At 38.7% G+C, this 72,089-nt stretch overlaps 1 protein-coding gene across 1 annotated transcript; it reads right to left on the bottom strand.

Annotated features, from left to right (window-relative positions):
• Positions 1 to 26,240: 26,240 nt before the first annotated feature.
• LOC146001403 (uncharacterized) lies at positions 26,241 to 65,573 on the bottom strand. Its single transcript, XM_083138718.1, has 4 exons — positions 65,467 to 65,573; positions 61,772 to 63,392; positions 34,605 to 34,624; positions 26,241 to 26,493 (listed from the first exon to the last, which is right to left on the bottom strand). The coding sequence occupies exons 2-4, from the start codon at positions 63,311 to 63,313 to the stop codon at positions 26,241 to 26,243; spliced, it is 1,815 nt and encodes a 604-aa protein (XP_082994844.1). The 5' UTR covers positions 63,314 to 63,392; positions 65,467 to 65,573.
• Positions 65,574 to 72,089: the final 6,516 nt, after the last annotated feature.

Genomic DNA, 72,089 nt, shown 5'->3' with positions numbered 1-72,089 from the left:
TGGGGGTCAATACCAGTGAAATTTGATGTAGAATGATCCACGTGATTTAAAATTCAAGCCAATTTCTCTTTCTACATTAAGGGAAGTGTTTTCTGACATTTGGAGCTCAACGCCTTCTATTAACAGAAAATCTATTTTGCGCCACACCCGGCAATTATAAACAAATTCAATACCATGTTTTTGCACTTGACAACATACTGTTTACAACTAGACATACACCATTGTTAGTAGTGCTAAGTTCCTAATTTCTAGTTTTCTACCAGATACCAGTAGTGCATTTCCTGCCATGTGTATGTTTTTCAACAGTATCACTCGATCTTTCCAGCCAATATTTTACTTCAGTAAAGTATTAGGTGCGATGCCGTGTTCCTCATCTGAGGAAAGTGAACGTCAGCGTCTTCAATGGTCTATTTCCGGTTTCTGTTATACAATAGCCCTTCTCGCTTGTTCAATAGGGATTACAGTCTATACAACAGGAAGCGTCATGTATTACATGGAAGGTGCAAGTGGCAATACACAATACTTCGCCATGCTCTTTGAAATGTTCTCTGTACTCATTATGGGGTACGTATGCACATTAATCAATGGAGTAAAGGCAAGATCACTTCCGGATATTCTTCGAAAGATTTCATCAGTTGATGTTCAATTATTGGTGGCCCATGCAGATTACAGGGCTTCTTATTTTTACAGCGTGTTTCATATATGCAGGATATGTACCTTTGCTCTTGTTCTGGTATTACCTATTTCCTTAATGGTTTTTAATATGATGTACTTGTTAACATTTCAATTCAACTACATATATATTTTATTTAGCTGCTTGTCGCATCAGTTTTGCTATTTCCTTCATCTCCTGAAACAACGATTCTTGTTGCTTAACAGAAAACTGGAATCATTCTTGAAATTTCCACTTCCAAGTTCAGCAACTAATTATGAAGGCTGTAGTCATTTCCATGATGGCGTTAAACAACTTCGTACCTTGCATGATTTTCTTTCGGACATGTCAGTTGAGGTACATTCAACATATCAGTTACAAGTTCTTTATTGATAAACTTCATCGTATCTATCGTAGGCTCTTACTATTTTATCTCTGCTTTCCCGAACAAACCAATCCACGATACTCTGAATACAATTATATATGCTTTGGTCTTGTGTGTTAGTTCCATTTCAGAGTTAGCCATTCTGTGTACTTCAACTTCAAGAGTGGCAGAAGAGGTAAATTTAGTATCCGTTGTATGTGTGTATGTATGTAAATTTGAGTATGTATTGTACATTTGTAATTTTGTTTCATATCTTTTTTTCTTGAATGCTATCAGTGTAACTGAAACGTAACAATGTGTTGAAAGCCATAAGAGAAATTTACGTATGTAGTTATGAAAGTTAGTGAAATTAGAAATAAAAGTTTTAATACTGCTCACACTTTACAGGATTTACTTAGTGTACAGTAGTAAAATATCCAATTCAAACATCGTGTGGCTTTTATGGACAAATTCATACTGCCATATGTACTACAAAGATTACACTTATTTAAACAAGTTTTATGGACAAAAAACATGCGGTCATATATACTATACAGAAATTACAGTCATTTAAACAAGTTTTTGAATGTGCGAATGAAGTAATGATATGTGTATTTGTGCATCTATGTGATAGTTTATGATAATGAGTTTTGATCTCAACAATACTAACATTTCTTGTAGGCAAAACGGACGGCAACAGTGTTAAAGAAATTGTCTAATCGTTCTCTGGATATAAAGACGAAGGAGGAGGTAAGGTAGAGTTACTTTGTATCAGGGTTTCGGAGCGGAGCGGATCAACGCTCCGACTGTTGCCCACACTCCGGAGCGAGGAGCGAGATTTTAAGAAATGGTTCGCTCCGCTCCGGAGTGGAGCGATGTCTTAGCCCGCTCCGCTCCGGAGCGGAGCAGCAGAAATCGGAAAATTTCTCGCTCCGCTCCGGAGCGAGGAGCGAAGTTTTAGAAAATGGTTCACTCCGCTCCGGAGCGGAGCGCTACCTTGACACGCTCCGCTCCGGATCGGAGCAGAGGAAGTTGGAAAGTTTCTCGCTCCGCTCCGGAGCGAGAAGCGAAATTTTAGCAAACGGTTCACTCCGCTCCGGAGCGGAGCGATACCTTGTGACGCTCCGCTCCGGAGCGAGGAGCGATATTCAAAGAACTTGCCCACTCCGCTCCGGAACGACTCCGGAGCGCTCCGAGGTTGGATAATACGAGTGTATACAGAAAACTAACGATTAAAGGTTCCGAGTACATTAGTAATTTTGTTTGTGGAATTTGTACGGCATTTGAAAATCACCCGTTATTGTTGTTATAAAACTGATTATTACTAAAGTTAACGCCACGGAAACAGTCCAGAAAAGATTACGTCACTCACCTACAGTGTTGCCAATAAGCAAGGAATAATCCTTACACAATACACCAGGGAAGGCACAATAAACCGCATACGTACGGTCACGGACACTGCCGGCTTGTAATGAATACATTGACTTTCAATGGAATCGTTACAAGCCGGCAGTGTCCGTGACGTAGAACGCGCAATGTGGCAACTGTGAAGCGTAGAAGAAGTGTGGCAAACCTGGAGGGCCAGCGGTGTGGACAAGGCAAGGGGAAGCTTCGATCTTCACTGGACTGTTTCCGTGAAGAGAGCGATATTATTATTATTATTATTATTATTATTATTACATTCTCATTATCACTTTTACTACTCTACTACTATTCTGGGAACAATATATTTCAATAGCAGGTGTATCACCTGTGGTTTTATAAGTTGAGAGAATGGAACCACTCATTCATTTCCTGCCACCAGGGATTGCGACTGAAACTCATTTCGGTTGAACTTCTGGTTCGGGCTAAGCACTTCGGCATATCGGCCCGACGTTACAGTCCACGGCGCGGGAGAAGTGAGTTATTCCGGAATATTGGTTCGAGTAACACTGGCGAAACTACTGCAGAAAATCCATTCGACCTTCTAAAAGGCCAGGAGCGCGCAGAGGAAAGCCGAAGCAACTTGTATGGAGGAAGATAAAAGGCAGACAGGTGTTCATTCAAAATACTCCCTGGTGCATGATTGCCATATCTTACTTTATTTTACGCTGGTTATGTATGATACTTTGAATGTAGCGAAAGGGAAAAGTTTAAAGTAATTGGAAATTCAGGTTGCTAATTTTAACTTTTCGATTTTTGAATGTATGAAGTTGAAAATCGGAATCATGCTTATTAATGTTACCGTCGGCCAATAAGGAAACGTTTTAATTTGAAATAGCTACAGAGTTTTCATATCTAACTTTTTAAAAATCCTGACATTAGAAAGTTGAAAACCGGCTTAACCAAAAATGTAAGTTGCCACATTTGGTTTACTTTTATGAAGGTATAAAGTCGAAAATCGGAATGCTGTTTTTATACAGCCGAACGGGGGAATTTAAATAGTATGAAATACAGGGTTGTCATATCGATTATTTTTCCCAATTTTAAAGGCAGGAAGTTGAAATAGGTATTTAATGGTTACATACGTATACTACTGCAAAAATTACGAAATGTCTGTTTGCCATATCTAACATTTCAAGTTTGTAAGCAGTAACCTGGAAATAGGCATGGTGGTTATAAGAAAATTGCAAACATTTTGGAAAAACAACGAATAGAATGTTGCTATATTTAACTTTCTGAGTCTAGAAAGCCAGAAAACGTATGTATACGTATAAAATAAATATTTTTTGTATTGTGTACATTGTACACAGCAAACTGAAAGCAAGTTTTCAGTAATGAACAATGTGTAGTCAGCAGATAAGTCGAAACAAGATGTATAAACCTTAATAACCGTGATAAACACAAAATGTAATATTATCTACTTGGATAGGGGCATGTCCTGAATTTTATGGTTTCATTTTGAAAAACAGGGCTGCGAGCAATACGTGCCTTCCTCACTGATGGCATTTGATTTTATTTTTGTTACTTAGCTTTGAATTTTGGCTAATCGCGACGATGATAATGAGAGAAGTGATAAATGTGAACTGAAAAAAAAGTAGCGCGCTGTACCCCGATAACATAGTGGTAACAACGTCGCCTTGTAATGAAGGGGCACTGGGATCGATACCCGGTGGAGGGACATAGTGGCTCGAATCCCACTTTAGGTAGGATTTAAACTGTAGGTCTATTCTCGATAGCGTATTGTTGAGTCTTAAATCCACCAAAAGTTCATAATAAAAGGCATTGTTTCAACGTATGTTGAATGTATAATTGCAGTGTATATTGTGATAAATTAATCCTTAAGCAAATATACATTTGTAAATCTGTTTAACAATAAGAGGCTTTACTTTCCTTTACATCTATTCACAAGAGCATAAAAATAAAACTTGGAAATTCATTTCCAAACGAACAACCTCTTATGCATATATTTTAGGTGTGTGTGTGTGTGTGTGTGTTTTTCTGAAATCTGGCAAAGTTTTAATAATGTATTCACTTCATAAATGTCTATTAAATAACAGAAAGCATCATTGGGTATTCAATATCAGACGAATAACGAATTCCATGGGAATATTTCAGCGAGTTCGTGGATGTGAGTTCAGCTCTCAACGACAAATGGTGTTGGTTTGACCCGCCTTAATGTCATTGGTGTTTCCTTTGTGTTTGTTTCTCTATCACAGTATATTTCTTTTCCATAGTTTCGGTGTCCTATTTTTTTACCGACTTCTCTACAATTTGTTTAAAATTACGGATCATGAGAAATATACGATTAAAGGCAAGGCAAAGGTAATAGTCCGGAAAAAAACAAATTGAAACTTATACTTAGTTGAAAGGACAATTGGTCATTGTTTATTACATTTATAGAAATAACTTGATCGAAATACTTGGTTTTCTCTTACATACATTTTTGTAATTCTTTTTGTGCACCTTTCCATTCCTACTTGAACAGGTAGACTATAAATAAAAACTCGGCATGGTTTCCTTCAATTCATTATTACAGTATAGATCTTCCATGATTATCGTGGCTTATGATGATGCATAGAATTAACAATTACGGATTTTTCTTTTTTGTTCTTGTGTATTGATTTAACAAATCTAGTCACCTTATAATTCCATTAACCGAGACTAGTTGGAATGATTTCTCCATTCGCATGGATGTCCGGAAGGGAGGGGTCCACGCCACCCGGAAATGAAAGTGAATCAAAAAGTATATATTTCACGCATATAATTTCATTTCAGTCACAGTAATATATATTAACTATTGCAAGGCCGTTGCAGGAACATGATAACTTCAAACTGTAGAATTTTTTTAAAGGGAGTAATACTATTTTGGGGAAATTCTGCCTCATTCTGCCCCCCTCCCTTGGAAAAATATCTTGCTTGTCCCTTTCTGAAAAAGATCCTGAAGACGTCCATGTATCAGCGGCGTTAAAAATTTCATTAAATGTCCATACATCACCATTGACAAGCACACATAATATGCATGTAATGATACAAGAGAACACAGCTTTTAAAAGCTTATTTTTATGACAGTTAAGAGAAGAACAACGCGCGCAAGTAATACTTTTAAAAGAGAACAATCTAGCCAGAATTGGTGTAGCATAATTCTAATACAACTGGCAACACTGGATCTGTCTGGCAATGGCGATGTCTCTATTATACGGATACTTCGAACGCAATGTACAGCGCAGCGAACGAAGTTCTCAACCCCGAAAGCACACACAAACAAGCTATGTGCCCGTTTCACTCTCCTTCCCTCTTGAAACGGGCACAAGACCAATGCGCTAGCCGATTGCACTGAGTCACCTGCAAGGAACACGGAATACGGCAAAAAACGAAGCTGTCTGTTGTATGGGGGAGGTGGGTCGGACAAATCCGCAAAGCAGAAAAACTGATTGCTTGAAATTATTCGTAACCCATTCAACACATAACATTCAAACTCTTATATCTAAGAGTCACAATACAAAATAGTTCATCTCAATACAGAAATACTATTTACGTAATTCATATTTCAACTTATATCAAATGAACAATTTACGTACTATAACTCCCTCTCTCTCTCTCTCTCTCTCTCTCTCTCTCTCTCTCTCTCTCTCTCTCTCTCTCGAGCCAAAGCAACATTCTTGTATTGTTTTACCAATGTTTAATTTGCATGATTGATTGATTGATTTAGTTCACTTTACTTCTCTTCTTTGTCGCTTTTGGCTAATCGCGAAAATGGGGATGATCGATGTTATGATTAAATTGATGAACGATACACACAAAGATTGTACACTCGCCTCACTTAGTACTCTGGCAGTTTGTTTCTTTATACAGCATATTTGCAGAAGGTACAATTCAACATACAAGTGTATAAAACAAACTTATTACTAACTTCGTTGATCCTGTACAAGCCCATGCCGGGTTTTGAACCACCCCACGGATCTCTGACGTCATAGGGTGCTGTGCTGTAGAGCGACCACAAACAAAAAAGCTTCGGCCAAAAGTCCCCGCGCACCTCCCCCTTCACCCGTTCGACTAGGGCCATAAGGAAGCATGATCCACTCTGTCCCTCCCCTCCAAGCGGGGCCGATCATACAGACAAACAACTAGAGTACGTGGAAACAGGACTGCAGGCTCTTTTCCATGTGGTTCCACTATAACCACTCCGTCACGGAAGTCGGTTTTAATGCGCACATTCCATTATTTACAGTTGCATTACAGCATTCGTGTAAAAAAAAAACTCCTAACCGGATCGGAGCGTGCTGTTAAAAGCACCACGCTCCGGAGCGGAGTGCTGTTGTCTCACGCTCCGCTCCGGATCGGAGCGTGCGTCTAAAAAATCTGCTCCACTCCGCTCCGGAGCGGATTACTGCTGTATCACGCTCCGCTCCGGATCGGAGCGTGTGTCCCAGAAATCCGAACCACTCCGCTCCGGAGCGGAGTGCTGTTGTATCACGCTCCGCTCCGGATCGGAGCGTACGTCTCAAAAATCTGAACCACTCCGCTCCGGATCGGAGCGTACGTCTCAAAAAGTTGAACCACTCCGCTCCGGAGCGGAGTGCTGTTATATCACGCTCCGCTCCGGATCGGAGCGTGCTACTCAAAAAGTCGAACCACTCCGCTCCGGAGCGGAGCGTGTCTCTCAAGAAATGGAACCACTCCGCTCCGGATCGGAGTGCTGTCGTACCACGCTCCGCTCCGGAGCGAGGAGCGGAGTAGAAATGACGCTTCGAAGTCGCTCCGGAGCGCTCCTTTAGTACGCTCCGCACTCCGCTCCGAAACCCTGCTTTGTATTACTTGTGTGTTTGTTGTGTGTGTGTGTGTGTGTCAGCTTATTTGTATTTGTCTCTCTTTACGTCGCTTATCTGTACTTTTCGCTAATCGTGAACATGACGATAAATGCTGATTAGATGAAATTAATGTAGATACACTAATGAATAAAAACGCCCAGGAGTAAAACCTGGAACTTCCGGTGGTGAGATGGTGAGTCGACCGCTCAACACTCACAGCCACCACTGCATTGGCGTCTTATTAAAGTTGCTAGAAATAAGCACTAAAACCAGTTTACGAACTGAGAGCCCTAAAGTAATAAAAAAATATAGCCTGTTAATTAGGAGGAATTTGGATAACCGGTGAAACCCACTTACATGTACACTGGCGAACTTTAAAAAAAGGTCTCGCTCCTCTTAGTTAGATTGGAAGGTAGTTGGAAACACTTCATTACTCCTGTGTTGGATAAGAAAGTGGGGGAAGTCAGTTTGCAGACAAGGCCATCACTACCTTATGCGCACGTAAACTTGTTTCCGGAAAGATTTCTGTTGGAGTCTTGTCAGGCATGATCTGGGAAGTTTGTGGAAGATTTTTGTATTCCTAACCCCCCCCCCCTTTTCTCTGTGTATGTGTGTGTACGTGCGTGCGCGCACGCCGACACCCGTTTCTTTTTAAGTTTGGCGTATTTTTATTGCATCGACTAATTGCTGTTCTGGCTGGGAATGAACCAAGTTAGCAATGGGCAAATAAAAAAGTATAAAAAATACAAAAATTCCTGGCATGAGTAGTTAGTAGTAGTAAAGGTTAGGTAAAGTTCCTCGTGCGTATAGCAACGTGCCATGAAAGCACATTTAGGGCATGTGGTAGTAGGGCACCGCATATTCTCGAGCTCGGCCATTTTGGAGGTGATACGATCAGCAGCACGCTCCAGCCGCCTTTTTTTCGCCAGGGTTGTAGTAGAAATGAGAAAATAGAAATGTTTTGCATTTTGCGTATGTGACAGTATTCTTTGGATATTGTCCCTGAAATATCTGTTAACATCCTAACCCGCAGTTTTTTCAGGATAAACTAGTTGAAGGCCATGAGTGGTTCCTGAGAAGTAATGAACATATCACAGAATGCGCACGAGTTTAGCTCACGTTTATTGGGGGGAGGGGGAGAATGATATACAAATGTATTCTACGAATGCTTATGTCATTGTGACAATGGAATATAATTTGCAGACTGACGTCTAGACACAAGGCCAGTATAATGGTCTGTGAAGTTTGGGCTGTGTCCTATGTTTGTGATTGCCTTTCACAAATTTCGTCTTAACACACCTTTCATCCTTATCTATGTGATTACTCAAAAGTGGAAGAAAAGCGAAGTAAAAGAAAGAAATCAATTGGTCATTCTGTCCCTGCGTTTTTCAATATTTCTTCCTGAACGAAAATTAATGTTTCACCGATGTAATGCATGAATATAGTCATGTGAATTATTATTTTCCGTCATCATAATGTGCTTAAACATTCCTTAAAGCATAGACTTTAACGCTGTTGTCCTTAGTGTAAACGATCTTAATTGTGTGGAAGTTTTTATGTAGGCAAAAAAATGGTTAAGAGTAAATCCCAATTGATTGTTAGAAATTTAAAATATTATAACTCTGACGTGACGCATATTAACTGTTCTTAGTTCGCTGTCAAGGAACGTTTTCTCCTAACTAAAAAGGATTCCGCCTCCGTGGTAGAGTGGTTAACACAGCTTGCTTAAACACCGCCTTGGCATTGTGTTCGTTCGGTGTTCATTGTGACTGTCCCTTCATCAATTTCATCATTTCATCACTCATCCTCATCGTCGCGTTTAGCCAAAAGTGGCAGAAAAGGGAAGTAAAATAAACCAAATCAAACATAAATAAGAAGCTGAAGGGAAAAATATTCCATTACCAAAAATAAAATATATAAAATACAGTAATTACTTTGTTGACACTGCAATTTTTTGGCAGTGTGTAGCTGTCTTAGGGTCGTATGTTCGAATTAACTGACCTCAAAATATACGAAGAGTGAATTATTAATGGAAATGGAGATGCACATTTATATTACTTTAGTAAGCGTTCAGTCGTAAATCCTGTGGACACAGTGTGATTTTCGTGCAAGGAAGGGAGGGTTCCTGGTACATCAGCTAGGTCGACGTTTACTTATAGCGTTACGAGGATATGGATTTCTCTCAACAAGTGCAAAATGTTTATGATCATGGAAATTATTTATACAATTTGTCTGAGTAACGTCGTTTTCTGCCTCTTGAAATTAATGGTGACTGGAGATAAAAAGACATGTGGCAGATTGTAACGTGCTTCGAAGACAGAGGTCTTAAGTTCGAACCATGATTAAGGCATGTTTGCCCCATCACATCCATGTTATCAATTGTTCAATCAATCTCATCGCCACGGATTAACCAAGAGGCTAAAAGGCAACGTAATATATCCTAAATAGAAAAAAATACAGAAAAGGGGCAAGGAAATGCACATATCGTGCCTAGTCGAGGTTGTGTGTTGCAAGACGTAAATGTGTAACTATTATCGCAAGAGCACGTTCAATTATATTAGGGCAGAACCATGTATCACACAATACAGGTGAAGTTGTTGTAGGTTGACGTGAAGTGTTAATCTGCCTAAACTCTTAAAATACTCTAATATCAGGTTTTTTGTTCCACTTATTATTTCAATTTTGAGGGTCTTCATGACCGAGTGCTTGTAGGTTGACGTGAACTGTTAATCTGCCTAAACTCGTAAAAATACTCTAGTATCAGGTTGGTTTTTTGTTCCACTTATTATTTCAATTTTGAGGGTCTTCATGACCGAGTGCTTTGCATACTGCTCTATGAAACCAGAGACCCTATGTTCGATTGATTGATTGATTTGCTTTATTTTACTTCGCTTCTTGTGTCACTTTTGGCTAAGTTGCAAATATGGGGGAGGCCTCCCCGATGGCGCAGTGGTAGCATCGTAGCCTTGTGAACAAGAGTTCCCGGGTTCGATACCCGGTGGAGGAACATAGTGGTTCGGATCCCACTTTAAACTGTAGGTCCAGTCCCGATTAGCCTTACTGTGCATAAAGTGGACTTCAAACACAAACTCAATCAGTCAAACTCAATCAAATATGGGGATTAGTGACGATCTGATGAAATTGATGAATGGACACTCACAAATCCAAGGCCAGGCCAGGATTCGAATGAGGGACGCCTGGCGTCGTAGCGTGATGTGGTAACCACTCTGCCACTGGGGCCGGAATCTATTTTCGAAGCGTGGGTAATATTTAAGAGCTTATTGTGTTCGTTCATTTTTTTCTGGTCACTCCAACATTCGTCCTTATTGTTGAAAGTAAACAAGAGGGATATAATATGGTCGTAAAAATAGCAAAGTTACCATATATGCCTGTCACGTGCCGAAAGAAACGACCTTCTTTGCTCGTTTTCTTTTTATATTTGTTTTAGAGCTAATGACAAAAGAGAGAAAAGAAACGAAAAAATGAACAACCTATTTTCATTCATGTAGGAAATAAATCGCCAGCTCAGAACCCGATTTCTTGAAAGCTCAAAATGGACAACAAATATTTCTTCCGAGGCCGAATGAACACAGAAAGAAACGCTGTGCTAATTCCTTGATGACTCATGGTTAACATTGCTCTTCTGTGAGGTGTTCGCGACTGACAGCTGTGCAGCTCTTCCTTATCTTGGATGGAGTTTCAGCATTGACGCTGCACTGTTTCCAATTCAATATCGGTTTTTGTTTGTTCCTTCCAATCTAACTGAGAGGAGGGATACCTTTTTTTAAAGTTCGCCAGCGTACATATACCGTAGATAGGATATATGCTATTAGTATTATGTTCTTATTTAGCATGGCATTTATAACACTTTTTGTTAATTGCAACAATAAACTAGAATGGTGAATATTTGAAATTGATGAAGAAACAGTCACAAAGGAACATCCATGCCAACTACAAGACAGGAATCTCGAAACGTCGGTGGCAAAAAAAAGTAAAGTGCTCCCCTGTGCTTAGCACCACGCCATGAAGGCGTATATGGGGTGTGGCGAGATAGTGAATAAAGATGTTCATCTAGATGTTAGTGTTCCACAAGTTGTGGACCTCTTAAAGCAGTATAGAGATATCCATTAAACTCTATTAACATTTTATGCACGTGATGTTCTCCAAGAGAAATTTACCATTACCCAACCAAACAATACATTTTTGAAATTTAATGTTTTTGCTTCTTTTCTTTTCAACTTGTCCAGTGCTCCCCACATTATTGTTAACTTTGACTTTGAACCAAGCAAAACTACAATTAAAGTGTGTGAATGTTGAACAGAAAATTGCAGAGATCTCTACCCTCACAAGGCTACCAGGTTTATTCGTGTGCTACAACTTAGGTATACTGGTTACCAATATAAGGATTGACTAAAGGGTGCTTATTTCATCATTTCTTTCAGGTTCTCTTATTCTCTATGCAACTTCTTCACCGGAAAATTGAGTTCTCTGCATTTGGGCTTTTCACTTTGGATTTCTCCCTTCTCCACTCTGTAAGTTTGCCAAAAAAGTTCATTATGTACAATACAACTATTGGTGTCGCGAGAGGGGAGGGGGTTGAATTAATCATTCTATCCCCCTCCCAGCGGAAATCAGCACTGTCCATTTAGAGCTAGAAAGAAGTAAAATGATCATTACTTTAGTGTCGATAAATAAAATTCAATTTATTCGTATTTCAACTGAATAATCTAAGTAAAAATGCGTTAGATTAAAAATGTATGTAAAATGCAGAAGCCAGCTCAGAATATCATGTTTTTGTATACTCACCGAATCCAAAGAATAAATCGTTACATGTTTTCTCAACATTCCACAGGGTTTTCCACAGGACAAACGTAAAATTTTATGTCTAAAATTTCCCCCAAGTTTGAAAGATTTTCTGGAGCGAGGTATCTCAAAGATCAAACTTAATAACAAAATACAACAGAATATAAGAGTACGAAAACGTAAAAAATAAAAGAAAAAAAACAGATGTGATGGACAAGCACTCCTCTGGTGGATAAATTAGAAGTCTATCGATGATCTAATAATAATAACAATAATTGAAAATCAAATGAGAGGTCATAGTAATTAGTTTTTAATTTTTAGTAATAGCCTGACTAGCCACACAAAAAAATGTATTCATGTCGACGTACATGAATGCAACCAATTACGATTGTGTAATACGTGCCCAGAAATTTTGTAGCAGCATGAAACGTCTCCTCTCTTTAGTTAGTAAAAGCTTTAGCATGTTTGTCAGTTATTCCATGTTCTTTTAGTTTTAGGAAAACTTCGTCAAAAGGGTACGGTATCATGGCCGTGATGCTTGAGTTTTACGTTCTTCCCTTGAATCTAATTGCATAATGTAAGTAGTGTTATGTTCATACGAACACAAAACAGACATATTCAAAACTTAATAACACATCACATGGTTACTAATCTGACATCAATACAGGGATTCCGACATCTATATATATAAAAATGGTTGTATGTGTGTGTATATATATATATATATATATATATATATATATATATATGTTTGTTCCGGCATAACTCTCAAACGCCTGGAGCAATTTCAACCAAACTTGGTACACATATGACTTACAATCTGGAAAGAAATACTGTGGGGGTAAGACACCCCTCGCATCCCTAGGAGTGCGGTTGGGAAGGGGTGACATGTAAAAATAATCGAAAAAGACCGATATTACTGTGGAATCCAAAGTGACACTCCCAATGCCGTTCAATTGATTTATTCTTGCTCCTGGAGTTGAAACCAAAAATGCTGTATATAATCAAGTTTTGAGTTAAATTAATAAACGGTTCTCCAATAAGAATGATATGATTTTGAAATAAACTGGCAACTATGTTATAACTGTCACTAGTTGTCATTTGTGTTTAGTATACAGTGACAATTTATTATGGTTAAATACACGCTTCAAAATCGTTTGGTTATTATCCAAACCTTTTATGAAAATATTCTTTTGTGAATACTCATCGTGCACTTCACGAAAACTATGGTCCACATAATCGCCCGTCTGTGCTTGCTATTCGTCGAATCGTTGAAAAATTTGAAAGGGATTATACTCTTCACGATGCGAAAATACCAACAAGAGGTCGAAATGCAAGAAGTGTAGAGAACATTGCTGCTGTAAGTGGTAGGTAGCATTGCAGTGATTTCAAATTTATCGATTCCTCGTCGTGCTCAAGAATTAATGCTTAGAAGAACGACAACTTGGCGTATTTTACGAAACGACTTGGGTTTACACCCGTATAAGATTGTGTTGCCCCAGAACTGAAGCCACTGGACCATCATAAGCGCCGTGACTTTGCTGTTTGGGCTTTAGAGCAACTTGAAACAGATCATAATTTTGGGCAAGAAATTATCTTCTCAGATGAAGCTCATTTCTGGTTAAGTGGATATGTTAACAAACAAAAAACCGATTGATGTTAACAGATTTCTTGCGGCCAAATTTAGATGAAATTGATTTGGAGGACATGTGGTTCTAACAAGACGGTTCCACTGTCACACTGCTAATGCCACTATCTATGTATTGCAAGAAGAGTTTGGTGAAAGGATAATTTCAAGAAATGCAACTGTTAGTTGGCCTCCAAGAACTTGTGACTTAACTCCTTTAGATTGCTTTTTGTGGGGTTATTTGAAAAATATAATCTATGCAAACAGACCACGAACCCTCAACATCGAACGCTGCATTCGTGACATTAGGCCCGAGTTATTGAACAAAGTCATCGAAAATTGGGTTCATCGAATTCACTCGCGTGCACGAAGTCGAGGTGGACACTTAATTGATGTATTATTCAAAACATAATGTAATAAACTATGCTTCAAAATAATATAAAAAGCTTGTTGTATCTGAAATAGTTTTTGTTTTCTTTCATTTTAAAATCATATCGTTCTCATTGGAAAACCTTATAGTATAGTGTATTTGTAAAAGATTTTCTTTATAATTCGAATACTGCACTTATACTTTTAAATACCTGTAAATAAAATTACTTACATTTTACACTATAGTTAGAATTCATTATTTTCCTGTCTTATAGAAAATTGGGATAAATAAATACACGGGCAACGTCGGGAAATCAGCTAACCTCAATATACTTCGGTGTGGCCTCCTCTAACAGATACTCGTATGTAGGATTTCCACTGGTTTTGCATACTCAGAACAATATTCGCTGAATGTTAGTGACAATGGTTCTTTAATAGCATGCAATGTAAATTGGACATTAGTGCTTCTAATACTTAAACCTATTCTAACACCATGTTTCTAGAAAGCACATCTTCCCTCGTCTTCAGGTGAGCAATATTTGGGGAGGGAGGAGCAGTGAAGAAAGAATGCACCACAGGCCTGTGATTTTACTACATATCCGATGTGCATTGGAGTAGTTGGTTCGCGCACAGGATCTGTTATTGTTTCGTTATTCAATTCCTTTTGTAACAGTTAAAAGTACATTAGAATTACTACAAAGAGTACTTTATCCTTTGACATAAACATGTACTACATTGTTCTTCTTGCAGATGGCCTGCGCTATCGTCACCTACCTTGTCATCTTGTACCAATTTCAAGTAGAAGAAGACCAACAAATATGACTTTATTGTAGACGTAGTCGTATACAGTCATGTTAAAATTGTCAAAATTTTAGATATTTCAAAGGTGTGATTTCATATAAGAAGCTCTTTTCCAGCGCTTCAGTGGGACCCCTTTATGAAGTGATTAGACTATCGAGTTATGACGCCAGGGGTCCCGGGTTCGATTCTCGCCTTCGGCATGATACAATATGTAGAAGCAGTTACGTACTTATAAATTCCATTAGGAGAACAATATGATCGAAGAGGGGAGAGTGGTTGTGATTTATTTTCTATGTTAATATCTTAACCATCCGCTTAGAAAAGATCGGCCAAAGTGGGTTTAATACAATACGAATTAATGCTCTTGTTTTACTAATGATTTTCTCGTAGTAAGCATTCCCATTTCTACTAAGAAATGAATAAACAATATTGTAACCATCATTATAAATTAATCTTTATTGAAAGTTAGTGTTTCAATGTTGTAAGTTGACATTTTCAGTAGTGTGTTTTCAAGTGCTAGTGTTATGATCATCATTTTTAAATGATTGTCGTATGGATTAGTGAAAATTAAATTTGTTCTAAATAGCGTTCATGAAGTAGTTGTGGTTGTACATTAACGTTCTTAAACAGCAATAAATACATCTGTAAATCATATCATACGTGGTTGTATTTCTTCACTAGTTGTAAAATAATTTATGCTGTCTAAATAATCAAATAAATTTACAAAATGGGGACGCTAGTCAAGCTTTCATGTTTATCAGAATACACAACGTCGTGGCATGCATACATTCACCAATTTGACGTCCTTTCTATAAACACAGTCGTGTGAGTTTCCGTGTAATGATTGTATTGTGTTAAAAGTAAGTGTATTTATTAGTGAAGTGTTAAAATTAGAGTTCAAAATTAATACATTAATGATGTAATATTCTAATAGATTTTTGCATAACATTTTTGTCCAATTATTTTTATCAAATTGGTAAATCTTGAAGACATATTTGACAAGACAGACTAATAGGTTACTGACTGCTCTATCCTTTGTGATATACACTAATAACATGTAATTAAAATACACCACAAGAAGCAACGAATAATAGACTAAAATTCGGACGAAGCAGTGGTGCCAATGTTTTCTTCCCCCTTCTGAAACTGCACCAAAATAATGAGATACGTTGTCACCGCTCCAGCAACCTGAAATAGTGAAAAGCCATTGAGTTCTAGGAGTTCCAATGCAAATTTTTAAAATACCTTTCAATCAAATACGTTAAAAATTACTGCTTGACACAACAGTTCACAAAGAACGGACATATCTGCGAGAATGTGAATGCATCCTAGGAAGGCATTAAAAACAAAAAGCATTCCAACTAATATAGGTGAATAATATCATGCTCGCAGTATATATTATAAACACAAAACATTTAATGACGAGAGAAGCGGGAATAAGATTCACAGTGATTTATTTCGACTTTTATTTTTGGAGAGTGCTTTAAAAGTTGGTTTCCCAGTAGGCTGAAACGATATGCAGTTGTACTACACAAACACACAAGTCAAAATTTTAGGGCCGTGCAATTATGAATTGCTAGATTCGCGTTCATGGCTACATTCAAGGGTGCCTGCAGAATTTCTTACAGAGTGAATGGTGAACAAATGAGACATTTTCCCCCAAAATACTGCTTCAGTTTGAAGTTATCAGGTTCCTTCAACGACATGTGCCGGTCTTACTTGCAATCATTACACCTTTTTAATAATTAACGTAAATGATTGCAACTAAAATTAAATTCAATTCAATTGTATTGCGAAATTTTCATTGGATAACGCGTGGTCAGCGCATCGAGTCCTATCGCCGCTATTGTTTGGCTTTCAAGACCGGAGACCGATACATCTTGTATTCAAGTACCATAAGTCCCAATTCTCCTCAGAACGTTGGGTCAACATCGGCATTTTCGGGGATTCCACAGTGAATCGAACCCGGAACCGCTTGAACCAGAGACGAGAACGCTAATCATTTGGTTACGCAGAAGTCAAAAATAAAATTATGTGTATGAAATATTTAATTTTAGGTTTACGTTCATTTTCTACCGAGGCAACAACCCCACCCCCCTTTTTCGCCCTCCTCCAGACGCCCATGGATACATTAAAAAGCGAGTCGAGGCGCAGTGAGAAAATTTGAAGGGGCGATTGAAACCAGGCAGCCATGGTAAAATTCGTTACAAAAGACTCGAGTGTTGGAAATGCATTGGAGGTCCATTAAGTTTCAGAACAGGATGTTGCCTGATAATAATTTTATGAATTATTTGGATGTGAAGACAAATATAGTTAATATTCGAAAAATGAATTTCACAAACACAAAGAGAAGAGAAAATTTATTTCTGAGACGTGTACACTAACTTCGGTAGTCTGTCATTGTCTGTTAGTAGCGATTATAAAGATAGTAATTATACGAGGAAATACGTAGATGAATGAACCAACATCATACGACACACACGCGCCTTTGGTGGGCCTCCATCTCGGTACTTCCGGAAGAGGGGATTGTGAGTTGAACTTACAATGTGTTCAACCACAAAAGTGGCTTCGGGAGATGTCAAAGAACAAATGGGAAGTAACTCCTAACTTGTTAAAGAAATTCACTTTCTGAATTATAACCATGCTTATAGTTTAACATTTTTAATTGATCATGGATAAAACTTAATGATTGTACACCAGAAGTGTGGATTAACTGACAGGATGCTACCATTGAACAATCAAGTTTTGTAGAACGTGGATATGTAAATACCGAAACCTGAATACAAAAACGGACTTACTGAATACAGAACCGTGAAGTCCAACGGGAAGAGATCACAAACTGAAAACTTTATTTTATGGTATAGGAGCTGCATTGAAAATAATGGAATCTGCAAAGGAAAGGGCAATCAACCAAAAAGAAAAGAAAAAGGTTCGCGAAAAATGTTTTGCTTAGTGTCAAAAAGACAGGATCCAAAATTGTTACAGCAAACATGTTGAGTAAACAGATGTGAAAATCAATATTTTTAATGGTTAAGTATAAAAGCTTCTTAATCACATGCAAAACTAAATACTCTCGAATGTACTGGATCGGAAGTTTTCTCATGTGCTTCTATTGAGAAATATATAAAATTTTACATTGAACGCGAACTCTAGTACTGAATCTGAGAAACAGATTTAAGGTGTTAATAGTGTAATCATGCTTTATGATTGAGGAGCTAGGTATTTTCAATCTCATGTCCACATGATCCATCTTAAAAATGGTTTATATCCGTTTCCCCAAAATTCCGAATTGCGTTCACATATTCTCTCGTGTTTTAAATAGAACTTTTAGGTCTGAACAATGCCACAAATTTCAAGCATGTGGTATTTATATGGAAATATAATATTTGCAGAAGAATAATGTCTGTTGAAATATTTTTAAAACAGTACAGGTACTTTGCACATTCCTCCTCCAGCTCCTATTATCTTACATTTCAAAGAAAGGAATATTCTGAGATTACAAGATGACTTCTTGGTTTCTCTTTTACTCTGTGAATCAGATTTATTCTCAATACAGTGAAGAATTTAGCAGAGCTTATACAGAATTGATAGATTTGTACAGTATTTGATGTGTCTGAAAGTATTACAGAAATCGTAGAATTATTTAAGTTAAACAATCAAATAAATTTAGATTGGATCGTTGAAGAACTCACCACTTTCTTGCTGTCTGCATCCAGTGAATGATCAGCAATATTGCGAAGAAGGGCCCCAGTACGTTTAGCCTGTGGACAAACGAGCCAATTACGTCAGCAATGACTTATATATCGAAATATACTTTTTAGTTCGGTGCAGACGTATTCATTCAATATACATTACGTATTAGCTTAATTCTAATTCTTAAGGTCTTAAGCATGTCTTGCTAAATAACATCTGTAATTCAACCGTCTTGAACAAACTAACAAAAAATATGTACAGACGACAAATCCACGTCAGTAACTCAAAATTAGATAAAGGTATCACAGTAGGTAATTTACCTATCAATTTATTTTATTCTAACTTAACCTCAGATTCTAGAACAATACATGTATGATATTCTTAAGAGAAATCTATAGCTAATTATCGTTAAAAATACGTACATTTGTATCTTACCACAATACAACTAGTGAGCAACAAATTCTGCTGATCTCATTATAACTGCAGTATTTGAATAATGATTATATGTTAGATTATTAAGAATTGAATTAAGTTTTGCATTCTCCAAAATAATGTAATTTAGGTACTAAAGTTTATTGAAGAATCAGTAACTCACCTCAAAAGTTGTTCTGGATGAAATCACAGTTAAAGTCAGCAATGCACTAACCGTGTGAGTTAACCATGATACTAAAAGAACTTTCCAAACGGCCCCTTCCATGCTAGGTTGTTGGGCGAAACCGAACAGAACAAAATAAGACAACACAACAATAGCTACGAAAGAAGTAATTATTTCACAAAGAAGGCCAAAGCCATACATCAAGTTGAGATGATCCATCAGGTCGCATAAATCACTATGAATCCCACGAATTATATCCAGTATCGGTTTCCCGGTATCATGAGCAAAAATCATATTTCTGGGATTATATGGTTTTTGGGATAAAGATTTGTCCGAGATTCGCGAAAGGGCAATTTGATTATTGATCGCCGAGAAATTCTCGTACAGAAGACAAGACAGTGAGCAAAACTGATAGATTCTGCTCATATGTATGAAAAATAGAAAAACACCAAATAAACCAGTGTACCCTTCCTTCTGTACTTGCCTTCTGGTCATTTCTGAGGCAAACACAAAGGTACTTGCTACCACCAATAGATAAACAATGTTCAATTTCAGAGCATTACGATGGATATTGTGCGGGAACTTGAGTTGGAAATCTATTTCCGATAGTTTATCCAGAAGGACAGGCAACATTCTTCCTTTACTAACGTTAACGCAAGACAAAACCATAGACAAAGGATACAAGGAAACCATGTGAAGTGAGAATACGTAACTTTTCGTTGTCTGTTCATTGTATTGGAAACTAAACATATCTCACATGTGACAATAGAATAATGTAAGAAAAGCTGTGACCACAAAAATGATGTACGAAAAGCTAAGCCAGCACCATCCCAGATTTCGCTGTCCATTCCTCTCTTTAAAGCAGAGAGAGATTGTCCCCGCTATCTTGGACAGGTAGTACATAGGAAGTAGCGATTGGGATTCTCCTAATGCTTTTGGATCCCACATCATACTGTGGATTGAAAAAAAAAAATATTTAGGTGCGTTCGGAGCAAGACAATTCAATATATGAAATTTGAGGAAGAAAAGCTTCTCATCTACGTCGTCCTAAATGAACTAACAAATTGAAACATGCTTCCAGTGTGATTGTTTATTCAGAGGATACACCTGTCTTATACATACAATGACAATTTTCGTCTCCCAATTTCAATAATATAATTACTTCGTGATTCGACAAATTATAAGGATTAGTTCATGTACGAATTCATTTTAAAAATATGACAACATTTTGATGGAATATTTATATCGATCACACGCAAAAGTCCCCGTGTAGAGGAATGTGAATTAGCCTAAAAACTTGTAACGTGTGTGAAAATGAAGTAGTTCTAATTTCTCCTGAAAACAAGATTGTGAAAATTTTCCTAATTTCGTTGCCATTGGACAAACACAAATAATATATGTTCGAAAAGTCCTTTCGTTTCGAAGTATATCATTTCGCATACTAATGTTTTCAGAGTTTTAAGGATGCATTATAATATATAGTTTTTGCTCTAGTTATGTAAAATGAGATCGTTATAGAAATACAAAACGTTTGATTAAATAAGAACAAATTTTAAATATAATTATGGGTCGTTCCATGTCAAATCAGGCAGAATTTCACCCTTATAGTCACCGATTTTGATAATATTTAGTACACAGCTTCGCTTTGCTAAAAAAAATGATACCTGTGAAAGGATGTTGCTGAAATATAATTATTAATTATTATATGAGGGTTGTTCAAAAATTCATTTTTAATTTTCAATTACGTATATCTCGGGAACGAATTAAGATACGGAAGCGTTCTTGAGCTTGTTGCAAAGAGGATAGACGGTAGCATATCATGAGATGATCAAATGTTGAAACTTAGTAAAATTTGAACACTGTTCAAATGTTCAAATTTCAAGTTTGAAAAGCTCAAAACACACCCAAATAGATTTTTCTCATTTTTGGATTTTTTTTAACTATCACCCTTCTTCTTTATACTGAGAAAGTCTTATCGTTGTGTTTTTCGATATAAGAAAGAAAAATGAGATTGAAATTTGTCCTGCACCAGCAATGAACTGAACCGCAATAGGCCTATGCAGAGACTTATGATTCGTGTCGCTCTAAGGAATGTGTATACTCACTGTACAGACACAGGAAATATTCTCTGTGGCGCCACTATTTATCTATATTGTGCAGAAGACTTGATTTCCGGTCAGTTGTAAAATACTCAAGGTAAATCTGTTGTATGTGAGACTGTAATTTAAATAAAGTTTTGTTACTTTCAGTTTATCAATTGGGTGCCTGAGATCAGTATTGTTTTGACATTTTGGATATTTTTTAAATGTGTGCTTCATTGCTCTTGATTTCTAGCGTACAAGACCGCAATTTTTACTATCCCATAATAGTAAAGATAATAGTAACGAATGCTGCTCATAATACGAATCGCATTTCATGTGCAATGTTTCCCAAAGTTTCATAATTTGCAAGCTGTACAAATATTTTGTATTTGTCCGAAATGCGTTACAAATATAATAGTATTGATTAGGATTTAATATTGTGTGTAAACCTACTTCCTTAATTGACTATCAGTTTAAGAACTTGGCGTTATTACCCCTTCGCTGGTGGCGTTATTACCCATATATTTTTGGTAATAAGTCCAGTTTGCAACGTTTTCTTTAAAGTTCTCGACAACATTTGTTTTCGGATTTAAACTACCCTTTTGCTTTTATGTGTGTACTACATAAGCTACTCTATCTTACCCTGTGCTTGTTTGTGAAAAAGAACTTTTATCAGTAAGAGACACAATTGACATAACCTTAGCGTGGTGTTATTACGCCAAGGGGCCTTATGTATTTGCTGACGAAGCACCGTCTGAAACGGACCTCAGAAAAACTGACGACGCAGGTGTTGCGTGGAATTCACTACTTCTGAAAATACTCCAACACTGTGTGCTATGACCAAACGGTTCCATGTGTAGCAAACGTTCCATTCACAAGGCGGTACACAACCCCAGTGTTCACGCTCTGAAACCCAGTCATGTAATGGAATGGAATGAAATGGAAGACCAACTAACAGTGTGAGCGTCACCTGGCGGAACATCGAATATGGTCACCAAAGCGTGGATATATCTAACTGATTGTGGGATGGTTCGTGCAATAACACACAGAAATATCGATGCAAAAAGAAGAAACAATTTTGTTCTACTGCATGCGTTCTGGAAAGTTTCTGGGCTAAACTCACCAGTTATCTTCAACTACTAAGGTGCGAGAGCAAACGCAAAAAATTAGAGTTGTCACCACCCAATATTTAGCAGAATCAGAAGCCTTTGTGGGAAGTACGAAAAGTAAATAGCATATTTAACATTTTATTGAGGAAACAACTACTAGAAATTTGTCTTATACAACAGTAGTATCTTTAACAATAGAAATTTTCCAGTAACAAATTTAGTATAATATACATATATGTCCGATTGACATTATTCATTCAAATTACAAATATAACCAACCACATTTCATACAAGGCAAAATGAATGTACCGGAATCAGATTGGGTTTCCTATTACTAATTGAGATTGGTTCAACGTTCGGTATTGTTCTTCCTTGGAAAATATCTTAATCAGCAATTTTGAATAGGGAAGTTGTAAATCTAATTGGATACAAATGAACATGATTAGTGAATATCGGGCAAATCTGAAAGGACCATCTGCGTAATGGTAGCATTAAACATAGCATAACTTAATAGTGCACAAATTAAACTAATTAACTAAATGAAGTAATATGAATCTTAGATTAAACTTAAATATATTATAATTATACTACCAGTACACAGATGATGACTTCAGCAGACCGATTCTACCAGTTCAAGGTAGAGCTACGAGATGTGAACCCAACCGCTGCCAGAGTAAGAGAGAGAGAGAGAGAGAGCTCCGCAAGCCACGCGAGAGCCTTCCCTTTCCATAGTCACATGACCTGGTGACGTATTACTTCTCCGAAAAAGGAAACAAACGAATAACGAATTGCATACAATCTGATTCATGTTCCTTTGCGAGCGAGGAATATAGTTACAACATTTCCTCTCCCCCTTTAAATATACATAAGAAGCATTTCATCGCCCGCAAAGAAACATACGGTACTTACAAAACATCACACATTCAAATCAACAAAACATTTGTGTCCTGGTACTTTCGGTCTTCAGGTTCATTTATTAATTAATAGTTGACATTTGATCGATCATTTTGATTCCAAACGAAACCTGTAATATACAAAAATACCAAGAAACAGTACCTGCATGCGTACGTACATAACATTTAAATTTCCAATTTTAACAATATTAGAATATACTTTTGGATATACATAACAAAAACATCACATGGTACCCATTGTAACAGACATGAAAACAAAATAAAAAAACTCAAATTGATTTTTCTAAGTCTCTTACTCTGGTAATGAACTGCTATTGCTATTATTACTGGAGTGAAGAGTAACAGGCATTTCATAGAACTTCTTTATCTTCGAGACATGCACTCTCTTAAACTTATTTTGATCTGAGCAATGTTTTACTAAGACTGACACATTAGTTAAAAATTTCACAATTTCATATGGCCCTGTATATTTATAAAATAATTTACGTGTTATATTCTCAACTTTTTTTGATATAACTTGATTTTGCACCATTACCTTGTCACCTACTGCAAAATTTACAGGACTAAATTTCCTCTTTTAAAGTTCCTCCCTCTTTTTCCAAGCTTTCTTTAAGTTTTGAAATGTCTGGTACAACCTCTCTTTTTGTTCATCATCAGAAATAACTTCATTTTCATCTTTTAATTGCCATCTAATGCATAACATATCGCTTAAATCTCTACCAAGAAAAAGCTGGGAAGGTGTAAATTTTGTAGCATAACTGATACATGAATTATGTGAATATTGTATTTCTTTTAATGCATTTACCCATTTGGTTTGATCTTTAGCAAACAATGCTCTCAAGCTATACTTTAAGTGAGATATATATTTTTCAGCCATATTTGCCTGACTATTGTTAAGGACTTATTGTTGTATGTTTAATGCCCAAAGTAAACAAGGATGATTCAAAGAATTACGAAACAAAATATGAGGCATTATCAGAAGTGATCTCACTCGGAAATCCATATGTTAAGAATATATTATAAAGTTTCTGTACAATTACCTTTGATGACAACATCTTTAATGGTTCATAGATAACAAATTTTGAAAATGCACAGACTACAACTAATATAAATTTAAATCCTTTTGATGGCACCAGTGGACCGACACAATCAATGATATTTTTGGCATGGAGCAGAAATAATTTCAGATGACAATGTATTTACAACTGCAACATTCCTACTTCTACTTTGTTGACAAACATCACAGGCTTGTACCATATCTGTAACATCTTTAGCCATCCTTACCCAAGTTAGATGTTTTTGTATTTTCTTTAGAGTCTTCAACCAATCCATGTGAGCACCTTGTATAACATTACTATGAAAATAGTAATCTACGCAAATGTTTAGGAACAACAATTCTATATGGCATAGTATTAGATTTAGTTCTATAGAACAAGACATTCTTTACTAATTTGTAATTCTGTACTACTTCATTAGCTTTCAATTTATCAATGATTTCTTTTACCTTTTTTTTTTTAATTGATGTTCATCAGATATGGACACTGACAATAAGGGATGAGCCCACATGCTCAAGTTAATACCATCTAATTCACTTACATCTAGTTCTTCAGTACTAAACTCCTTACCATCAAACATTCTAGATAAAGTATCTGCTAACTTATTACTTGTGGTAGGTATATGCTCTATCTGGAACTTATACATTGATAGCTTTTCTAAATATCTAGCATATTTTGGGTATTTGGATGCTCTTTTTATCATCCATGCAAAACCCATATTATCAATTTGCAATAGAAATGGTTGACATCTCAAATAAGGATCAAATCTATCTAAAGCTAACATTAAGACTCCAATTCTACCTGATATATTTTTATTTTTATCAGCTTCTTTCATTCGCTTAGACTAGAATAAGACAGGTCTTAAATTCCTATTGTCATCTTCCTGCAATAAAATAGAACCATAGCCTGATAAAGACCGATCTGCTTGAACTATAAATGGCTTTTCCATATCTGGCAATTTCAATATTACATTTTCTTCAAATGCTAAGTCAATTGTATTGAAAGCATTTTGCTCTAAAGGACCCCAATAAAATTTTTGTTTCACAGATTTTACATCATTTAATGGTGAAATTATTTTCTGAAAGTCAGGAATAAATCTTAAAAAATAATTTGTAAACCCTAACAATTTATTTAATCCTCTCAAGGATTTGGGAGCTGGCAAATTTCTAATTGCTTCGATCCGCGAAGGATCCATACATAGATTTCAATTTCTCACTTCAAACCCTAAGAATTTAATTTTTGTCTGGCCCAATTGCATTTTTTGAGATGATATTGTTATTCCATAATTTCTGAATCTTTCAAACAATATCTTCAGATGATTTATATGAGATTCTTCATCATCTGATACAATTAATATGTCATCACAATAGTAAGAAAGAAATGTGCCCCTTAAATCTCCTAAGACCATGTCCATAGCTCTTGCTAGACATGCATTTCCTACACGTAAACCAAATGGCAGAAATTTATACCTAAAATGACCTGTTTTTGTTACAAAACTAGTTAAGTCTCGAGATTCTTCTGCAAGTAAAATATGGTTATAACAAGATTTAATATCAACAACAGATAAATTTTTCCCTTGCTCAAAAAACTTAAGGTGTCTTCTAAGTTATTTGGAGGAAAACCATCCCATAAAATATGATCATTTACCTTATTATAATCAATGACCATTCTTTTAGATCTATTTTTCCCATACACAATAAATGCTGGAGATGCATATGCTCCATTAGTAGGTTCAATAACATCTTGCTTTAACAAATTATCAATAATTTCTTCCATTTCCTTTTCCCTTTGGACCCAAATTATATGGCATCATTCTCACTGGAATATTGTCTGTTAATTGAATACGGTATTCAAAACCTTTAATGTGTCCAATAGAATCACTAATAACGTCAGAAAATTGATTTTTAAGCTCACCTAGTTTTTCTTCAAAATCCTGCGAAAGCTCGTTCATAACTCCAGAGAATCCATCCGGAACAAAAGAACTGGAAGTTGACGTAAAGGGTTTCCTGGATTGGTTTCCTGGAACTTGTCCACTTCTTGTTTGCTGTGGAGCACGCTGTTGACCACGTCTTGCCTGATGAAATTGAGAAGCATTTCTTTGAAATCCACTTGTTCTTGGCTGTTGCAGGCTGTATCTTCTTCCTTGTAGATTACCATTGTTAACAGGGGGTAAAGACACAGGTGCATTATTAAAGTTCTCCTGGAAAGATACATTTTGAATATTAAAACTTGAACAGTTGTTGAAACTAACTTCTTGTTTCGGCATATTTATGGCCATTTTCGATTTTATTTGAAATTTCACACCCAGTATACAGTCAACCGGCAAATTGTCACTTTAAAAAGTTTGTGGCCACGATAAATAATCGCACTTCACATTTAATGTTACTTTTTGGTGAAAATATATGTATGTTCCGTTTTCCACTTTTAATTTATCATTGCACTCATTAATCTTCAATTGTCTCTTAAGATTTAGTTTATGAATCACATCTCTCTTGGTACAGCCAGTGTCTATGCAAGCATTTAATGTTTCATTTTCTAGAACAATAGGGACAAACACTGCAACCACGGTATCACTTTCTTTCGAATAATTTGCAAATGCTGGCATGAAGGTTTTATTCTGCCCTGCCTTATAACATTGTCTGCAAATTATTGGTTTACTTTCCACTGTGGTACGTAATTTGTCACTTGAAGTAATTGATCTGAAATCTCTAACGACTCTCTGATGTTTCTGCAATAATTGTAATCTAGCTTTTAGATCACACACACACGAAGGGACACCATTCAAAATAAAGTGTTCAGAATAGTTAGGGAGCATTCTTTCAATTAAGCACTGAATAAGCTCTTCTTCAGGCCACCCCAAATCTACTAAAACTGCAGCCCTCCATCGATTTTCAAAAAATTCTAATACATCTTCATTTTTGTCTTGGATACGAAATATGAACTTATTAACAATGACTTCTTTTCCTAAAGTTGTTACGAATTTATCCATTATTTTTTGAACAATTGCAGACCAAGATAGATCACTACCTATGAGTTTCCATATTACGTCACTTATTTTACATGGCAACTTATGTAAAGCAGAGAGAAGTATTTCTCTTGCTGGAAAAATATCCTTTTCAATTATGCTGTTTATATCCCATATAAAGTGAAACACATTAAGAGGATTTTCATCCATTACTGAGGGGACATTGTTAATCAAACTTAACAGAGTTTGACTAGCGACATTACTTCTTATTTTCTTAATACAACTACCAGCAAGCCCCCAATTATGTATCTCATCATCACTAGAATCAGAAAAGTCAATTAAACATTTTGTACTAAAACTCTCAAATTTACTGTCAACTCATCAACTAGTAGCAAAGTTTTAGTATCATTTGTCCGTAACTAGATATAGTGTAACTAGTTATGCGTGCCAAACACAAAATATTTAAGAAGCAGTACAGTATAACTTCAATTTTGAAAGCTAACTGAACTCAAGCGTTTCGAATTACATATAGTAAAGGCCTCTGTAGAGGTGGTAAAATACATCCAGGCTGTAAAATTTTGGAAATGCTGTCTCCTTCTCTGTCGAACCAGACCAAAAGAGTTCTCAAATGATATTTCTTAACATAACTAACTTTTCAAAAAAAGAATACATTGTGCTCAGATAGCTTAGTTGGTATTGCATTAGGGTTTTAGCCTATCTGTCAAGGGTTCGAGTCCTAGTCTGGGTGTTAAAATTTTTTAATTTTGTCATCGGATCTTGTGCAGCCTAAATATAAAATATGTTTACAGTCTAAGAGATTATAATTTTTCTTCAAATTTAATTAGTTATAAGCAATGTAAGTTAATTTTGGGAGTTGGGCAAATTGGTTCCTCATACAAAAAGAAATGACCAAATTTATCCTAGCGCCTATGACCCTACTTGGGTTCATCCAACAAGACATCTGCTTCGAGTCTCCGATGTCTTGGTGGAGCCCATTCAGGTTCTACAGCCCACAAGTGCGTTCCTTCACCAATCCAGTGAAGGTGAGAATAATAGAGAGCGACCCTCTATATATACATTCAGCTCACTGTTGGTCACCCCTTGACCTAGTTATTTTCATGCAATCAACTATACCTAGTCTTATCATAAATACTGTCCCAAAGTTGTAAGTAAATAGACACAAAATGGTGAGAGATATTGTAATATCAGAATAACATGAGGTGCATGGATGCATTATGAACCAAAATCACAAATAATTATTCGAAATGGCCACCTTTAGCACTGACACACTTCTGAAGTCTTCGTGGCCACGCATCAATTGAATTACGCAACACATCGACTGGAAAATGAGCAACTACCTTCAGAAGAGACCGACCGCTTTAAACTTTCAATATTGGGATGTCTGTTCTTCCAAGCCATCTCCTGAAGCTTGGACCACAATTTGTAGTCCAAAGGGTATAGGTCCGGACTTGCAGAAGGCCAATCTGAAGTGGAAATGAAGTCTGGAACATTTGCTATGAGGGCACGCTCCATTTCTGTGAAAAAGGGGTAAAAATATCAGCCAAAGTGTACCAGCAGACAGTGCTTGAGAAACTATGCAAGAATCTTACCGACACCATCTTCCATGGAGAGAACTGGAGCTTCCAGCAGGACTCAGCCCCAGCACACAAAGCACTCACCACCCAGCAGTGGTTGGAGCCAAATGTTCCTGACTTCATTTCCACGTCAGATTGGCCCTCTGCCAGGCCAGACTTAAACCCTTTGGACTAGAAATTGTGGTCCAAGCATCAAGAGATGGCTTGCAAGAAGAGACATCCCAATATTGACAGTTTAAAGCGGTCTCTTGAGAAGGCAGCTGCGGAGTTTCCACTTGATGTGTTGCGTAATTCCATTGATGAGTGGCCACGAAGACTTCAGAAGTGTGTCAGTGCTAAAGGTGGCCATTTCGAATAATTATTTGTGATTTTGGTTCATAATGCATCCATGCACCTCATGTTATTTTGATATTACAATATCTCTCACCATTTTGTGTCTATTTACTTACAACTTTGGGACAGTATTTATGGTAAGACTAGGTAGTATAGAACTACATTTAGTGAATTTTTTCGTCTTTCTGTTTGATCTGTTAAATAATCCACTCAATATAAATATACTTACATAGAAAAATCTGGTTTTGTATAAGTTTAACATATAATCCTAATATAGTTGGATTCTCGAAATATAGTTCCTGCTACATTTATATAAATCCTAGTCTAGTTAGTGTTGGTCTGTAGATATTGGATATGTAAAAAGCAAACTGAATTTTAGTTATAATCCAGGAATTGTCGGTTCCTTTTGTGGCACTAGTTGCATATTTTTTTAAAAAAATATTATTGATACCAAACCAAAACACTGTAAGCATTGCAGTCTATCAGAGCTACCTGCCAAATGAACAACATAAAACCAGAAACCAGATTCATCATCGATGCCAACATGGATATATTATTTCTCTCTTACTACAAATCCCTCATGGAAGAATTTCGGCAGCGGCTAAATAGTAATCCCTATGTGACTTTTGCTCTTTGGTAGAGTACTTTTCATATATGTAAATCTGATATATATTCTATATTTGTATATTAAAGAAAAATAAACTTAAAAAACTAAACTTGAGTGTTTTATTTGAATCCAAAATATATATGTAATCTAATAAAAATAATTAAAACTTTTTAAATATTATTGCTAAACAGTCACAAGACAACAACATTTTCCCCATATAAATGCTTTTTTCCAGACTAATAAGGCTCTGGCGCGTGGGCCTATGCCTCCTACAATCGTGTTGTTCTGTGATTAATCAATATACATGGTAAGCCTAAGCTTTAAGCTTCAATCAGTGGATTTTAGTCCTCATAGACATATAGTGCTTGTAGTAAAAATAAGGCTCGTATAACTCCTGGTATTAAGTCAATCACTCAAGAAAACGTGTAATACTTGAAAATACCTTGAATAAAGGCTTTAAAACTAAATAACAACATAGGAAACATTCTTTTTCACAAATATTTATTATTTGCACTAAAATACATTACACATTAATATTTTTATTATTGTACCAACATATAAGTCTTTGAACATTTCTGAATGCGCAACCTTGTTCAGCTGGGGGAGAAGTATCAGAATGATAGTTGCACAATCCTCCTTGGAACATATACAAATTCTTAAGAGATGGACAGTTTGCAGTTTGTAAATCAACAATTTTATCAATATTAAACAAATCTTTGATATTTTTGGATTTTCCTTTGCAGAAAAATGTACCACCTTGACAGTTCAAGTTCCTAACTGCCCTCCGGACATAGTACATTTCACATCCACAAGAAATATCATACATTAATGCATGGCGATTGTCTTTAATCCAGCGAGATTCTTTGTTCTCTTTGAAATAATCGGGAACACTCACAAGCGCATAATACACAGAGTCCAAATTTGGAGAACTCACACAAATCTCACGCAATATAAATTTAGTGTTATAAATAAATCCTTGTACATCAATAATGTATTGCACCATTTTCGTTGTTATTGGTCAGAATCTCTTTATTCAACTCTCACAAAAATCCTGTGCTACCATAGTAAGCTCCGCTTCACGTATATGCGGTATAAGAATTTTTACTAGTTCGACATCATTTGAAATTTCACACAACACACTGTAAAAGTCTCTGTATCCTGTCGATTCCTCCTGTGCTTTGAAAGCATCAGCAACATCTTCATGGTTAGCAAAATAATAATAAAAAAATATGCCTTGTATTGTCCTGATCCTGCAAATAACCCTGGATTCTCTCGCACATCCACTCAACACAATGATGGCATTCATTCAAACAGCTTTCCCCTTGTCAAATAGGAAAACATTCGGAAATCATAAATTCATCTTTACAGCATACGCACTCGCACTCATAAAAATGGTTGCCTATATTTAGATAACAACCCCTGCCAGTGCCGCAGGAACGTTTTTCATTTGGGGGGGTACAAAATTCAGCCTCCCATATACATAAACACACATACTACTGCCCCTAGAAATACATTTCGGGGGGTCCAACCAAGTGTTGCATTAATAATAATAATAAATAATAATTATTATTATTATTACATTTAATTAAATTAAAATATTAATTAAATATGTAAGTTAATTAATATTGTATTGTTGTTATTATGTGAATAGGTAAAAGATAGCAAAAGAATAGCATCTAGCTTGAATGTAGTTAAGATCGCCAAGATTTGCATAAAAACAACTGCCCTGGCAAGGAATTTAATGTCAAATAAAAAAATAATTGAATATTTATTGAATAACAAACAAAAGTTAGATCCAATTAACGAAAAGTAAAGTTTCTGATTAATATTTTATGGATATTATCATTAGTTGTGTGCATAAATCTTTATATATATATATATAACTATCGATTATATAATAACAAATTCTAAACAATTAAATTTTGATTATTTACTTTTACTTCTTGGTAAGTCTTTCGGGGAAGTGTCCGGACCCCTCCTAAATACGTCCTTGATACTTAGGTATAATGTGAAGGCATGGGAAATATTCTATTTTAGAACAGCACACACGAATGTCCTGTTATTTAATGCAAAATTTGCGTAACTATTTTTTTCTTTGTTTTTCTTAGAATTCATGTTTTTTTAAACAGATTTTAAAACCAGGTAACAATTCTGAAACATATATAGCTCTGGACTTCGTTCTGGGCTTATTTCAATTTAACGGAACGAAAAATCTGGAGTTCGAAATGTGAAAATTGCGAACAAAGATACATCTATTCATTTTAATACAGGTTGAGATTAAAGGGTGTGAGGAGGATCTTGAGCCACCCCAACCAGGAATCTCCCACCCACTGGATATAAAAACCACATTATTGAATATATCATACTTATAGAGTTCCACTTCAGTTCAGTTCATTCTAATTTTAAATTCGCATAAAAATATCTTTAAACAACTTATGGCAGATGTATACCACATCCATTGTCTTTTAGAAGCCATGTATTTGGCATTTACTCAGACATCTGCAGAGCGTTGTATTAAAAAAAAAAAAAAAAAAAAAACCTGAGTTGAGATGGTTCCCGATCAACTCGTAAAAAGTCTAACTGAAATATTTGTGAAACATTTAACAAAGCATTTATTTGTTATATAATTAGCCGTACCTAATGACACTCTTCAAGCACTGAAAGTACTATCATTACATATACAAAACCGAAATCCTTCAGATGTCAGAGGAAGCAAGGAAAGGCATACGCTCAAAAGGTTTTTTTTTTTTCAGTTTCAATCCTTGGTGGACAATATGAAGAACAGCGCAAGGTTTCTTTTCGTATAGAGTAGTATTAAATGCAGATACATGCGTGTGTTTTAGGGTGACATGTCAATTTCTCGTTTATGTGAAAAGGTAAACTTTAATGTAAGCAAAAGCATGTTCGCGTCACAGTTAAAGATTGTCGCATCTACAAAGAAAATCCAAAACACATTCCCACCTCGCCGGCCTCCGTAGCGGAGGGGTTAGCATAGCACACTTTGACGCCAGAGGTCCCAGGTTGGGCATGTGAGTGTTCATGAATTTCATCATATCATCACCCATCCTCATCTTTGCAATTAGCCAAAAGTGGCAGAAATGCGAAGTAAAATAAACCAAATAAATCAATTAAACATTCGCATCTCACTCAAAGACCTTGCGAATCCAATCCAAAATCTACCCATAGAACCTGCAGTGAGTTTAATTTATCTCGTGCATTCATCTGACTAATGTAATTTTCTTACAGTTTAACTTTAGGGTATAACTTAAAATGGCGTTGCGTTTGTGTTGCATTCGATACCAAAATTAGATTTTAAGTAATTAATGTCCAATTATAAGTATACCTAATACATAGGTAAAAATAATTCCCTCCCCCTCCTCTGATAATATCGCAAATTGAACCCTGTTTAAATGTCTAGGAAAAATTTCATTGCACCTAGGAATGATATCGCGATGCGATGAGTCGAGAATTGCCATAGCCTCATCCCGTCTCCAGTATGGCGAGGTCCTTCTCGTTCATGTTTGTGTTTATTTTTGTTTCGGTTTCCACTCAGAAGTTATTAAAACTTATTCTAGATTCACTTCATGCTCAGATAGGCTAATCGGGACTCTATTTTCAAAATCTCTTAATATATAGTAGGTTTAAGTATAGTTTTCCGAACACTCTCTTACAAAGTTATGATAAGTATGGGTGAGGTACAGCAGTACATTGTACCCCCAAGTTGGTCTGTAGTGTCTCGTCTGGTTCATGTGAGTATTTTGTTTTGGAAAATTCCATTTTAAATATTCAAAAGAAAATGGGATCAGTCATATACTCTTCTGATGAAGATTTGTATCTCATCTTCGAATCGACGCAACCACTTCTTTAGAAAAGTGTACCGACCCCCCCCCCCCTTACGCAAAGGAGCATTCGTCTGCAGCGTGATTGTCTGAGAGCAATTCTGATTCCATCGTTCCACACACATTTTAAACAATATTCATCTCCTTAAAGAGGTTTCCAAGAACATAGGTCAATGAACTAACAACTAGTAGCAACCACAATGGAGTAGAATAAGTTTAGAATGGTTTGAATTTCTGTGGTAAGGAAGATAATGTTTAGGCTTATAAGTTATAAACAATATACAGTAGACTCGCGATTATCCGAGCTAATTGGGACCGAGATAACCTCGGATACGGAAAAACTCTGATAATACGGAGATAATGTGCTAATAGGTCGTAAATGACGAAACAACACTTAAAACTGTATAGTAACTATTTATTACTAGTACAACATAAATGAGAAGATTACTTTTTCCGCTTAGAATAGGCCTACAATGACTTAAACACCACCGTAACAATCGGATCCACCGACAATGTAACGAACACGTGCTGCGCGGACAGTGACTTGACTCCATAAACAAACAGGGGGTTGCGTTATGAAGCGCGATGTTTTCCAATCACTCCCTCGGTTAACCCGGAGCCACGGTTAATCGGGACTCGGTTAATCGCAAGTCTACTGTACACTTTTTTTATTGGGTGAAATTAAAATAAGTTCTTTCGCCTTGCGTCTGCTGTTAAATTAGTAAAGGGAGTACAGGGGGTACAACTCGATTTACGGATTTAGGGGGTACAGTACCCCCCTTCAAAAATTTAGGGGGGTACAATGTATCCCTGTACCCCCCCGTTCCTGCGCCACTGACCCCTGCATATAATATACTTGCTAGGTGTATACCTCTTCAAAGTCTCCAACACACAATCCTTATGGATAACATCTGAAATCATGTTACTCATGCCCTTGTCGGTTACTTCGTTGGCGCCATTCCTTCCACTCACAGATACACAAATAAGAGCACCTGAAAAATGGAAACATAGTTGTAGTACTTGTTCACATAACGCATATTCATTTTGGTATTTACTTTTTCTTCGTTTCTTTGTTTTCTGGATTTATATATTTTTTAAAAAACTAGTGGGGAAATATACATTCCAGTGGTAAAATTTCTTGCAAGGTACTCACCGCAGTGTGGTTAGCCATGTTTGTAGAGCTTAAAACGCCTTCTTTCACTAATGGTCCCTTCCAGTCACCCATACAAAATTATAAGCACCTGAAAAATAAAAACATAGTTGTAGTACTTGCTCACATTACGCATATTCTTTTTGGTTTGCATTGACTTTTCCTTCGTTTCAATATTTGGATTTACGCATTATTAAAAAACACACTACATAATAAAAATCACTTAACTTAATTATAGCTTCTCTTCAGTTCTTTGTCTGAAACTCTCGGACAATAATCACAACTTGATGTCTTCTCTGACACAATGCTTCACAGATACTTCTCAAAATATCTTGTGCTTGCTTTTACGCAGTTTTTATACCTCATAAGCAAAACTGACGCTTTCTCTGATTGGTTGAAATAAAACCTACGCGTTTTCTAATTGGTTGAAATAAAACCGACGCGTTTTCTGATTGGTTGAAATATTCTTAACATTAGTTTATTCAAAAACCTAATAGTTGTCATCCAAATGCATTAACAAATACACCCTGAAAATACTTTGAAATATTATACACACCTTAAAACTTTCTAATATCCTAATATAGAAATACAGAACCAAAAAATAGCATGGTGGAAATCTAAAAACCGAAATCCATAAAATAACTTTTAGTTAAAAATACTTTTTTCTTTAGTTTTAGAAAAATAAAAAATGAAACTTTAAAAAATAGTGAATGTGAGATACAAAACGCAATAAATAGAAAATTTAATACAAAGATTTAAAAAAATCTCTTTGTAAATCCAAATTGCAATAAAAAAATATTGCCTGAATAGTTAAAATTGTGTTATTAGAATAAAAAATTACATAAACTTGTGAAATAATAAATTAAAAATTGAAAAAAAATGTCTTTCTGAGTAAAATATAACAAACAAAATGTTGCCTAAATAGATGAAATTGTGTTATTTGAGTAATAATAAGCCTAAACTTGTAAAATAAAAACGTAGAGCATGACAAAACATACTTTTGCATCCAAAATATAATTGAAAAATTTCTTGAATATTCTAAGTCGTCTTACTTTGGTAAAATAAACGTAAAATCTCTCTCTCTCTCTGAGTGTATGCGTTTGTGTGTGTGTGTGTGTGTGTGTGTGTGTGTGTGTGTGTGTGTGTGTGTGTGTGTGTGTGTGTGTCCTATATATATACGAGAAGGTTCAGTGATCGAATTTCGATAGCGCCACCGAAATTCCCGGATTCGGGTCCCGACCTGGGAATTGGTGTTCTTTCATTGTCGCGATTAACCAATAGTAGTCGAAAAGGGACGTAATAATAACCAAAATACAACATTTTGGTGTTCCACAAGCAGATAAAATTCATGCTACTTGAATCAAGAGAAGCATACTTTAACTGATAGATTGTGGAATGTGTGGGTCTGCACTTTTTGAGGCACATTTTCAACAATCTGTCCTTAGTTTCAAAAAATGTATCTCTCGCTTGAAGTTGCGTGATTTTTACCTGCTTGTGGAAGACCAAGGGGAGAGGAGAAGACTGCGAACGGAACGACTTGATGGCTGAGAATATGCATCTCGTGGTACTCAGGGAGTCCGGATTTTTTGTGACGAGCGTGTCTCCTAAGCGGATGAAGGAGAAGAACCGGCCGGAAGACGAAAAGACGAGAGGAGTTTCCGGGTGTTAAGCCTTTCCTTCGCAATCCTAGAAAGAGCGAGGTGTGGAAGGAGTAAGAGGCAACAGGTAAAATAAATTGTGGAGGGGATAGAGTGAGAGAAGAAAAGGCGAAGCTGCTTCCTCCTTCCCTCTTTGAAGAAGAACGAAGCTTTCCACTGCTTGGGAATGCAGATGCTCAGTGGCGTATCTTGCGAGCATGCTGACGGGCCACACCATGATAGAATAAACTTGACAGGCAACAACCGGCCTGTATAAAGTTGTGTAATAAGTTTGCTTCTCTTCACAACGAAGAGAAACACCAACTCACTTTACATTGCCATTATATGGGTGTGAGAAAAACGTATCAGTTCAGTTGGTATCACAAATATACACTTAAATGCTAATCACAGCTACTAAGTTTTCAAATAAGAAGCTTGGAACTTAGATCAAAATTTAATATTCCACCTTTCAAGAAAATCAACTCACTTGTACGCAGAATAAACAATATCCTTAACTCCAATAATTTGGAACACTGCAGAAATAATTACCATTAAACTTACATTTCGTAATATTTCTCCATGCCCACAAGAACGAGCATTCGGTAAGACTCTACTTTACGTCCTTTTCCTAAGGAATACGTGTCATATATCGTTGGAAAGGTTATTGTATAAGGAATTCAACAACATAAATCCCAAGGCGAGGAAAAATTGTCTGGAGGAGCAAATCTATGAAAACCGATGTTGTCCGGATATGCGCAATTGAACGTACTGAGGAAATTTTTCGATGATGAAGCACATATTTAGGGGTGAAATGAGTGCTAATTGAACCTAACCTAACAGGCCTAACCTAACCTCGTAGGCATATCTCGTCCTCGTGAATGGTTCGTGAGGCTATCGTGAATGGTTCGTGGGCCTAGCGTGAACAGAAAGTGTAAAAATAAAAAGGTACTTACCCGAAGAGCATTATTTTTAACTTACAAATTGTTACTTTCATTTTAATGTCCATCTGCACGAACCTTCTAGTATATTACATTTGTAAGAGTCCCACATAAAGGTTGGTCGTCAACCACAAATTCTCAGAAATGCATCATACGCATGAAATGTCAGTGATCACTAAGAAGGCTGTTACAAACTTAAGATTATTGATTTTGTATCTTTTAAAGGATTTAAAATCAATTACTTCATTCAGGTTTCTTCAGGATATTGTGTCTTGCCATTTAACCTACCAGAGCGGATACCTATTACTATTTCTATCAAATTTCTCATGTGATTATGTGAAAAAATGTAAAGCTTCCCTTGTGATTTGCAGGTGTGGAAGTAGGACTCAACACACTCTCGATCGCGGTCATACCAAGTGATCAAATCAACAGCAAGGCCAGTAGTACAGCAAAGAGAATTCCACGCCCGAAAATGAGGTATAGTGAGGTACACAGTGTTGCCAACCTCTTACTCGAAAAAATAACCAAGGTTTTTCTTTCTCGGTCTAACCTAACCTCAAACAAGGAGCTGGCAACCTTGCTTGAGGCTTTTCTTGCAGTGTTGCCAGCTGGGGCTCGGTGGGGCTCAGTGCCAACCTCTTACTCGAAAAGTTACCAAGGTTTTTATTTCTTGGGCTAATCTAACCTAACGCGAGGAGCTGGCAATCTTGCTTGAGGCTTTTCTCGCAGTGTTGCCAGCTGGGGCTCGGTGGGGCTCGCAGTGTTGCCAACCTCTTACTCGAAAAAATGACCAAGGTTTTTATCTTGGTCTAACCTAACCTCAAGCAAGGAGCTGGCAATACTGCTTGAGGCTTGTCTTGCAGTGTTGCCAATATTTTACTCGAAAAGTTACCAAGGTTTTTATTTTGGTCTAACCTAACCTAAGGCAAGGAGCTGGCAATCTTGCTTGAGGCTTGAGGCTTGCTTTAATTAATTGCATAAATCAAGGTTGCCAACCTACTGGTATTTCTACCATGGTTTTTTTACAAAAAAAAGAGAGAGGGGGAAGAGTTAAACAACCGACAATGCTGCCAACACCTACCTATAGTTTTTCTTACTTGATAAGGGTTTAGCCAATTTATACACTGGCGTAACATACACACACTGTGCAATAGAGCCGGCAACAAATATATACTGCCGTAAAAGAGAGATGGCAACACAGTATGTGTGTGCGTGTGTGCGTGTATAATATGTAGCATTATTAACTAGAGTGTGTTGGCAACCTACCTGCAATTAAAAAAAAACTAGAGACGTCAATGTTGCCGTAAGATAAAGAGGGAGACTAAGCTGGCAACAGTGGTGAGCGAATATGCCTTATTTCCAAGTTCTGGGCGTCAATGTATATCGGGATTTTTGTAAAAATCTTATCGCGGGAACAATGTGCTGCACATGCATATGCGCGCACCTGTATTGTGACGCAAACAAACAAATAAATAATTGTTGTTTTTTAGGATTCCTGGCCCCTAACCCCGCCAGGGTGCGTGGTGCCCAACCCAAAAAGGTTCTAACGGCTGCGACTCTAGATAGTTGCACCTCTGTAGAGTTTCACGTGTTTTTTTTTTTTTTCCCCCAAACTTCCATGAAACCCTACAGAGGACCTCCGTAATGCATGCAACGTGTACTAACGACTCTAGTGTTATTTTGATGTTGTAATATTTTTGGATATAGAGTTTTATTGTGAGATATAGATAAAAATAATTATGTTTATTATAATATTTTTTTGATGAAGATGGATAATGTATGTGTGTGTGTTACAAATAAAGTTGCATGCTTTTTTCTAGTGTGTGTGTATGTGTTTTTGATGTTTCGACAGCATCTGAAACGATAAAAAAGAATTTTATTGTTAATTTTCTCGTGTAAAAAAAAAACAACAACAAATTTTTTTTGTGCAAATTTTCTGATTGTCTCTCGTGCTATAGTGCAAAAAAAAGATATTGTAACTGATAACTAATGAAATAGACATTTGTAACTGATCTGAACTAGTGAAATTTTCGTATTGTGCCATTGAAACTGATTGTGCTAGTACAAAAATTTCTTATTGTGCAAGAAAAAAATGTAAAAAACTTGTTAAAACTGCTCTGTGACCCTCTCGTTCTTCACGTCGTGGACGAAGGACTTCTCTGCAATCAGGATAACGCTGCATACGGTGTCCTCGGGCAGTGCGTCGTGGAACTCGCAGACGACCTTGATGTTGGTTCGATCGTTGACCACCACCTGCTTCCTCTTCGTGGTATTGATGACGAACATGGGTCTGCGGGTTTTGAATTCGCTGGGCGTGTAGTACATGTCCATGCTTCCCTCGGTCACGCGTTTGAAAGAGGTGTAAGCTTCGTAAAGTTTGAGGTAATCGTCTTTGGTCATGTCGAGGTTGTAATTCTCGCGCGGGAACACTTCGTTTCTGCCATTCTTCAGATAAACATTCTTGATCTTGCAGTCGTCGAACATGCTGGAATTTTTTTCCTGGTTGTTATCGCGCCCGGTCTGAAAGAGCACGACGACGAAATCTGGCATGTCGAACTGTATGTTGTTGAACTGCGTCGTCACGTCGAATTCCATGTGACTTCCCGACGCCATCTTCTGCACGCACTGGTAACCGTGAAAGTGAATCGGTACCTGCGGACTCTTCAAGATCTCCGCTTTGTACTTGAGGGCGTAGTTTGTTTCGTATTCTACGATCGGCATTCTCAATCAGGGAGTCGTAACGTAACGAAATGGAACGGTATTTTCAATTACGGTTTCCGTTACGTTACAACCAGAAACAGAATAACTTTTTTCGTGAACAGAAACGTTACCTCAGGTATATGAACATTACGTTACAGGTGTGCATAACGGTACCGAACCATAACTGATCTCTAAAGGAGTAGGTCTTCACGTGACACTTTAACGTTACATCCATTGCCGGCACCCAGTAACGTTACAGGGTAAGAAAGAGGTTCGTCACGTATTGACTAGTAACTTTAGTGTGTGTGGAAAGTGATAGTAACGTTACAATTAACCAGTAACTTAATTGAGGTCACGGTTGTAAAAACGTTACACTCCTTTTCTCAAAGCAACAACGTTATTTATAGCTGGTATGATACAGACGTTCCGATGTGCAATACCGTGTCCGATGCCGTGTTCCGGAGAGAATAACATAGGTCTCTCGTATAATTGTGCTCGTTACTTTTGTAACGTTACAGTTCTTTTCCTCCACAAAAGTCTGTTTCGAAAAAGTGATACACATATCCGTTACGAATAGCAAATACCGTTATCGAAGGCGTTTTCGAAGAAGCCTCATAATTATGATCGGCAGCATACTAACATTACAGTACTTTGACCCCTTGAAAGTCACTAAGTTATAATACGTATTTTCGTTTTGGATGTCAGTGAAAAAATTAAATTGTAAAACAAAACGTTTGAAAACATCCGTAAACAAGATTCGGCGTGACAAAAGTTCTGGTTATTGGAATTTACTTATTAACTATGTATTTATCACAAATATATTTCTTTTCTGCATACTTAATCGCTTTATGTGAATTTGTTCTAATTTGATTATTTATGCAAGATGAATTTTAACATGTACGTTCACTTTATACGATAGCAAAGCAAACGTTTGTTGAGGGAAAACGTTTATATCTATCTATCTATCTCTCTCTCTCTCTCTCTCTCTCTCTCTCTCTCTCTCTCTCTCTCTCTCTCTCTCTCTCTCTCTCTCTCTCTCTCTCTCTCTCTCTCTCTCTCTCTCTCTCTCTCTCTCTCTGTTTACATGTGTTACATCATTTTTTTTTAAAAAAAATACAGTTGTTTGGCGATGAGAATGATTCGTGCTTAGATTAAGTTGCTGAAGGACGAAACATAAAGGACCAACCATGGTCGAGCCAAAAAATCATCCGTGCCAATCGTTCGTCCACCTAAGCGAGAGGCAAGCTTTCTCCTATCGGAAGACCAAAAATAATTGCTTGTTGCGCGACCTTGAGAAGGCGAACCGAACTGATAGCAGCAGCACCACGCAAAATCGGAAAATCTGAATCCTGAAACTTTGTACACGTGACTTTCGATCACGAAGCATCCGAGTAGACAACGCCTTGGGGCGATATGAAAGGCACTTTTGGCAAGTAGAAAATGCGTAGAAACGAAATGTTAGATGGAATTGTTGTACGAAACAAACGAAACCGCGTTTGTGCAACTGGTCTGTAGCTAGACAGGACCATTGGACTCTCAAGAAGGCAAGAATTGTATGGAAAGTGATTCTTAAAACTAAGCGAATAAAATGACAGTATATTTTATCATTTACAAGGGCCCTCATCCGCTTACAATTTTGAAAATTACTTTCAGTAATTCTTGTCTTCTTGGACAGGAGGTGCATTAAACTTTTTGGTGTAGAAACAGACAGAATGCCCGCCTACCTACCACGTTTGAAAGAAGGTCATAGACAGACAAGAAAGTAATTTTCAAGAACGCAAGAACGGCAGTCGACATGGATATTGAGCAACGTGTGACTGAGAAATACAATCGGAACAAAGGACAAGATTATTCAAGAAACAGTAATTTTATAAAACTTCCTATAATTAACTCAAACTCAGTTCATCCTTTTATCCTCTTTTGTTTGTTATACTTTTGTATTATTCATGTTTTATATCGCTTTTCTGCCACTTGTAGATAATCGCGACTATGAAGATGAATGATGATCATATTAAATCTATGAAGGGATGTTATAAAAAAAAACAGCCATGCCCAGATGTCTACTCGAACTTGAAATGTTTGGTACGTACCGAGTGTATGAATGGATTACTAAACGACTTCGGCCTTCGAGGCTACGGTTTCAGTTGCAACATGCAGTATAATTACGTTTCTACTACTCTGAATTGACCAAAGCATGTGGTATGTATCCTTCATTTTACTTAAAAAGCCCCCTTTATACATGAGATACTACAAATAGTTTCAGGCATACCCTTGAATTCTGATTGCCTGGCACTTTTTTTTTTAACTAAGTAATGAAGTGACGTTTATATTCATATTAGGCCTACGACTAGCTCGAACTAAAAACTCTTGTGAAATACTGTGTATATGTTATCCTTGTGAAGTGAGGAACTTCATATTTTGCTAAGAAAATATGTATGAAAAATTATATTTGTAGCTACTACTTGAAGAATTCAAATTATTATTATGATGGAATTTCAACTTACGTACAATCTGCATATAATGTGTTATCGGAGAGGAGTTTTTGTCTCGCAGTCAATTTATTTTTAGTTGAGGAACTCGAGAGTAAGCTGGAAATATATAATGACTCACGTTGTGGTGTGCTGTTCGATTAATCAGAATTGGAGTGAGAGAAATCTGTAGTTAAGTTCATTCAACACGTCAATTTGTAACTGTGAATGCAAGTTTTCTTTGATTTAGCAGGAAATCAGTCTGCTATTGTTGTAAGTAATAAATGGAAATATATATATTTTCTGCTCGAGTAGGAATCCGCAGCCGTTATCCAATCAATCAGTTTCTCTGTGTGAAACTTCTGTCTAGGAAAGCTACATACAATTTGCTTTTAATAACAGCAGCTTCAAAATAACCTATCCATTCTTGTCATGCCAAGTAATGTTTGATTTTGATTTGTTATATTTAAATTTGGTTTTATGCCAGTTTTGGCTAATCGCGAAGACGAGGATGGGTGATGAAATGGCAAAATTGATGAAAGGACATCACAAAGAAAATAATGCACAGGCTGTGATCCGAACTCGGAACCTGTGGCGTCGTATTGCACTGTGCTAACCACTCCGCCACGGAGCTCTGCAAAATAATGTTTGACCATACATTGTTCATGAAATAAAAACATAACATATACAGTGGCTCACATTAGTAATCAAATACGTAGCATCTTGCTGCATTCCTTCACAATATTTGAAAATTAACAACATGTACATAAATATAAACGATGGTGAAATATTTATACGCATTTCTTAAAGTTATATGTAACTTTTTTTAAAAAAATTTGGGTGCGTCAGCACTTAGGCTATTTTGCACCCGCCACGTTATACGGGGTGCAGCCCCTTACCATAACAAATAACATAACTGTAATGTCGCATAACTGAAATATTAAAATATTCTGACTTAGGTTAAAAGCTGAGGCTGTAAAGAGGCACTCAGCGCATATGACAGAAAGCAGGAGAACACACAGAATTATACTGGCCATAGGGCCAGTCGCCAGAGTCTCGTTAGTCTGGAAAGAGCAGTCCAGGGCGTACTACGTGGAATGAAGTTGAGGATTGGATGTAATACGTGGAAGGTCACCCCTTACACCCCTGTTACGTTTAAATATTTGAAAATAGTTATTTATGTTTGGGTGTGAAAAAAGAGATCACTTTAATATTCAGACAAATCGTGAAAGCCTTCTGTTTCTGTTAAGCTACGTTTCCATTCTGACAAGTTCCAGACCCATGACGCGCAACATGTGCAGGCGCATGTTGCGCGTCATTCAGTGCACTGTTTCCAATTCAAAACTACTTCTGCAAAATACGCCTACAACAGCACCGGAGTGCAGGACTTGAGTGTAGCGTTGTTCCATTGTGCTTTAGAGTAGTCAGTGTTTCTTCTCTTGTATTGTAATAATTTGGTAGTGATTTAACTTGTGTAAAGATGAACAATACAACTATGGCGGGTTTTGTGGTTATGGCAGGCGCGTACCATGAACTTGTAAAAATAAGAGGCGAAAACGACCTAGATGGTGGATTAGAAGTTTTCTAGCGAAAAGAAATTCGGAAGGAGCATATAACTCGTTGATGAGAGACTTACGTCTTCAAAGTGGATACGAAAACTTTGTAAGAATGACTGTAAGTGATTTTGCATTGTTATTAAATCTTGTTGGACCACAGATTGTAGTCGCGTCGTCTGTTTCTACTCTAGTGCGCATGCCCCAGGAACTTGCTGCAGGCTGTTTCCATTGTCCGCGGCGCATGTTGTGCGTCTTAATTGTTGGGGCAATTTTGTCCCCGGCACTTGCGCCGCGGCATGTTGCAGACAATTTCCATTTCAACAAATGCTTGGCACATGCAGCGTCGCATGCCGCGCGTCATGTTGCGCGGCAAATTTGTGGTAATAGAAACGAGGCTTTACATCGTTTTTTTTTACTGGTCAACTACAGTGCGGGGAAGGAAAAATTGATGCTACTTCCTGACTACATTTGTTACCAGTAGCTGCATTGCTCCCTGACTGAAGTACGAGAAAAATGGGTAACAAAAACAAAAATACAACATTTGACGAATGGCAGCTATTTATTTTTACCGTACCTAACCAAAGGGTACAGGGAAATTGAAAATGTTAAGTAGTATATGTAAGCGTACCGTGGGTGATGCAATAAAACGTAATGACAAGCAAAATGAGGTAGATTCCGTATCTCAGAAAATTCAACCAAGAGAAATAGGAGAATGAAATGAAGGAGCTTCAGTATAAAAAATCAAGACCCTTTCCTCATCCCGACCCCCTTTCCAAACCACGAGCTCCGAAAGCAGCTGTGCAACTTGGAGTAGGCATTGGGACTGCTGTACGGTTCAGTAGCGTTTCGTCCGAAAGCGAAATTTCTAGAAAAATGCTACAGTTCGTCTGCGACGGTTTAATGAGTTGCGTTTTGTTCGATCCTGGCTGATGATGAGTCACACCTTGACTAACCACTGGCAGCGATGGAATTGGTGACTAGTATACCTCGGTTTACAACTTTTAAAACTACATTGCATAGACAGCGGAGTGCAGACTCAAGACAAATTGTCGAGAGAGAGGTCCCGGGTTCGATACCCGGTGGACGCACAAGTGGTTCGGATCCCACTTTAAACTGTAGGTCCAATCCCTATTAGCCTTAATGTGCATAAAGTGGACTTAAAACAACAAATCAAATCAAAACAAATCGTCGAGAGGAAGTGAACTTGGATCTAGAAATTTTAGTCATGGCTGATGGCAACACTTTCTTACTATCTGTCAACTACGAAGGTGAGATTTGCAATTTCCAGAGGGAAAGAAATATTAAAACAAAAAAATATATATTTTCTTCGATGGAGCATTTAAGAGTGTTAGCAAGAGTTTGCTTCATTAAACACTATTAGGATGGTAGCCCTCGGACGAAACGCTACTTGGTCAGGTAACCGTAAGTTGCCTGTTCCTGGAATTCGGACGCGAAACGCTGCGCCAGGTGCTGTACACCTGGCGGTTCAGAGAGCGAAGATGAGCATGAGCGACGAATGCTGAAACTGACGAAGGGACACTCACAGAGAACACTCATGTGCAGATCGGGATTCGAAACCGGGACCCCTGGCGTCGTAGTGCGCTGTGCTAACCACTCTGCCACGTAATATTTTTTATTTACTCATTTATAGCTACTTCCTTTTAAACTAACTAACTAACTCTCTAGCTTTCTTAAACCCGAAGGTTCATGGCTGCAGCAACACAGGCCTTCCATCTGTCCCTATATTGAGCAAGATCTATATACTCTTTTCCATCCCTACCGATTTCCTTTAGGTCCATGTCAACGTTGTCCCTCCATCTTCGTCTTGGCCTTCCTACAGGTCTCCTACCATCAGGTTTCCCAACAAGAATCCTGTAAACTCCTCTTTCCTCTCCCATTCGTGCCACATGGCCTGCCCACCTAAGTCTTCTTGATTTAATTATTCTAATAACATCTGGACATGAATACAAATTATGTAGTTCTAAATTATGTAACCTTCTCCACTCACCTGTCTCCTCATCCCTTTTAGGTCCAAATATTTTCCTAAGAACCTTATTTTCAAATACTCTCAATTTATGTTCCTCTTTCAATGTAAGGGACCAAGTTTCACACCCATTTAATACGAGCACTACATACAAAATTACTGTTTTGTATATTTTAACTTTTAGTTTCTTAGTTATTAAACTAGAAGACAAAAGTTTATGAAGAGAGAAGTAACTTGCATTTCCTGAATTAAGCCTACTCTTTATTTCCTCTTTAATATAATTTTCATTGGTTAATATTACTCCTAAGTATTTGAATTTGGAAACTGGTTCAAACGAGTTGTTATCAATAATTAGATTTTGATTATTACCTAACACTTGGTTTCGGCCTGTAAGCATATATTTAGTTTTCTCTTTGTTAACTTCCAAACCTATGTCTTTAGCAGTTTTGAAAAGTATTTTAGCATTATTCTTAATTGTATTTATATCATCCCCTAATAAGTCTACATCATCTGCATATGCTAACAACTGAGTCACACCATTTAATTTTAGTCCTTCGTTAGTTTCTGTTACCTTCCTGACAGCATATTCTAAGGCAAAATTAAAGAGCAATGGATATAATGCATCTCCTTGTTTTAACCCATCATGAATTGTAAATTTGTCAGACACATAAATACCCACACGAATTTTACTTTCTGTTTCACTGGTGCATACTTGTATCATATTAACAAGCTTCTTAGGTATTCCAAATTCGACTAATATATTATATAATTTATCTCTTTTGACCGAATCATATGCTTTTTTGAAATCAATCAATACCTGATGGACATTTTGATTATATTCCCACTTTATTCAAGTGACTTCCTTTTACCTACGCTAAAAAAAGAAATTTTAAAAAATGAATATTAGTCTTTTTTTCAACATGTCCATTGAAAATGTAAATGATCTGTCCCTTTTTTATTTTGTCAGGAAACCTTTAAAGTTTGACATTATAGTTCTTGGACTTTTGTCGCCATTGCACTGAAAGTTTACATCATTGCAAAGGTTGATATATCTATCTACCAGATAGAACACTGGAATTGAATGAGATTAGGTAGTTGTTCTGTAATGGAGATAACACAATTCCATTATAACTTTGTCATTCGGTAGAATAATCGATTACTTTGATTTCACTATTATTCAAAATGTATCTATCTGTTAAAAGCAAAAGTAAGAACCGAAGTCCACCATACCAGCAACACTACTACTTCTAAGCAGCTCCCACAATTGACTGAGGTTAGAATGAAAGTTTGTCTTGTTTTAACCTTTTGACGCCCAAGACCTTTTTCACAAGTAAGCCTCTGGGTACCGAGCCGATTTTGAGCAAAATGCAGAGTTTCAATTAAATAAGTGTAGATCGGAAGCTAATTGTCCTAGAGAGATGAGTGATATACCGTTGTACGCGGAATGAACCAGAGATTCAGACTATATGAAATTTTTGCAAATATGTGGCGAGGGGGAGGGGGCTAACTCTCAAAATTCCAAAATTTCGGGATAAAAATTGTGTTCCCCCACCCTCCCCTCAAGCATGTTCATGCAATAATTAACATATATTATTATAGCTAAAATGCAATTGCGCGATATATATAATTTTTGGTTGACTTTCCTTTTCCAGGTGGTTCGTGCCCTTGCCTTTTTTTCGGACATTCATGCAAAGGTTCTATTTTTATTTCGCGTCTACCACTTTCGGTTAATCGCGATGATAAAGGATGTGATAGGTGATGGAAGTGGTATAAAGACAAATGACCCATCCATATTTTCTAATCCGACATTAGACTTCGCAATGTATTACGCTAACTAATTTGCCACGGGATCGGCTTCTTCGTGTTTGTCTACTCATCAAATGATTGATTAGTTATTCAAACTATATAGGTAGGAAAGCTATATAACATAACGAAACAGAAAAAAAATCCACTTGACGTCTTCTAGTACTATCATCAGCCTACAATTTCATGCTCTCAAATCCACACAGAAAACTTCTTGTGGCATTAGTTTTACGGAATGGCCTTGGGGAATAAAGATCGCCCATTTCCTGGTTCAGCTCGAAACAATCAGGTGCCTTATCGAAGCTGCTGTTGAGCACGCAGGGTTTCTAACCTACTTCGCCGTAATTCAGTTGTTGTATGTATTGTAGAGCCAACCGCAGATTAAATAGGAGGAAAAATACTTTTTCCGACGGAAAATAAGTTGGCAATGCTACGAACACTGAGGCATTCTTGATAAGACGCCTGAGGAGGGTCGAGAAAACTTTCCTGAAAAAGCGCAACCCCAGTATCGAAGGTCATGCTACACGTGGATTGGCAACTTTCGGGAGCATGCTGTCTGTCTACACAATTCTACCCAAATACCTGTTTGAAAATGAATCTTCTGCTCGCATTTTATTTTTCAAATGTAGTTCTGACATTGTAGTCATTTTGCAATTATTTTTATTTGTTCTTATTTTGCTTTGCTTTTGTCACTTTTATAATTAATCGAAACTATGAAGATGGATGATAAATAGATGAAATTGATGAAGAGACACCTAAAAAAGATATTTACAGACCAGGACTCGAACCCGGGACCTAAAGTGGATAGGTTGGGGGGGGGGAGACCGTCAATAACTCCCGGTCACGAACTGGCTTATAATGTTTGTAATTTCTCAGGAGTATTTTTTGTTCTGTTCATGCATAATGCCTGCTTTCGGAAACTTAATTTATAAGTGACACACTTCGTTCGGTGGGGACAAGCCACGAATTGTTTGAGAGGAGGGACAAATCTCATTCATATACTAGATACAATCATGGACTATACTTGAAATGGCCTCCCCGATGGCGCAGTGGTTGCGTCGTCGCCTAGTAATCAAGGGGTCCCGGGTTCGATACCCGGTGGAGGCACAAGTGGTTCGGATTCCACTTCAAACTGAAGGTTCAGTCCCGATTGGCCTTACTGTGCATAAAGTGGACTCAAAACACCAAATCAATCAATCATATACTTGAAAAATGACGTGCTAAACACTACTTTCGGAGATCAGATGGACATGGCAATTTTGATATACAAGATGCACTTTTTCTACTTAGATTGTTTATGTCCAAATTGTATCCTAATAGATAATCTCGCAACAACGCAAAATGTTTAAATTGACTCGAATTCACAATGACTCATATACAGTGTGTTTATAAATGAACGGTGCGGCTTCAAAAATTAATAATAAATCTATTTATTACCTTACACGGACAAAACTTACACCGTAATCAGCAGCAACTGTCCAAGTTTATATAACTTTTTTTAAAATTGGTATAAAGATAGAAATCGAGAGGGGGCAATTGCCCCTCTGTGCCCCCTTGCAGGTGCTCTTGCCGTCTGGAAGAAATAGTGCACGAAAGACGTGAAAACTAAATCCATCTTGAGTATCCTTTTGTCTTGCTACTCTTAGATTCTGCAACCTTTCTTTCTATAGTCCAATGTTTGCCTTCCTTACCTCCTAGAATTGATTTCTGTACAAGTTTGAGGGCTAATCTACCCTGCCCCCTGTGGTTGTGCCACAACACCTTCTTCCGCCGTTGTTCCTTTGTGAACTTTCATCGGCTTCAAAATACTTCATTTTCTTCAAGAGCATAATATCGTTTAATAACCGGCGATATGATTCCTCTACCCTAAATTTCTGGAATAAAGTATAATAATATAAGGGCATGGAAATCTGGAAGGGGGGCGAGGATGGCCACCTCTCCCCTTTAGAAAACGAATGTCAGCTAAAAGTATATATTTCACACGTATAATTTGATTTGTCATACTAATTTACATTAATTATTATAATGGGGATGCAGGAATGCGATAATTTCGAATTCAAGTGGTGTTTCTTGAGGGGGCAACACTATTATCGGGTTAATATGCAATTGCATATGGCATATTTCTCTGATGTCCATGACGAGGGGGGCATTTTACCCCTCCCCTTGCACCCCGTGCGCACGCCTATTGCTACTCCTTTCTACACTAGTTGGAAGCTTTATTCAGTTTCGAGCCAAAAATGTAATTTAATATCAAATCAGGGTTGTTAAACGTCCACGAACCCATAAATTCTAATGGGTTCTATTGGGTTCCGCAACAAGACTGGAAACTTTTTTATCGCACAGTTTAAATTCGGTCCAAGTTGCGTATTCTTTCATTTCAATATGGAACTTAGACCGTCTTTTAATTGATCCGGAAAGAAGGTCCCTTTGCCGTATTTCAATTGATCAGGAGAAAAGGTCCCTGGAACGATCTGAAATACATAAAAAGGCTCTTTACGGTCCAGATCCATTTATGCTTGCTAATATTCCCTGCTGAACCGGAATTGAATTGATTTAAAATTCCTGACCCTTTAACAACCCTGGTTGAAATTCATTTTTTTACAAACAACCATATTTTTCACGGCTATTTCACATTAATCCCATACGATATACTGAGTTATTTTTCGCAATGTTCCAATGAAAGGTAAGAGATTTTGGCTATTCCTTTTTCTTCCGTGATGTTAAATAGATTATATTCGTCACGCACCTATAACGTTACTAGCTAACATTTGTGAATTGTTCTTTCCTTGTAACGTTAACATCTACCATACTGAATTTATTTACGTTCCTTATGTAGATGGTATGTACCCAACTGCATTTTGTTCCGTTCCGCTACAGTGGTTTACATTTTGTTACATTCCTATGTAACGTTAATTAACCATATTGCCTTTCACTTCATTCCGTTACGGAGGATTGCATTCATTACGTTCCTATGTATACCGTTATTTACTACCATGTTGCATTTCGTTACGTTTTTTTGTAACGCTAGTATATACCATATTGCATTTCGTTACTACGTTCCTTGTAACTTGTAACGGTAGTATATACCATATTGCATATTACGTTATGTTCCAATGTGCTCATTTCGTTCCGTTCCTTTATAACGTTAATATCTACCACAATACATTTTGTTACGTTCCTTGTAACGTCAGTCTATAACATATTGCATTTCGTTACGTTACATGGGTACCAGCAGTGGAACCATACTTTTCCTCCTACAAAATGGAACGTACCGTGTAACGCAAATTGGGTACGTTACGACTCCCTGTTCTCAATTCCATGCTCCGGATGACGCACTTAGCCGCTTCAGGTAATGTGTTGGCTATCGGCGTGCCGTCGGCGTTCAAGTTGGTGTATCGCATCAGTGCGTCGTTGTCGTTGGCCGCTCTTCGAAACGTGATGCGCAATCCTCCCTTCCACATGATCTCCTTGTAGTCCGAGAAGAATCCCGGCAGCAGACGCATGGGAAAAAGCACCGTGTGACTTTTAGTCGATATTTTGGTCCCCGCTTCGAATCCTCCCGCCTGGTAGTATGCTGCGTCTGTTTTGGATAATTTCAATGTTCCCACTGCCGTCGACGTGATGCCTGGATAATCTATTCTGTCTATGACGGTGTTGTGTTTCCTCACCTCCACCTGCGAGAACAGGTGAGGCACGAAGTTGTCCACGAGTATCAAATTTGCATTGGGCGGAAACGCATCTCCGTTTTCCTTCTTCACCACGTCGAATTGAAGGTAGAGGTCCGCTCTGTGAGGATGAACGAACCCATCGCCTACGTCCACGTCGTATTCGATCTCCCTGTTTGCTTCGTTGAGATTGGCGAACGTGCGACGGTTGGGAGGGAAAGATTGCAATTCGTAACTTTCGATTTGCTCCATTTTCACTATGTGTGTTATTTATTATACGTTGATCTCCACGATGGCCGTCGTAGTGGCACCTGCGAAATCCACCACGTCTCCTTTCTCGTTTGTCACCACCAACTCTATGTCGTCTATGCGGTTGCGGCATACTGGAAAATAGATCGGCGAAGAGGGTGTGTAGATGATCGGTTCCATGAATTCGGAACTGGGTTTGAACGTAGCTATGATTCCTGTCTGCTTGTGACTTCCCAGCAGCTCCCCGTCCGAGGATTTCGTGATCATGCCTTCCGCCACGTTGCAGTGAATGTTCAGAGTTTCGATGGCTAGAAATTTAGGAATATTGACTGCCGTGTGCTTGATGCCAGCTTCGAGTTTGGTGTTGTTCTCGAAACCTAGAAGTTCTCTTATGGTGCCCAGGTCCACGGTCTCCGTTGCCGATACGATTTCCACTCTGTGCGTGACCGAATTTTGAGAAAGGTACGTGCCTTTGGGTAACTGAGCTTGCAAAGTGGAAAGATTGTATTGACCTGGCGTGACGACAATGTGCTCGCTTCCGACGCTAATTTTGTTGTTGTGCTGCGTGACGTTAGGTATGAGGTACATGCTGTAGAATGCACGCAGAGCCACGGATTTAGGATAGACGATGTCGTCGTGCAGCGTGAGTTTCAAGATTGAAGATTCGCTCGTGAGATGGAACACGCCCATCGTATTTAAGATTCCACAATGCTTTCTGAAAATGTTCCACCGACGGGTTATTTATTTTAGACATGTATGCGAGAACAGAAAGGCATAGGTGGCCGCAGTTAACATCGGTGAAACCCTGGATGCGTTTGTCATTGTAGTAGAGGTTGGCAACACTGAGATACTTCACCAACCTGGCAGGTGGTGTGCCACCGAACGAATCGAAAACAAATGCATTGTTATCGTCAATTTTGAGGTAGCATATCCAATGTGTACCAGGATTTTTGTAACTGTCCAGGTTGACCACGCCATACTCCTTTTTCTTCACAGCAGAGGGTAGAGAATCGGACATGAAAACACCCCTGAAGTTTTTTATTCCCAACAGTTTGATCAGAGATTCAATATCGAAGTTGGACAGGGCTTCTTCTTTTTTTTATATTTCTTCAAAGCATCGAGGTTGCTTTTTTGTTTTTTGGTTATACCTTTCCCCTTCTTCTCCATAGCCAGGTTGTGACGTTTCTGTTCTTCCAACTCGGCTTTGTTCTTCTTCGAGTCGATGACGGTTTTCGCGATGGCGGCACTTCCGCCGGCCAAACTTCCAACAGCCCCCAATGCTGCCAGGATGGCTGGGATGCTGAATATGAAACCTCCGATTTTTTGCTGTTTGCGCGAACGCTGTAAGCGTCTCAATTGAGGTGTGCTGAGAAGTAATTTCATTCCGTGTCCTTTCATCAAGCAAGAACGTTTCTTCTCGCGTTGTTTTTTGGTGAGTAAACCATCGAGGGTACCTAGATTTTTCAGATTGGAGTATGGTATCTGGTACACGACACCTTTGGGCTTCATGTTGATGCTCTATATGTTATCTTCACGGTATGTTATTTATATATATGTTTTGAGATTTTTTTTGTTTTGTGTAATTTTTTTCGGTATGTTATTTATATATAAATGTTCTGAGATTTTTTTGTTCCGTGTAATTTTTTTTTTTTCAAGGATATACTCCGCGCAGAGCTGTTACACAAATTCTATTACGTGCTTTGTTTTCTTACCAAGAAGTTCCTTTGTACCCTTGTACACGATTTGAGTTTTGTTCTCGATTAAAATAGCTAGCTTCTCGTCGGATAACATGTTAGCGTATCGATCTGGTAAAAATAGACTGTATTGTGCGTTGAGCAACAAACGCGCCTTGGGACCATACTGGGTAGAAACAATTGAACCGGAAGTTATCGTGTAAGGTTTGTCCACTTCTAATTCCTGAATTTTTACATACTCTACTGACAAATTTAGCATTTGTTTTAATGCTTGAAAGTCACTCATTTTTTCAGTCGTCATATTGAAGAGAAATTTTCAGTGTGTGTGTTATTTATATATCAAGTTTTCGACAGAGGAAAAAAGTTCGTGCTTCGGAAAACACGATGATGTGCGTGATAATATCTTCCGTCTCTTGTTTAGATCTACGCCAATCATCCGTGTATTGTCTTCTTCCCTGCCTCGCCTCGTGCAGTTCGTCCATCCTCTCGTTTAATTTTTCCCCTGCAGCCGAAAGAAGAGTGTCGAGATCACCGCACCTCATGCCACTGATCTCCCGAAGATAATCCTTAACAGCCATTTCACAAGGGATGCGAAATTCCGGCGTTGATCTCGCTATGATTAAAAGTTTATTAACATCTCCGTTTACTGCGTGTTTAAAAATTTTACACAACAGTTCGTGTGGCAAGACGGTTATACCAGACATGATGTGTTTTTTTTTTTTTTTACTGTATGTTATTTATATACCCCACCCAAGTTTTTGTTTTGTGTTCATGGCGATGGTGGTGCCCAGTGCTGCAACTCTTTCTCCCAGCGAAGCGTCTCTGCTGACGAATCTTTCGAAAGCTGCGTGCTCTAACTTTCTGTCTGCTTCGTGACGTGCATCCAGTTCGGTGCGAGTGGTGTTGTAAGCGATGTCGTGATCTTTGCATGCGGCGTCCAACGGATTCACACCCCTGTCTCCTCTCTTCAATCTTTTCTCGAGTTTGGTACCTGGTCCGCAGTACTGGTAGCCGGGTAAATGCATCTCGAAAGGTAACTTGTTGATGATGTCGTTCACGAGTCCCTTTCCTTCGGCCATGTTCCAGAATCTCGGAGGCAGCGTGTTGATAATTTTAATGAGGTAACCTATGCCCTTGTCGTTGTTCACGATGAAGTTGGAAAGTTTTGTGCTGATCATGTCCACAATTCCTACCTTCTCGTTGTAGAAATTACGATTGCCTGCAGTCTCCTCTCCTGCAATAACCAACAACCTGTCTATGAGCTTGCGCACGTCGTCCACCCAAACGAATTCTTTGGGCAGGGTGTTGTAGAGTTTGACGCCGCTGCCTGTTTTCACCTGGTTCCATATCGGCTTGATGAGATTTCTGTACTTCTCGCCGCTGCTGGATTTGACCCTATTCTGCGAGGCGTCGTTGTTTTGGTATAAGGCATCCGTCATGATCAAAATTTCCTTGTAACTCTGGTAATCTTCGTCGGTGTAATCTTTCGGCTGCTTTTTGGCAACGAGTTCCCACAGTCCCACCGTACCCGGATACCTGTTCCAACTATCCTTCTCGCCTAAATTAACTTTAATGTCGTTGCCTTCGAAGGTAACTTTCGATTTTCCAATCTTCCAAACCACACCGCCGCCTTCGTTGCTCTCCATGCTCGGATACAATCCGAAAACTTCATCCTTGTCGAATTTCGCCGTGCTCAGGTAGTCTCGTGCCAAAGGTCCCAACTCGATTTTATCCAAAGACGACGGCGTGCTACCTATGGCTCGACGTCGTGCCGGTACGTCCCTTAGTTCGAACGGCGTCGAAGGAATGCTCGAAATAGGCGTGGGTACGGTGTAACTTTTAGCTGCAAGTGGTACGAGTTCGTTGATCAAATTTTTATTTTGTTCCGTGACACCTTTAATTTCTTTACCTAGATCGCTGATGGCGTCGATCACAGGTTGATCTTGACGTTTCTTCTCTTCGTAGAATCCGCGATTCTCGGATTTCCAACCTTTGAAGCGTTTCGCGAGGTAATCGCGAAGCTTGAGATTTTCGTCTTCGATTTTTCGTTTCGTCATAGCATTATTTATACTCATCGTTTCTCACAACGTTGCAACGTTTAGAAAGTCGTTGATTTTGTTTCTGTATTTTCCCTCGTTAGGTTTTCTCGTCATGTCGATCGTCGCGAATCCGAAATCGTCACTGTTCCAACAGTGGGAGCAGCAGCGTTCCGAAAATTGATTGTAGTTCATGTCTCCGCCTACGTAGTCATCGTACGCGTGCTTGAGGTTGGTGTGATCTTGACGAAACAAACATATGAAATTAGCGTTGTCGCGTACTAACTGTTTTGGAATTTTGGAAAACGTTTGAGCTAGGAAGAAGCAATCTATTCCTTTGTGACGACCTTGCGTGAAAAAATTGCGAATTTCATTTTGATTTTCCAGGATGACATCGTCGAACACAACGACTGAATTTTCACGACAATCGTGGAGTGGTTTTATTTCCGAAGAGAACGTTGCAATGTCCAGACCATCGTACAGTTTTATCAGTTGCTGGTATTTCGCTTGTTCGAGACTTTTCGAAAATACGTAGAGGTGCCTGTTCTTCCAATCTAACCAATTCGGTGCGAGGAGAAAATTGTCCACGAGCAGTGTTGTTTTCCCACACTCTGAAGGACCTACGATCAGACAGCGGATGCTGTCGGGAAGCAACTCACCGTTCTTTTTTTTCGTTTGACTTTCCGAATCCGGTAGACGCTTCACCACGTTCCACGTACTCACAAGATCACTTCGTTCGCGTCGATCCAACTTTTTTCCGGAAGTCCCAGCCATTTGACAAACAGTTTGTCGCCTTTTCTACGCAATACTTTCTCGATGAGGTACGTGTCGGGATGTTTTGTTTTAGAGAGTTCCTCTTCGTAAAATCTTCCTTTCAAAATCTCGCCGCTACTATCTTTTATTATATACGTGTGTCGGTTTCCGGGTAAAACTCGAACCACCGTAAAAAGTTCCGTGCTCCAATTTTTTGTGAACCCCTTCTCGAAGGTGCGTTTGAATTTGCTGATCCTCACCTGGTCTCCAATTTTGAATTTTGATTTTTTGGTAGTCGTGGGAGTGTATTTTGGACAGTAAACTGTAGAAATTAAACGCTGCTCGTCAGATTTCGTAACGTCAGCTGGCTTCATGCCTATCGTTCTGTGTACCGTATTATTATAGGTGTCGACGAGTTCCGGCAGTATGTCGACCCATTTGTAATTTCCTCGAAGCGTGAATCGTTTCCACATGTGTGTTTTCAAGGTTCGATTAAATCTTTCCACGATGCTGGCTTTGATGTGACTGAAGGTTGAATAATGTCGAATGTCGTGTTTCCGAATAAACTTTTGGAATACGGCATTGTAAAATTCCTTCCCGTTGTCTGTTTGCAAAAACCGAGGTCGTCTGTCGCTTTCGCGAAAAATTGTCTTGAATGCTTCCGTGACGCACGTTCCTGTTTTGGCTTTCAAAGGTAGAGCCCATGCGAATTTCGAAAACGTGTCTATGACGGTGAGGAGATACTTGTTGCCCTTGTTCAATTTATGTACATTTTTTAGATTGCCGCTACTCATCTCCACGAGGTCACTTTGCCAGAGGTCGTCGATGCCCTTGGTCACCACCGCCAAACGTTCGTAGTTGCGGCGTGCAGGTTTATGCAATTCTTCGACGATGGCTTGCCTAGACATTTTTTAGAGATTACGTTTGAAGAGAAGTACCAGCGTGATGGGATTCAAAGAGGGTGGCACTTCGCTCGTGTTTTGAATAATCAGCTTATCGCCGGCACTCACGTCGAAAACGGTGAGATCTTCGTCTTCGTGTATTTCATATATGTTGCGCGTTTCGTTCCAACGTGCCAGAGGAATGTTTCCTGCTTTCTGAACACCACGATTCGATATCAAGGTCATGGTGGGAACGCTAGCTTTTCTGCCGTGAGACCAGTACGAAAATTCGTTTATCTGAATCGTGCCATCGAGGAGAAACTTGTAGTACGGATGATAAGGATGTAACATGTACAGTTTGTTACCTTCGACGAACGTGGAGATTCTCTGTTGATTGGGTACGCTGTTGATTTCGATGGCTTGCAGAGAATGCAGTTTAGCGAATTTAGTATCGACGCTAACGAGGTTGCTGTGAAGCTGTCCCAGTGTATTTTGTACGGGCAACAAATGTTCAACGATGGTATCCGTTACTGTAGAAAATGACGGTTTGATTTTCACTTCCACGTTCAACTGCTTGTAGTTTTCGTTGAGTTCTTGTAACTTGGCACCGAAAGAGGCCAGCGTCGATTCCTGCGTGGATTCCAACACTCCAACTTGATCTCTGATGTTGACGACGATACTCTGAAGGTTCTCGACTTGATTCAATTTCGAACTTTTCTCGGTGAGATCGTTCACGATGCTTCGCATGCCGGTAAACTGCGTGTGAAGGTCGGCGACGCTCTGCGAAGTGGGCAGCGTCGACACCAGCGAAGCAAGTTCGTCTCGAATCTGTTCCACGTTCGCCGTTTCCGTTTCTAGTCGTTTCAGCATACGTGATATGCTCCTTTTCAAAGCGTGTAATTCTTTTGAGGTGGGGAGATTGGCCACCCTACTCTCGAGATCGCTCAATGAACTTTTGATGTCGCTCGAATCGGATAGTGCCGTCACCGCCGTTTTCAATTTTTCCAAATCTTCGCTCGAAGGTACGCTCGTCCGTAACGATTCCAAGTCATTCTGTATGTTGTCCAGTACGTGATGAAAATGAGCAAGGTTTGATTCGACGTTCAAATTTTCTAAATATTCGATCTTCTGCTGAACCGTGCTCAACGTGTCTTGTATGCTCGTCAACGCGCTCGCTTCAGCGTGAATATTTTTAATTTCTTCGTTGATCAACTCCAGAGATGCCTGAAGCGTAGCGATGGTGGTTTGAATGTGTTCGAAATCTTGATAAGCCTCCAATTGAATTTTTATGTTCGCGACGCTTTTGCCGATGACTTGCAATTCGTCTGACGATGGTAGGTTCGTCATGGTATCTTCCAAAGTCTGTAACTTGGATTTAATTTCTTCCAACGTGCTGGCGAATTCTTCTTGTAATTTGGAAACAACAACATGCAAGCGTTCTACATCAATATCCTTCACGACGGTTTGAAGTTCAGAGAAATTCTTTTCGATTGCCGAAGTTCGTTCTTCGATTTCGAGTTTCAATTTTTCCAAATCTTCATTTTTCGATTGAAATTGCTGCAATTTGGCCAAATCATTTTGAAGCTTATCCACGCTCAACTGTATATTTTGAACGTTGTCGTAAGAAGGTACGTCGACATAATTTTTTATGAGCGTTTTCAGTTCGGAATCGATTTTCAGAATGGGGTCGAGACATTGCGTTTGGAGCGTAGCGATCTCGGACTCTAAACTTTTGTTTAAGGTCTCCTGCAAAGCAATCAAATCGCTCCTCAACTTTTTAATTCGGACGTCCAACATGAGAATCTCTTCTGCGTGGTCTACACGCTTGGTGTTGCCGAAAATATCGTTAGGCATTTTGGTTAACGGTTATTTATAATAGGATAGACGATTCGTAATTCTACGAAGAGAGGAATAAGTTTGTCGTAATCTCCTAGGAGTTCCACGTATAAACAATCTCCTGCAGAAACATCGTACGTAATGTTAGAAAGCATCTTGTCGTGCTTGATTCGAAAAATGTTCTTGCCGGTAGATATTTTGATTTCGCCTACGTTTTCCGGATTCACGGTAATTTGAAGTTTTCCATCGATCGGAATTTTGTAAAAATGTAAATTGTTGTTAAAGACATAAAACATCTTGCCTACATCGTCATCCAATTTCGTCCAAATGCTATTAAGGTGAACAATCAGTAGACCGTTGAGTTTAGTTAACATGGAAGGTAGAAATTCATGATCTGTCGTCGCGCGGTGTACAGTCTCCATGTTGGTTTGTTTTCGGAAACCAAAGAGATTCATAGGTATGCTGGTTATTTAAAATACGGTCAAAGTTTTTTTTGTAATGACAGTCAGTGTTTTTTTTTTGTAATAACTAACAAAATGATTTTTTTTGTTTTTTTTGTTTTTGTTTTATGAATCTTCTGTTGAAGATGGGCATATGTTGCAGGTTTTGCTTTCTGCTAAGCGATAGTGCCCCCACGGCAGTGTGTGGATTCCACATTGGAGAACACACCTCTTGTCGTCGTTGGGATCCAGGGCAATCTTCCTCACTTTGTTGGTGGTCAACACATGGTCGACGCTCTGGATGCGCTGTTCTGCTCTTAGAACCGACGACCTGGTCTTGAGGCAATCCACGAAGTCCTCGAATGTGAGATGCTCCCGAACCACCTGTCTGCCGACACCCTTGGCCTTCTTGGTAACGCTACCCTCGGCTTTGATGGTATAGGCCTTGGCGCGAAGACCTGCAAACTCGAGAATCACATCTCCGTCCTTCTCATCTTTGAGTTTGCCAGGCACCTTCTTGTTGCGGGCCAGGATACCGCTCTGGTTCGGTTGGGGATAGCCTGACGTGTCAAAAAGGTTAACCAAAGATGGAACTGTGGCTATATCCCCGTATGCGTCGGCTGTGTGAACGTGGTACACCAAGCTGTCCGTGTCCGTGTAGAGAAGCGAGATGTTGTGGCCGTAGTGTGGACGTAATATGTCGTAGTATGTCTCGAACATGTGGAGCTTGCTCAGATCCAGAACCGTGGCTCCAACGTAGATGGGCTTGGTGAGTTTCACCACACCTTGCCTCATGTGAATCAGAGCCAGCTGCTCGTTATAGATTGTTCGAGACTTGAACAATGGACTCGCGACAAGCTGACGACATCGCTCTTTCCTCGTCACCAATTTTATGTCCACGCGATTCCGTACATTCTCCATGGTCTTGCCAAACACCGCATTATTCATGAGCTTGAAGAAATCCTTATCAAGCTCGGACGTGGCTGCGGTGCGGTGTTCAGTGTTAACTTCAATATATGGACGCAACCACGGAGAATGCTCGAACTTGAGGATACGGTGAACTGCGTGGACTGTGACCCCTTGCTGCATCAACCACCGGAGATTCTGGTAGTGAAGGACGTAATTCTTTTTGGGTTCGAAATCCATGACGAGCTTCTTCTGGTTGGAATCGGGTGGACACTTGAACTCGGGTGCAGGGGGAAGATCGCAGAACGAATCCTGCTCGTTCTTGGAGAACTCAAGGTCCACCTCGGCGAAGAACCCATGTTCCGAATCGTCAAAACCTTCAACGTCGAAGTTGGAAGGATCAGCCCACTCGAACCCTCTAAAGGGGAGTGGCTGCATCATGGAGTGCCCGTACAAGTTATTCACATCCGTGTGCATGATGTAGCTCGACGGTTGGGTGGAGTCGTAGCTAGTAGCCATGTGATGGTTGTTGGCATGCGCGTGCCGTTGCGACACCTGGACCATTCCACCCCGGATAGCGCGTTCCACAAACAGCACCATGTCCACGTCCAAAAGAAGCTCAAGCTTGATTTTCGTTACCAGAAACATGGCTGACCACGCCAGTCCGGGGAGACTATAGAAGTAGGCGGGATCCAGCTGGTAAATCTTCATTGCGGTTGCACGGAACGTCTGGAACACGTCGGCAAGGAGCGTCACATCAAGTTTGAGGTAGGCGTCGTGGTAGTCTCCGAGAGTTCGACAACCCAGCTCGCACCACATGGACTGGGCGTGGTGATATTCTTCGTCGGTGATGCCCGAGCCTCGTAGCTGACTGTAGAAGTTCGCCTGGGGAGGTAGCGACGTCTCCGCAAACTTGGTAGAGTCGGTGACGTATTCGTAGGGGTAGACCCCCTTACGCCTGAAGAGACCGACGTCCAAGTTCGGAAAATTTGCAGAGGTGATGAGTATTTGCTCGTCGCTAAGCTTCCCTGCGAGAGCATCGAGGCTTGCCGGGAGGAACCTCAGGGAGTCGAGGAAGCGAAGCTCGACGGTAGAGTCGGATGCTGGGATCGGCACTTGTTTGCTCACACTGATGTAACGCTCCTCGTTTTGTGCCAGGACATTGATTCTTGCGTTGTCGTACCCAAGATGCTTGATCAGGTGGTGGAAGTCGTATCCCGAGCCATTGTGAAAAAACACAGGGATAAAGTGCGGGTCCTGGGCCTTAAGGTTACATCTGTTGCACCAAGGACCAACGTACCTACCGTTAAAGTGATCGTGGTGATGGACTTTACGGTTGTTGGCGGTGTACTCCTCGACGCAGACAGGGCAAGCGATGGCCTCGTCATGTCTTCGTTGATCGTTGGGGGACAGTGGGAGCATAGGCTTGGGGGTCAACAGTACCCTCCTTATCTCGATGGCCTCGACAACCATCCTCTCGAGGAAGTGTTTGGCTGCATCGGGACCACGGTACACGTAGGGCTCGGGGGCGATGTGTTGATCTCGTCGCACCACAACATATGCGAAACTGGATGCCTCGTGGAGTTGGTAAGGGGTGGTGGAAGAAACTTCAGGATCGGGATCGCAAGTGGACAGGGGTTTGAGGAAGGCCTCGAAATCCGCGATGATGATAGCGGGGTGCTCCACCATGGCACCGTGCATGTGGAAACGCTCCACGGTGCCAGGTTTGGGTAAGACTGCCACCCCCGGCTCGTTGGCATTGCAGTAGAGCTTGTGGTTAGCAAGCTTCTCGGCAGCGATGTTTTCTTCTTGTAAGCTCTGGTGTTTTTGTTGTTGGTTGTCAAAAGTGATCAGACACTTTCGACAAACTTCTATGCTACCATGATGCTTGCTTTTTTGACTCGACACAAGTCTAGAGAGGGAGCGAATAAGAGTGTAGTGGTGATGGGTCTCGTTCTTGATGAGTAGGAGATGGATTTCTCGAGCATCATTGTTGTCTATGTCGCTCACCCGGATGGGGTACACCACATTTTTGTCGGTGAGGCCATAAACGTTGATGGCCAACCGAGGGTTGTGTGTACGGGCCTCGAACTTGCGAATGTCCGAGACCTCCACCGGGTAGTCAATCCCAGCAATGGCATCTTCCAGCTCTGGCTCATAGGGTAGGTAGTGGTTAACTCGGTGTGGATGGTTTTTCCAGTGAACAGGGTGCAACGTCGCAAGCACACACCATACGAAGCACTTGTTATCTTTATTTTGGATGTTCAGGACGGCCGTCTTTGCCGCAATTGCTTTTGGTAAGCGGACGTAGCTGGAGGCGGAGAGAGGCACAAACTTGGAAAGTTTGACGCGCAGCTCGTGAGGCTCACCACACAGCGAACCCCCCGAGCCCTTAGCTTCATGTTCTTCTTGCTTTGCCAGCAGCTCCTCGACAAACTTGTTGTAGATGTCCTCGAGGTTGTCGACATCCGCCAAATGCAGCGTCTTCGCCTTGGTGTTGTGGCAGAAGCTGTAAATTTCATCAGACGGCTTCTTGTACCAGCAACAAAGCGATGCGTAGAATTTGGTAGAGTGCGTTGCAAGCGCATCGCCGAGAATGGAAATAATTTGGGCTTGCACGTTCTCCAAAAAGCTACGCACGTCGCATGAGTCCTCCGAAGTAAAAGGAAAGTCTTCTAACAAATGCTGGAAAGCAGACTGGTTCGCTTTCGCCACATGCTTGACACGTTTGGCGGGTGGTGCATTGATGGTGGCTGCTTCTGCCTCTCTCTTGGTGGAGGTCGAAGGCTGTGCCCCAGATGTATTTTTGCTTAGACAAGTAAGCTTATGTTTCTTGGCATACGCAATCGTAATATGTTTATTGCATCCGGAACACAGTTCAGTGGCAGCCAAATGCTTGTCTGGCACGCAGGTGCGACAATGTCTTGCAAAATTTTTGCTTAATATAGTTTTTTTGCACACAGGGCAATTTTTCATGGAGCGCATTTTTTTTGGGTATGTTTATTTATATGTGATCTGTTGGTGGTAGAGTGTTGTCTTCCTCAAATATGTGTTTTAATCAACTCTATAAAAAAATAAAAAAAAAATATATAAGAAAAATATGATTGTAGATAGAAAAAACACAATAAATATTGTATGCATGTGTAATTCTATTTAGCTTATTTTTGCTAGACACGAATCTTCTTCAGATTTTATTGCCCACTAGTATATTTTTCTACCAATCTAGTAGAGGTGTGAAACTATGAAAATATACTTGTTTATATATATTTTTTTTTGTTTTGGCTGATATAATAGCAAATATATATATAGTTATTTTGAAATTCTAAAACTTTCAGGTATACTTATTTTTATATGCAAACATACATCATAAAAAAATTACACAATCGTATTTTTTTTCCATACACATATTTTTTATTTTCAGAAAACAAAATTATTTTCGATCTTTATTTTTTTAAAAAATTTATTTGTGTTTATAGTATTTGTCGGGCAATAGCAGATAGAGCAAGAATCGTTTTCCTACAACCCATAGTTTATAAATTACAAAACATCTTAGAAATTACATCTTGAAATTTTAATCCAAAATAACTCAAAAACAGCAGGCACTAGTCATCATCCCTCCATTAGGTTGTAGAGTACTTCTAATTTTGTATCGAATACTATTAAAATTTTCGAAATAGGGTAAAAACTAAGCCAGCAAATCAAGTTTCTCAAAAAATAAAAAAATTGTCTGTATTTCCGAAACTTGAGGGGGTGGAATTGATTTTATTTGCCAGTCGAATAGTTCTCGTCGAATCCTATCCAACAAACCTAAAATCATCATCCTAGCTCAATTAGGAGCCGAGAAAATCAATGTCTTGGAAAACATCTTAAGATTTTTGTCTTAAGAAAATTTTCTTGACAGACCGGAAGTAACATCTTGACAGACCGGAAGTCGACTTTCTTAAAGATTAAGATATTTGTCTTAAGACATTTTCCAAGACATTGATTTTCTCGGCTCCTATGGGGCCTAGAACCATGTAACTTTGGTCTATGCATATACCAGTACTTGTCCGACCCTGTGGCCGAGTGGTTAGGACATCGTGCTGCGATGCCAAGGGTCCCGGGTTCGAATCCCGTTTGGGTTTGGTTGTTTGTAAATATCCATTCATCAATTTCATCATTCACCCCCATCTTCGCAAATTAGCCAAGAGGCACAAAACGCAAAATAAAATAAACTAAATCAATCAATCAATCAATTAATATACCAGTATTTTTCCTACATGTTCACTCACCTTACAACCCACCCGATCAAAAAAAAATACTCCCTGCACGCATACACACATGTATAAATTTAAAATATAGGTTCGATATTGAAACAAAAATATTATTTTTTTTTCCTCTTCTCCTCTCTCTGGCCAAGATTGCAAATAATTGCAGAAATAATAATACCATGATATTTTTTTAGACTGTAAGTCTAAATAAATAAGATTCGAATAACTATGTACTTCTACTAGCCTTTGCGATGGCGCAGCGATAGCATTATAATCAAAAAATCTCGGCTTCGATACCCGCACAAGTAGTTCTTGAAACTGTAGGTCCAGTCCCGATTAGCCTTACTGTGCATAAAATAGACTTAAAACATCAAATCAATCAGTACTTCCAACAGCCTCTGCGATAGCACTGCAATAGCCTTGTAATCTCGGCTTCGATACCCGCACAAGTAGTTCTTGAAACTGTAGGTCCAGTCCCGATTAGCCTTACTGTGCATAAAATAGATTTAAAAAACAACAAAATCCAATCCAGAGTATCAACAAATTCAAAAAATAGAGTTTCCCCTGTACACTTGTATAATTTTAAACTCAAAGTTCGATATCCTGCAGAGGTGGTTCGGATCTCGCTGTAGGCTCAGTTTCGATTAGCCTTACTATGCATAAAATAGACTTAAAACAACAAAATCCAATCGAGAGTATCAACAAATTCAAAAAAATAAAATTTCCCCTGTACACTTGTATAATTGTAAACTCCAAGTTCGATACCCAGTGGAAGTGGTTCGGATCCCACTGTAGACCCAGTTTCGATTAGCCTTACTGCGTAAATTTTAGTTTTATAGCTAGTCAAGCAACTTGTGTGCGTATAACTTATGCTGATATGGTACTCACCTGACAGACCAAACTAATTCGGCTTCTATTACACTTGATATTTACACTTGGTATAGCGTACACTTTTATGCGACTACCCAGTAGCAATACTCGACTGCAACTGATGTGCGAAGAATAGCAAAAAAGCAGGCAAAAGCCTTGGCATGTATCACACCCCCCCCCCCCCGATTCACCAGACGTTGATTGATTAATACCCGAGTGCTTCTGGCGTGCCCAGCAGCGAAACCAACACAATATCACCGGAAGGTCTACTCCACCCAGTTGCGGCCAGTTTTTTTTGTGCGGGTGACCTTCCGGTGATATTGTGTTGGTTTCGCTGCTGGGCACGCCAGTGACGCAGAAAGCTCCAAAGGCAGCGATCCAAATCATGATGAGCGTGGGAACGTGAGGCGATAATATCTGATTGTCTCCGCCGCCATTATTCCCACCGAGGTCACCCGCACAAAAAAAACTGGCCGTAACTGGGTGGAGTAGACCTTCCGGTGGGGATAATGGCAAAGGAGATAATTAGATGCCGCCGCCTCACGTTCCCACGCTAACTCCTCTAGTTACTAGCAGTATTTTGCCAAATAACCAAAATATTACGACAACAATTAACCCACCCACTATTGCCGACACCACCACTACCATACAAAAAAAAAACACGTGAAACTCTACAGAGGTGCGACTATCTAGAGTCGCAGCCGTTAGAACCTTTTTGGGTTGGGCACCACGCACCCTGGCGGGGTTAGGGGCCAGGAATCCTAAAAAACAACAATTATTTATTTGTTTGTTTGCGTCACAATACAGGTGCGCGCATATGCATGTGCAGCACATTGTTCCCGCGATAAGATTTTTACAAAAATCCCGATATACATTGACGCCCAGAACTTGGAAATAAGGCATATTCGCTCACCACTGTTGCCAGCTTAGTCTCCCTCTTTATCTTACGGCAACATTGACGTCTCTAGTTTTTTTTTAATTGCAGGTAGGTTGCCAACACACTCTAGTTAATAATGCTACATATTATACACGCACACACGCACACACATACTGTGTTGCCATCTCTCTTTTACGGCAGTATATATTTGTTGCCGGCTCTATTGCACAGTGTGTGTATGTTACGCCAGTGTATAAATTGGCTAAACCCTTATCAAGTAAGAAAAACTATAGGTAGGTGTTGGCAGCATTGTCGGTTGTTTAACTCTTCCCCCTCTCTCTTTTTTTTGTAAAAAAACCATGGTAGAAATACCAGTAGGTTGGCAACCTTGATTTATGCAATTAATTAAAGCAAGCCTCAAGCCTCAAGCAAGATTGCCAGCTCCTTGCCTTAGGTTAGGTTAGACCAAAATAAAAACCTTGGTAACTTTTCGAGTAAAATATTGGCAACACTGCAAGACAAGCCTCAAGCAGTATTGCCAGCTCCTTGCTTGAGGTTAGGTTAGACCAAGATAAAAACCTTGGTCATTTTTTCGAGTAAGAGGTTGGCAACACTGCGAGCCCCACCGAGCCCCAGCTGGCAACACTGCGAGAAAAGCCTCAAGCAAGATTGCCAGCTCCTCGCGTTAGGTTAGATTAGCCCAAGAAATAAAAACCTTGGTAACTTTTCGAGTAAGAGGTTGGCACTGAGCCCCACCGAGCCCCAGCTGGCAACACTGCAAGAAAAGCCTCAAGCAAGGTTGCCAGCTCCTTGTTTGAGGTTAGGTTAGACCGAGAAAGAAAAACCTTGGTTATTTTTTCGAGTAAGAGGTTGGCAACACTGTGTACCTCACTATACCTCATTTTCGGGCGTGGAATTCTCTTTGCTGTACTACTAAGGCCCAACCTCCATTACCCTCAGGTACCCTTTGATTAGAGGTTGAGTGAGTCCCAGAGTCACTTTATGCACATATGCACGTAAGATCACCCAAGAGAATCAAACTGGGTCGCCTGTGCAGCAGACAGACACCCTACCGACTGGACCAACCCTGTCCTTTACTGGATTGTATGTTCTTGTTCATATAATACAGAGCTAACATCCGTTTACCTTTTTGCACATAAACTTACATATGGTGGCATTAATGGGCGTCCGGAAGGGGGGCAAGGGGGGCAAAGGGGGCCACGCCCTCTCTGGAAAATGAATGCCCACCTAAAAATTATATATTTCACACACAATTTCATTTCTTTCACAGTAATTTATGTTAATTATTATAAGTGTGTTGAAGAAACATGACAATTTCAGACTGTAGCAATGTTTTTGAGGGGCATCAATATTGTAGGGAAAAATGTGTCTCCTTTGCCCCCTTGGAAAGAAAAATACCTTGTTTGCCCCTCCCTGGAAAAAATCCTGCGGACGTCCATGGTGAAATTCTACAGATATACTTTGCTTTAAAGTATGATTTTAGTAATCTCCAAAACTTTAAACGTATGAAACAACTCGTGGGGCTCAGTCCTGTTGCCCAGCTTTCAACATCCTACCAAACGAAAATAGCTAAAAATTACAGAAAACTCGAGGACCTTCAATGGTTTGCCTGTCAAATAATTACTTTAATAAATAACTCTTTCTTCCTTGCAGCAACATTTAAGCTATTGTTGACCAGGTTTGCATTGTTCAGAACAATGGATAAAATGAACATTTCTATGGTAGATAAAGGTGTACTAACATCAAGATATTTATTGAATCGACTCAATTTTAAATCAAAAGGTTTGTTCTATTTTATTATTAATAATGATAAGATTTAGAGGTGAAGCTTTATGCATGCTATTACTTATATCTTGCCATAATACATTTAACGAGTGAGAAGTAATTACCGTATTTCATTGCACAATCGTCGCAGATATTAATCCAAATCTTTCTTACAAAAAACGTGATGTGCGACTATTATGTGTAGCTTTATTTTTCAAAAGCTACGCCTGTATTACAGGTACTTAAAAATAATTTACTTATTACTAAATGTCTTTCGTGCAAGATTAGGTTGCACGAAATACTCATGAATATATACATTAAAATTGAATAGTCCAAATCGACGCATGTCATTTCTTTGTAACAGTTTAACCAACAATTACGCCATGAAAAGTCAGAAAACATTTTTTGGACTGGAAAAAGAGGCTGCAACGTTTTGTGGAGAAATACGGCAATTTCAGTTGCAACATAAGAAGGTATAAAAATTACAGAGGTCCTGCCAATCGCTGGTTACTTAATCTAGACGCAAAGTGATAGTAACTTTGAAAACTGATACAGACATCTTTGCTTCCAGTTCTTTTTATTGTTTTATGTTATGTCACTTTTCTTCCTATCATGGGAATGAATGGTGATAAATTGAAAATGATAGACGTTAAATTTCAAATGTATACGAACTGGACAGACATCACAAGGACTGGGTTGCTGTTGTTGTTGTTGAGTTAGTGGACTTAAAAAGTCCACTTTATGCACAGTAAGGCTAATCGGGACTGGACCTACAGTTTAAAGTGGGATCCGAACCACTTGTACCTCCACCGGGTATCGAACCCGGGACCCCTTGATTACAAGACGACGACGCTACCACTGCGACATCGGGGAGGCCCTACGGATTGGGTTCCATAAGTACGTTTAGCCCTAAGGCTATGTCCGAATGTGCAAACGAGATTTTTATCGTTTCTTTTCTATGGCTTCGAAGTTGTACGAATCGAAATGCTCCCGAGCAGTACAGTTGCCACTTTTGACGCCAGGTGTCACGCAAAACAGACCCTAACCAAACATCATCATGCTTTCTACCTATTTACTACCTATATTGAACAATGATACAGTATTATATCCATGAAATATCCAAGTAGTACTGAGTTTTAGATCCCCTATTCAATAAATGTCGCCTCTACAATGTGAAAGTTGCAACATGGCAGAGGAGAGTAGGGAGGGCTACAGTGAGTTGAAGTGTGCACTTGTCGAACCTTCAACCACTCATCTCCAACTCCGATTCGGACTCTAACGGTACGGGGATTCCGCGGGTGGAACGGTGAATCAGGTGGCAGCAGCTGCCGATTCGGACACTGCCTAAGCCTTGTGCTCTAACAGGTCGTTAAACCGTTAAACATTAAGGCTGGTTTTCATTGGTTGAGTGGGCGGGAGAGTTACTGGGACGAGTTACTGGCCTGTCTGCTCGACTCGACTTTTCCATGGCGAGTAGCTGTTTACACACTTTCTACTCCAGTCTAGCAAAACGAGATAGTGCTCATTGGATGGCCCTTTGATAGAATCAGCCAATTCGTAATCCGTTTTCGTACTCGTTGTTAGCAAGTAAGAAGAATGTATGAAACGGTTTGCACATTTTTACAAGAAATTAATACAATTATACAATAATGTTACTCATGTTCACGGTAAAGTTCCAAAAACGTTACGATGTCGGACTCTAACCGTCTCCTATTCCTTGTTGATTTTAAAAATATATAATTAATAAATATATATAATTAATAAGCGAACGCACAACAAGGGCTCTAGCACATCACAGATTCTACAGTCCTCAGAAAGCGTTTACATTGTCCAGCCCATGTGCGAGTGAAAAAATCGAAGGGGAAGGAAGCAAATCGGTCGACAGCCACTCGACTGTTCTGACTACTGGAGCGAGTACTGGCTCCAGTGCTCTCCCCAGTTGTTTACACGGGGAGAGTAGCTCGCTTTACTCTACTCGCTCCAGCTACTCTCCTGTCTACTTGACCAATGTAAACCAGTATTTAGGATTGGTGAATATTCACACAGTGATATTTTGCAACAGTTGCCACTAGAAAACAACGTTTTACAAAGGTTTGTCAGGGTGGCCATTCTAAGATTAGCATAAAATTCAAGTATAATTCCCGGTTTTCAAGGCGCACTTTCCAAAAATTCAATTCAACCAGATGTTTTCTCTATTTCAGCCTTATGTATTACCGTCTCTCACCACTCCCACACACAAATATATTAACAATATAATCAGCCTGTATGATTCCAACGTATTAAAAATTCTAATTCAATCCAATTATATAGTTTATATATTTAAAATATTTATTTTAAGGTGCAGAGTTTACATTTACCAATTCACATACTAAGACTCGAAATACATCTGCAAACACAAGTCACAAATGTTACGGAATATAGTAATCTACGAAAAAATGTATTAGGATTTCAAACTCAAATTCAACTAATAAACTAAAAATATATCTTATCTTGCAATAATCTTTCGTCTGTGAGATAGATTCTGCAAAGGACACTAACAAAGTAGAACGAATTGAGAGAACTTATAAATATGTATAAATTCAATGGGATAAGGATTGAATGACAGTTGTAATTTTTCACGTCTGCGGAGAAACATTCACCCAGAATTCACGCACAATTCCCGGAGCCAACAATTCACGCATAATTTCCGGAATTCAAGGAATTTGCGGTGAGTAGCCACCCTGTTTGTACTTCTTGGTATTCTCAAGAGCAAAGAGTAGAATTCTGGGATGTGAGGAGTGTTTTGTGTTGTAGTTATGGCTGTGCTGGGTGTGGTGAGTGAGTGGGTGGTACACCAATCATAGTAATAGTGTAATATTATTCTCGATACCAAATTTACCAATATTTATAGATAAATTGGATGAATATGGCATATTGTAAGAAATAACTGTCTGATTTTGATATGTATAAGATTTTGTAAGATGTACTTAATTTAGAGAATGGTTGAGAACGAATACCAAAATTTGTTGATTCTGAAGGCTACCATATGGAAGAAGACCATGCAAAAACTGTACGTGAAACTATCTATGGCGCTTATCACTTTTGTTGTTTAAGAATAAACTTTTTTATACTTATTGATTACAAGAGTGTAAAACGAAAGATTTTTTATTAATATGTTACAAAAATATATTTTCACCATAAAATATATTTTACTTTACCATCAGGAAAATGTATGTTTTAAAACTTTCTCGCACACCACATTTTCTTTTTATGTAAGTTTCTTTTTTAATTTTGAGCCAAACATGATGTTCCTTTGAACTCACTAAACAATACGACATTTTATGGAAATATTTCATGGTTGTACCCATATAGTATAATCCTTGAGACGCCGCTCGCTTGCTACACTAGCTATATTAATGATAGTGTGTCTATCTTTAAACGAGAAATTTACTTTGAGTCATAATGACAAGATTATTGCATTCTAAATACTCGTATATTAAACGACGATCGTGTTGATTATTCGATTCACCACATCGCCTCAAAAGGGTTTTTGTATTTGAGTCCTGGATAGTTTGGACAGTCTTAGTTTATGAAAATAATTTTAATTTGATTAGATATATTTTGCTTCCTTTTTCTGTCGCTCTTGGCTACTTGCGTATAATAGATTGAATGGTGACAAGATGAAATTGGCGAAAGGACAGTCACAAACACATAAACGAGACCAAAACTTCTCCAGAGGATTTTATTTGTTGAAGAGAGGTCAACATTTGGGTGTCTTCCGAAAAGGTAATCCCTTATAGTCCGGGTGTTAAATGCCTAGAAATGGCAAAACCTAGCTTTGAGGTACGAATAAAATGTTTTGATTGTTTTTCAAAGCTTACGTTATGTACATTTCATATCCCATTGATGCCACTCTGTCAACCTTGAGCAATATGAGTAATTCAAGATGGCGTCCAATATGGCGGACTTTCCAGTTAATGACCTACCTATATATATCAGT

The sequence above is a fragment of the Lepisma saccharinum genome, chromosome 17, assembly GCF_977018435.1.
Source record: "Lepisma saccharinum chromosome 17, izLepSacc3.1, whole genome shotgun sequence".
In the NCBI taxonomy this organism is placed as follows: Eukaryota; Metazoa; Arthropoda; class Insecta; order Zygentoma; family Lepismatidae; genus Lepisma; species Lepisma saccharinum.
Note: the sequence above shows the minus strand (reverse complement) of the source record. Positions and strands in the feature narration are given on the sequence as shown.

Bases quoted from the DNA above. Each gene is read 5' to 3' on its own strand.
- LOC146001403 (XM_083138718.1), bottom strand. From the start codon at position 63,313: ATGCGCTCCATGAAAAATTGCCCTGTGTGCAAAAAAACTATATTAAGC. The intron at 34,625-61,771 runs GTACTGTTGACC...TCCATTTTTCAG, and splicing joins AGGCCATCGAGATAAGGAGG to GTGCTCTTATTTGTGTATCT. The intron at 26,494-34,604 runs GTGAGTGGAAGG...GTATCTTTCCAG, and splicing joins GTGCTCTTATTTGTGTATCT to GAGAACTTTAATAATGCACC.